This window comes from Triticum aestivum, chromosome 3D, assembly GCF_018294505.1.
Source record: "Triticum aestivum cultivar Chinese Spring chromosome 3D, IWGSC CS RefSeq v2.1, whole genome shotgun sequence".
Classification (NCBI taxonomy): domain Eukaryota; kingdom Viridiplantae; phylum Streptophyta; class Magnoliopsida; order Poales; family Poaceae; genus Triticum; species Triticum aestivum.
The window spans coordinates 483551637-483623725 of NC_057802.1; the positions used below are offsets into that span (position 1 = coordinate 483551637).

The 72089-nt window shown below is 45.1% G+C and overlaps 1 long non-coding RNA gene across 3 annotated transcripts; it reads right to left on the reverse strand.

The window, feature by feature from the left end:
* Positions 1–17152: 17152 nt before the first annotated feature.
* Positions 17153–44011, reverse strand: LOC123079867 (uncharacterized). 3 transcript variants are annotated; one of them, XR_006438131.1, is made up of 6 exons: positions 43474–44011; positions 41944–42136; positions 41620–41836; positions 19825–19891; positions 17986–18391; positions 17177–17880 (listed from the first exon to the last, which is right to left on the reverse strand). It is a non-coding gene; the product is annotated as an uncharacterized lncRNA (long non-coding RNA). The 3 variants fall into 3 exon arrangements; XR_006438130.1 differs by having other exon boundaries at positions 17153–17880; positions 17986–19891; XR_006438132.1 differs by lacking the exon at positions 19825–19891 and having other exon boundaries at positions 17178–17880.
* Positions 44012–72089: the final 28078 nt, after the last annotated feature.

Below are 72089 nucleotides of genomic sequence, written 5' to 3' on the forward strand. Positions count from 1 at the left end.
CGATTCACCCCCGCCGTTGTTCACGGCGCCGGAGCGGCTCCAACTTCGGATCCGTCCAGAGTCCCGGCGCTGCTTCCCCGTAGCCGTCGACCGTCGCGACATCACTGTTTCCCTGCCGCCGGTGGCCACCGCAACCGCGCCGGCCTCACCGACTCGGCAGCTGGACCTGCCTACTTCACCATGCCGCCAGATAGGTCGCACCCTCATCTCAAATCACTTTATTTAGGCGTCAGTTGTCTGAATTTTATTCTGGGCCAATCGATTCCCAATGGGAAGCAGCACCCCTCGAGGCGGCGGAGCTCCTAGGCTGCCGGTTGGCTGGTGTATAACGTAAGGGTGCGGGGCCACAAGTTTGCCGTGGAAGCAGCACTTAGATGGCTATCTTAGAGTTGCGTGGGTTGAAGGTACTGCCGCCGCCGGATCTGGATGACGGGGAGTCTTTGTGGATTGGCCCGGGGCGGCGCAACCACGGCAGTGCGGTGGGGCGGGGAGCGGGGTTTTGGCCGGGGCCACGGACGGCGGAGGCAGGCTGCTCTGCCGTTGGTCGCTGGCTCTTCGGGGAAGATTCCTAACAGTGTCAGCCGGAGGCACAAGACGGCCATCAAGCCATCCGGCGTAGATCGGACAGTACCAAAATAAAATAAAATCGTGTGACCCCAATTTAGTCTTCAGTCAACAGACGTGTGACCACTCTCGTACCTTGCTGTTGATCTCTTAGTGTATTTCTTCAGATCAAAGAGATGTGTCGTTCTTAACATTATGCGTTATCTGCATCTTCAGCCACACCGTCTTCCGACTCACCGCAGCTGCTCCAACAAGGGAAGCATACACCAGAAGGGAGCTATAGTCCCCACTCAACAGTTCCCTGCATCGAATGCGCGTGCCCGACATGGACAGCCACAACAACTGCAGGGCCATCGACAAGTCAGCACATGATGCTCACTCCTATGGATGGCGGCCAGATAGGTTGTACCCTCATCTTACTTGTGTGCAACATTTATGGCTTTGTTATTCATCTAAGCATGGAAAATAGATTATCACATTTCACTGTATATTCATGCTGATCTCTTACGGGTCTTGTTCAGGAGTTAACGTTGTTCCATAGTTCAGCTAAGATACTTGTTCTTTAGGTAACATTGTTCCATAGTTATCATCCATCAGCCAATGCTATTCCACAGGCTGGTGATTATAGTATTATACCACTTCTAGTATTACCTATGTTGTTCTTTAATACTTTTGTGTGCCATCTAGTTAATCTCGAGTACAAACGATACATATTCTGTAGCTTTCATCTGTGTTCTCCCTTTAGTTTTTGAGACCTGTTGCTGCTAGTTCACCCCAGTCCTACTATTTATGTCGTCTCCTACAGGCACTCATTACATAAATCTAACTACTAGTTGTCTTCCATGCATGTCAGATATAATTGCACACACTGATATATCCACAAGAACCTCACGGAGCAATGTAAAGGCCAATAAACTTGATGTCAATGATACCCAATATGATGGAACATGTAAAGGCAGTTCTTCAGAAGACTTGCAGAAAGATGTTGAATCCTCTTCACCCCACAAGGTCCTTGCTCTAACTTGGCCCGTGATATGGGTACAACATGCATATAATGTCCTGGAGTGTATCTACTCTGTTGCAATGCCATGTGCTTAGCATGCTGATCATGCATGTAAATATGTCACGCCTTCCTGTTTTTCAGTACCTATTCCATTCATGATAACATGTTTTCAAATTCAAGTACTGTCATTCTACTCTATCGCAATGCCATCTGCTTAATTTGGACATCATGCTTCTGAATATCTTATGCATTGTTATTCATCAGTATGTACTTCATCTGTCTACCATACCATGTTTTTTTACATTGAAGTGTTGTTCTAGTGCTCTGTTGCAATGCCATCTTAGTTTCCCAATCATACACGTGTATGTTGCCTTAGTTTTTTCTGTATGTATTCCGCTAGCATACAGTTTTACATTCAACTAGTGTTACTGTGTTGTCCTGTCGTATCCCTAGCTCTTACACCATACTCCCTCCGTCCGGATTACATGTTGCCGAAATGGATAAAAAGGATGTATCTAGAACTGAAATACGCCTAGACCCATCCATTTTTTTCCGGATGGAGGGAATACATGTCAATATGTCATGCCTTTCTATTCTTCAGTACCTATTCCATCTGTCTGTTGTAGCATGTTTTATAATTGAAGCACGATTCTTCTATACAAGGCATGCAAGGGGAAGACGACTATGTTAGAATCTGAAGGGTTACAAACCAGGTCTTTGCAAAAGATCCAAATACCAGGAGATAATAAACCAACTCCAGTTTTTATAGATACTGCTCCAGCACAGAGAAACCCAACTCCTACTGATAATAAGCAGATTCCAGTGGCCAAAGAACTAGTCCACTCCAGTCCAGCAAAAATATGTCAACTCCATTCTAAGAAGCGTGTGCGTATCCTTGCATCATGACATTTTATAGCATGCTGATCATATTTTCTACATGTTTCTTACCCATCTCTCTTTTAGAAAATAAGGTTAAATGATAGAAGACTTCCTTCATTGGGATTGTATTCGAGGAAAATATCTTGCGGGAATTCTCTGTGCTCCAATGTTGATGTAAGTACCTGTTGTATATCACTATATTTTTACATCAACATGTATTTTGTTAATCGGCGTGAATCCAACCTTTATCTGATCTAAAATTAGTTGTAGCAAAATGTTAAAGGCGCCAATGTTGATTTTTGTAAAGAAAACTGCCTGGTAGTTTTGCATACTGAGCTGCATGAGTGTACTATCTCATATCATGCACGTTACTGAATTGTAGTGCTGCTCTGGTTGCCGATTCATTCATTGTGTCAATGTTGCTTTCGTATTACCTTACCTGGCTGATGTTAGTTGTGCCATATTGTGTTAATTTGGTGTTGGCTAGTTGACCAAACGTTCGTTGTGCCAATGTTGCTTTCCTATTATCTGACTTGGCCAATGATAGCAATGCTAGTGTGTTAATTTGGTGCAGGCTGTTGAAGATAAGAAGACAAACTCTGAAAACCGCAAGGCAACCCCATTGTTTATCTCCAATAAATCTAGGCTAGGTAATATGGCAATAACTCATGATTAATCTGTTTGGTTCCCCTCCTAATTTATGTTATGATGCAGTGGTCGAGACACTCTCCACTATCAATAATACAAGCCTGTCAAAATCACCATCTGAATCTGTTCAGTATCCTCTGTCTTGAATGCAACGGAAAAAATGTATGTTTGTGAACCAATTAATGGTTGAAGCAATGATGGAAATGGTGGAGGAATCAGAGGTGCAGAGTCGTGCGACACAACAACTGATCAATGTTTTCAGAGACAGTGTAGCAAAGCAGCAAGAACTTGCCCACATGCTTATGGGCGTCATCCGTGCTGAGGTTGCAGATTGTGACGTTGTAGATCGTTAGGTTATGTTCATTTATTTGCACTGGCATCAATCTTTGATTGCCCAGTGGATGTAATTTCATGTAATATATGCTGGATGTGCAACGTTTTTCCCTGTATGCCGTACCTTTGCTTGATCGGTTTTGGTCCTGTGCATAGTTGCTCGTCGTAATGGGCTCAAATTATCTAATTTGGCCTAAAGACATGTACAAACTTTAGTGGGCCCATTAAGTTAAGGGATAATTAGATTTATGCCCCTAGTTGTGTCCCACTCGTCTGTTTTGCCCCTAATTCCCAAAAGTCACCGATTCTGTCCAAGTCACTTTGCTCCTCTTATGCTTTTGCCCTTTGACCGTTTGACCGTCAGTTTGAAAACTTCATAACTAATTCATACTAAATCATAAAAATGCAAATAAGATACCAAAATGTTCGGAAAAACATCACCTATATGTGAGTGTCATTTGCATTCATGAAAAAGTGTTGGAAAGTGCCCATCCGAGTTTTAGCTCTTATGCTGCCACCATGAATTGTAAAATCTAAAAAAGTTCAAAAAATTCAAAAAAAATTGGTGGCAAAGAATGACAAGTGTTTTAAGTGCCTGCCAAGTTTCATCACGGAATAACATTTGTGGGTGCCACGGCAAAAAAATCAGCACTCCAAAATATTTATTTTTTTGCCACGACTTCCACAAATGTCGTTCCCTAATGAAACTTGGCAAGCACTTAGAACATTTGTCGTTCTTTGCCACCATTTTTTTTTGAATTTTTTAGATTTTACTATTCATGGTGGTATTAAAAGAGCTAAAACTCAGATGTGCACTTTCCAACACTTTTTCATGAATGCAAATGACACTGACATATAGGTGATGTTTTTCTGAACATTTTGGTATCTTATTTGCATTTTTCTGATTTAGTATGAATTAGTTATGAAGTTTTCAAACTGACGGTCAAACGGTCAAAGGGCAAAAGCATAAGAGGAGCAAAGTGACTTGGACAGAACCGGTGACTTTTGGGAATTAGGGGTAAAACAGACGAGTGGGACATAACTAGGGGCATAAATCTAATTATCCCTTAAGTTAATGGGCTGTTACCAGGCTGAAAGTTAATGGTCGGCCCTCTTAACTCCCGGGTCGTTAACAGGCCGACATCGAAGCGGGTAACAGGTGGGCCAATTGATTTCACGAACCGTTAACAGGTCGTTACTAAGTTCGGGCTACATATGGCCCAACTATACTGTGGGCCTTTAGCAGGCCGAAAGAGACAGCGGGCTTGTACTGGACCATGAAGAGCATGGGCCGCTAAGAGGTCGAAAGTCAGGTCATATTGTAAATGGCCCAACTGTGTTGTGGGCCTTTAGCAGGCCGAAAGAGAAACCGGGCTGGTATTGGACCATGAAGGACATGGGCCGTTAAAAGGCCAAAACTCAGGTCCGACTACAAATGGCCCAACTCATTTATGGTCCGTTAACAGGCTGAAAGGCACACAGGGCCGGGTATTGGCCCAACACTTAAATGGGTCGCTAAAAGGCCAAAACTCAGATCCGACTACAAATGGCCCAATTGATATATGGGCCGACAACAGGCTGAAAGACACACCGGGCCAGAAATTGGTCCAACACTTAAATGGGTCGCTAAAAGGCCGAAACTCAGGTCCGACTACAAATGGGCCAACCGATTTACGGGACGTCAACAGGCTGAAAGACACACCGGGCTGGAAATTAGCCCAACATTTAAATGGGTTGCTAAAAGGCCGAAAGATGTACATCGTGAAAATTGGCCCATCCATTGAATGGGCCGTTAACAGGCCGAAATCACATCGGGCCGATATGAGGCCAAATATATAGTGGGCTGTTAATGGGCTTGAACTGACGATGGGCTGCAATGGTGTCAAATCTTTAACGGGTCGTTGACGGGCCGAATTGGCACATCTTGTATGGGCCGTGGGCTTAAATGGACCTGACACAAGTAGGCCTTATATGGGCCGACCTGCTAATTTTTACTGGGCCGACCTTTTTCACTGGAATGGGCCACTGTTGGGCCGTGCCAAGTGTCGACCTATCATAGGCGCCTCCTGTCCAATGAGTGGATGACATATGTCCCAACGGTGAGGCAACACGTGTTTCCTCCGGCCAATGATGATTTTACACGTGGAAAATCCCCATTGGTCCGGGCTGTTAACGGGTTATCGGATCCAAAACCGGACCCGATAGCTTAACGGCGTTTCGTTACGGTGGATGCCACGTGTCGGTCACCCTTGACGAAAGCACTTCTGTGACGCGCGATTTATCGTCATGGAAGTGGACACTTCCGTGATGATACTTTTGGTAATGTCATGGAACACTTCTACGACAGCACAGGTATGACTATCTTTATTCTGTCATAAAATCGTCATGGATGTACATGCATGACAAAAAATGCGACCTACTGTGACAAACACGTATCATCATGGAAGTGTATTTTTTTTGTAGTGTCTTCACTCAGAATGTTTTTGTAACTTAGGCGAAACAGGTTCGCAGCTAAGCCCCCGAGTGAGAGGGTTGCTCTTCACTCAGAGTGTTTTTTGAAACTTAGGTGAATCAGGTTCGCAGCTAAGCCACCCACTGGGGGGATTTGAACACACGTTTATGTGATAACAATCATTTAGGAGACTACGGAAATCATGTCTTTGATAAACAATCTGAAACTATTCTTATTACATCTCGAAGATCCAAGTGTTTAGGTGTAAAACCGGCGCAGCAGATCCGTGTTCCAGGAGCGCGGCCCGTCTTTCTTCTTGGCCATGTTGTAAAGGTGGTATGCCCTATTGTGGAGCACCTTGGTGACGATGAAGGGACCTTCCCAGGCAGGGGCGAGCTTATGAGGCCGTTGCTGATCCACTCGGAGCACAAGGTCTCCTTCTTGAAATGCTCGACCTCTGATGTTTCGGGCGTGGAATCGACGAAGGTCTTGCTGGTAGATGGTCGGGCGGATCAAGGCCATCTCTCTCTTCCTCCAGAAGATCAACATCGTCTTGACATGCTTGCTCTGCTTTGGTTTCTGAGAAGAGTGCTACTCGGGGCGCATTGTGGAGCAAGTCACTCGGAAGCACAGCTTCAGCCCCATATACCATGAAGAAAGGAGTTCGACCAGTCGACCGGTTGGGAATTGTCCTCAATCCCCACAGAACGGACGGCAACTCAGTCACCCAAGCACGTGCTGCATGCTTGAGGTCGCGCATCAATCGGGCTTTCAGCCCTTGGAGGATCAAACCATTTGCTCTTTCAGCTTGCCCATTCGGCTGTGGGTGCGCAACGGATGTGTAGTCGACCTGAGTGCCTTGGGAAGCGCAGAAAGCTCTGAACTCATCGGAATCAAAGTTTGAGCCATTGTCCGTGATGATGCTATGCGGAACTCCATATCTGAATATTAACTCTCTGATGAAACTGATGGTTGTGCTTGAGTCGAGGTTCTTGATGGGTTTGGCTTCAATCCACTTAGTGAACTTGTCGACTACCACGAGCAGATGGGTGAAGCCACTTCTGCCGGTCCTCAAGGGCCCAACCATGTCCAGTTCCCAAACAGCAAATGGCCAGACAAGTGGAATAGTCTTCAAGGCCGATGCGGGATTGTGGGACATGTTCGAGTAAAACTGGCAACCTTCGCACTTCTCGACTATCTCCTTAGCCATTTCATTTGCTCGTGGCCAGTAGAATCCCGCTCGGTATGGTTTGGCCACGATGGTCCGAGAGGACACGTGGTGACCACAGGTCCCTGAGTAGATCTCATTTAAGATCAGTCGACCTTCTTCTAGAGAGATACATCACTGAGCTACTCCTGTAACACTCTCTCTGAAAAGCTATCCACTTATTACCGTGAAGGCTTTGGATCTGCGGACAATCTGACGGGCCTCATCCTCATCCTCCAGGAGCTACTGCCTGAGCAGATATGCAATATATGGCACTGTCCAGTCGGGGTGATTACTAGAACCTCCATGATTAAGTCAACTACTGTTGGTACTTCGACCTCAGTCGGATTGGTATCACTTATTGGTTGCGGGGGCTCCTCTATAAAAGGATCTTCTTGCACTGACGGGGTGTGGAGATGTTCCAAGAACACATTACTGGGAATAGGCTTCCAAGTGGAACCTATTTTTGCCAGATCATCAGCTGCTTGATTCTTGAGTCGAGGAACGTGGTGGAGCTCCAACCCTTCAAATTTCTTCTCCAACTTCCTTACTGCATTGCAGTATCCAGTCATGGCAGGACTCCGGACATCCCATTCTTTCAGCACTTGATTGACCACCAAATCTGAGTTGCTGTATACCATCAGATGGCGGACGCCGAGTGAAATGGCCATGCGCAACCCGTAGAGAAGTGCTTCGTACTCAGCTTCATTGTTGGAGGAATCGAAGTGAATCTAGAGAACATAACTGAGCTTGTCACCTCTTTGGGATACTAGAACTACTCCAGCACCAGAACCGTTTAACATCTTGGATCCATCAAAGAACATGGTCCAATGTTCCGAGTGAACTTGAGTCGGCTGCTGTTGCTCAATCCACTCGGCCAGGAAATCTGCGATTGCTTGAGATTTGATTGCCTTTTTTGCTTTGAACTTGATATCCAGAGGGAGAATTTCAATTGCCCACTTAGCCACTCGACCGGTTGCATCTCGATTGTTCAAAATCTCTGACAATGGAGCGTCGCTGACGACTGAAACCGAGTGGTCTGCGAAGTAATGTGCAACTTTCTTCGTGGTAAGATAAATTCCGTAGACCAGCTTCTGGTAATGCGGATACCTTTGCTAGGACGGAGTCAAGACTTCAAAAATGTAATACACTGGGCATTGAACTTTGTAGGCTTTGCCTTCTTCCTCCTGCTCGACTGTGAGCACTATGCTAACAACCTGTCCAGTGGCTGCAATATACAACAATAGAGGCTCTTTGCTGACTGGGGCAACAAGCACCGGCTGGGTGGAAAGCAGGGCTTTGAGCTCTACAAACGATGTTTCAGCTTCAGGAGTCCACTTGAATGTATCAGATTTTTTCATCAGTCGGTAAAGAGGCAATGCCTTTTCACTGAGATGGGAAATGAATCGACCCAATGCAGCCAAACAACCAGTAAGCTTCTTCACATCACGAACACGCACAGGGCGTTTCATTCAGAGAATTGCTCCAATCTTTTCTGGGTTTGCGTCGATCCCTCGTTCGGAAACGAGAAAACCGAGTAACTTTCCTCCTGGGACTCCAAATGTGCATTTCGACAGATTGAGCTTGATATCATATCTTCTTAGGTTGGCAAAGGTTTCAGCTAGGTCAGTCAGCAGGTCGAAACTCTTGCGCAACTTGACCACGATATCATCCATGTATGCTTCCATGTTTCGACTGATTTGAGTGAGCAAGCACTTCTGAATCATGCGCATGAATGTGGCACCAGCATTCTTGAGACCAAAAGGCATGGTAACATAGCAAAAACACCCGAATGGGGTGATGAAGGCCGTTTTTATTCATCGGGCCCATATAGTCGGATCTGATGGTACCCGGAATATGCATCCAAAAAGGACAAACGCTCACACCCCGCAGTCGAGTCGACAATCTGATCTATGCGGGGGAGGGGAAGTGATCTTTCGGGCAGGCCCGATTGATATGCTTGAAGTCAATACACATATGAAGTGAGTCATCTTTCTTGGGGACCATGACAACGTTGGCGAGCCACTCGGAGTGGTATATCTCGCGGATGAACTCAGCTGACAGGAGCCGAGCCCCTTCCTCGCCAATCGCCTTCCTCTTTTCCACGGCGGACCGACGGAGATGCTCTTTGACGGGTTTTGCTTTTGGGTCGACACATAAATGGTGATCAGCCAGTCCCCTGGGTACACCTGGCATGTCTCATGGTTTCCATGCAAAGATGTCCCAGTTCTCACGAAGGAACTGGATGAGCGCTTCTTCCTATTTGTTGTCGAGTGTTGTTGAAATGTGGGTCGGAGCAGCATTGGGGTCTTCTGGGTGAATATGGACATGCTTTTCCTCACCGGCTAACTGAAATGCGGACTCTGAGGCAGGCTTCTTAGCTCGCAACAAATCACTCGGATCTACATTTTTCTTATATTCCTCCATTTCTACCGCTGCCATCTGCTCATCAACAATTTTTTAGCCTTTTTGAAGGCACTCTTCTGCTCTCTGTCTATTTCCCGTGACTGTGATCACACCCCTGGGTCCGGGCATCTTCAACTTGAGATATACGTAACACGGTCGATCCATGAAACGAGCATATGCAGGCCTGCCCAGAATAGCATGATAGGCACTGTGGAAATCCACCACTTCAAACTTCAACTTCTCCTTGCGGTAATTCTTTGAATCACCGAAAACCACATCAAGAGCAATCTGTCCGAGTGACTTTGCCTTTTTTCCGGGGATGACACCGCGGAACTGCATGTTGCTCTCACTGAATTTGGACATCGGAATGCCCATCCCTTGGAGGGTCTCAGCATACAGAATGTTCAAACCACTGCCACCATCCATAAGGACTTTAGTCGGTTCGGTGCCCCCAATGACTAGGTCGACCACCAATGCTTGCCGCCCAGGGGTGGCGACATGCACTAGGTGATCGGACTGGTCGAATGTAATGGGAGTTTGCGACCGCTTCAAGTACGTCGTAGTTGCCGGAGCAACCATGTTCACTTCTCTATTTATGACTTTCAGTCGACTTTTGCTCTCGACATCAGCAAAAATCACCAAGGTAGCATTGACCTTAGGATAACCATCTCTTCTTATTTCTCTTCATCCTTATCAGAGTCCTTCTCACTGGGTTGATCCTCTCGGAACTGCTGAATCAGGAGTCGACACTGTCGAGTGGTATGCCTGGGCAAAATCAAGTTACCCTCTTCATCCTTTTCGTGTGGATGTGACAGGGCAAATCCAGGCCATCCTGGCCTGACTGATCTTTCACCTTTTTGGGCACCCACGGCCCTTTAGGTTTTCCTTTGAACTTTCCTTGATTCAGAACTGCGGCCTCAGCGGGGCCTGCAGCTTCGGCTTTACGTTTTTTGTTTTCGACTGGTGTTTCCACCTCTGGTGTCCTGGTCGACTGGTTTCCCTTTACCATTACAAAGTCGGTCTTCCTCTTCACTGTTTGCATACCGAGTGGCTATCTCCATCATTCGGCTCCGAGACATGTCTCCGGATCGATCAAACTTCAGGATGAGCTCTCTGTACCGAACGCCCTCTTTGAAGGCGCAAACTGCCTGGTGCTCTGACACATTTTCCACCACATGGTGAAGGGTAGTCCATCTCTGGATGAAGTCTCTCAAAATTTCATTCGGCTTTTGAACACAATGTTGCAATTCAGTCAACCCAGCAGGTCATTTGCAGGTGCCCTCGAATGTCTTGATGAACACTCGGGCCAAATCCTCCCAACAGAGATTGCTCCCAGGAGCCAACTGATTCAACCAAGCTCTGGCCGAACCTTCAAGCATCAAGGGGAGGTGCTTCATTGCCACATCATCATCGCCTCCGCCAATCTGTACTGCCACTCGGTAATCTTCCAGCCAAGTGTCTGGCTTCCATTCGCTGGTGAACTTGCTCACATCAGCGGCCAATCTGAAGTTGGGAGGGATCTCAGCGGCTCGGATGGCTTCGCCGAAACACTCAGGACCAGAAATGAACGCCTTGCGTCCAATCGGACGATCTTTGTCTTGGCCCTCTCTGTTTGCTCTGCCTTTGTCGACCAATCCTTGCACGAGGAGTGATCTCGCATCGAACCCGGGCTTTCTTGGGTCGACTGGGGCTCTCCCTCGTCACCATACAGGCGCCCGTCGTCATACCACCGGGGCGCGTACGACCCGCCTCTCGGAGGAGGCGTAGGCACTCGACGGCGGTCATCACGAGGATCAAACTGCCCGTGGCCCCGACCAAGGTACTGATCTTGATGGTAACCACAATCTTCACGCCGCGGAGGCGATCTTGGGCTATGCACCGACTGAACTGTGTCTACAACCACAGATCTGGTATGAATTCTATTGCGCGACTAAGAAACAGCCGAGTTCTGTTCCCCTGCTGCCCGGAGCAGCGCTCGGATCTGTAGTAAACCTCTACCAGCTTCTGAACGAGACGGCTGAATTGACTCTGCTATGCGTGCTGCTGCTACGATATTTTGAATCGGAGTACGGTATACCTGAGGTTCGGGCGGAAACAGTTATCGTGGCCGTCGACTGGATCCGGGGATCTGCTGACGGGCGCGTTCGTCGAGTGACTGTTGAAGATTCTCCAGACGCGTACGCTCAGCCAAGGTGGTTAGGCGTGCAACCTCCAAGGCCGAAGCCTCGGAGGTCTCCCCAATGATGGGGGTCTGGAGCGCCTGGACGTTGCGACGATGCAGCTCCTCTCTCTACTCCGCAGTTAGGGCTTTGGGAATGTACTCGTCGTGATCACGCAACGGGCCGCCGCCATTGCAACGGAATCCGGGCGGACTGCGACGGGAGTCGACCATGAGGACCTCCGCCGCGGGGTCGTTGCTTTCTCACTCGGAAAGCGTATCCGAATGCCCAGTCGGCAGATCGAACAACCCTTGTCGGGCTCGATTGCCACGACTTGGGGGTGGCCGACTGACGAGCCACCACGTGCTTTACCCACCACTAGAGCCGCGAACGACCGGATCGCTTGCGACGGTGGATGGCGGGGAGCGAAGACGCTACGGGAGCCGACCAATACTGAGTCGACGGTTGCCGCAGAAGGACGCCGCAGGCACTCGCACGAAAGTGCGCCGCCCCGCGATGGGGGGGCTTCTTGAAGCCAGGCGGAGTGTCGGTGATGAAGACGAGCGCACCGAGACGGATCTCGCGGCCCAAAGCCAAACCACCACCGGAAACCATGTTGATGGAGAATGAAATCTGCAACCTCACCGGAAGTCGCTCAGACGCCTGCCCCACGGTGGGTGACAACTGTCGTGGGAATGAATCTGACAGTAAGAGTATACGGTATGTAGGAGGAGACAAGGTCCTAGCTACGGCGAGGTCGTACGCACAAGTTTACGAGTTCAGGCCCCTCTCAGAGGAGGTAACAGCCCTACGTCTCGGTGCCTCGGAGCCTTGTCGACTGGATATGTGTTGAAGTTACAGGGGGTGCGAACCCTTGTGCCAGAGGAGGGGGTGGCTTATGTAGAGTGCGCCAGGTTCCTCCAACCCTCAGTTACACAAGGTTCGATGTGAGTTAAGACAGGGGCATTACTGGTAACGCTTGCTATTAATGATCTTAATGACTACGGAGTGAACGTCTGACCGTTGCCATCCTGGGGTGATTGTAGGCCTTCTGTGCTCTGATTGATTCTTTGTATGGCCGAGTGTAATTATCAGGTCAAGTGGAATTGGGATATCCGAGTGGAATCTTTCATCGAGTGGATTGCACTTCAGGGTGATTTCAGTCGGTATCATTTGTAGAACTTCGTATGTCTTTGACTCTAGGGCAGTGTCCTTGGGTAGGATGTCTAGGTCAGGCCTATGAACCTACCCTAGGTACATGTCATCGTCAGATGGAGGCGACCCGAGCGGGTGCTGGAGAGTGTGAGTCCACCTCGAGAGCTGACGTGGTCTTTCAAGCCCTCTGCTTCCCACAGTGGGCATGGCTTGCCATATTTGCGTCCTACGTGTTGCGTGTGTTCACCTCCACCTCGGTGCGGCAATGAAGGGGTTGCGCCTCTTCCACGATGTTCGAACACTAGACGGACCGCACCGCCTCCGACGAGGCAGTGGCAACGCAAATCGCGTTGGATCCAAGCACCATTTGGGCGGACGTTATGGATTCCCGACCGATTGAGTCTGACCACTGTCGGACGCTCACCTTGCGGGTGTGCGGAGTGCAATGCGGACTACCATCTCCTCCTTATGCCCACATGAGATGAGCTCCCAGTCCACAGATCGGGTGACGGAGGACTCGGATCCATGGGACGCCATGACGTAGAAGGTCGGAGTTCACCAGAGGGGAGCTTGGAGACTGAGCGAAGAGAAGGGGACTGGAGTGGCTAGGGTTTGGTCTGGAGAGCGAATGGGGATGAATATATAATGGGTCGGTGGTACTTAAAAAAATATTGGGTCGATGTGGTGATCATGTGTCACCCGTAAAATAAGCCACCCCCGATAATTGGTGTGGTGATCGTATTAGGAAAAATGATAATTGTCAATGAGGCTTGTTCAATTCTCTGAATCGTCATTGTGCTTAGGCCAGCTCCAACGCATGACCTCAAACGGACGTCCGTTTTGTTCGGATTTTGTCCGTTTGGGTAGGGCAATGGGGCGGCGTCCGACCGTTTTTGTGTGCACATCTGGTCCACCACGGCCAACCGGTGCCCCTGTGTGCACATTTTGACCACTGACAACACATTGATTTCATTTCATGAACAACATTTTGATACATTGTGCACACAATTCACCAATTCTTCGCTAGAATAGTAAGACCAAAGATAACAAGAACCACAATTAGACATTTTAAAAGATATTCAACTTCCGCAACTGCTTCCACTGGTTGGATTAATATCTTCTCTATGTCTTAATTGTTGATCCGCGGCTTCTCGAGCTTGCACACTTCTTTTTTCTTTGGTTCTAAAGAAGCAGATGTTGTTTCACATCTAATCTCATATGTAGTCTCTATTCTAGTAAGGAGTGCTCGAGCATCTATCAAATTTCGTTCTATCAATAGATTGATATATTCTCTTTCCCAATAGCAAAACTTGCATCAATCCTATACACAAATTTGACAAACAATAAGCTACAAAAATTGCGCTCAATCCGGTGAACATCCGAATCAAAAGAAGCATACCCCATTATTTTTGCACTTGAAAAACACTCATCCGGGATGTTCCGACGTGGTAGGAACGCGGCGCATGATGTTTCGCGGGCAGTCATCGCACTTATGACCAGTCGTAGTGAGCCGGTGAGCCGCTTGGCTAGCACCGAGCTCGGGGCGACGATCGGGCTCGTCTTTGCCGGTGAACCGCCGACGAGATAGATCTGATAGTCTAGAGGCGGAGTCAGTGCCAGCATGCGCCGCGGAGGCGTTGCCTTGGTTGTGCCCTGCGGTACCCGGCCAATCCATGCCAATTGCCAAGTCGCGGTCGTCGGCGACCCGGATGCAGCAAATTCGGCGGCCGGACACGCCAAATCCCGCCGCCGAAGATTTAGCCGGTGCCCGCCTATGGCCGAGCGAGAGAGGCACAAATCTGATGGTCGTGCTTGGGGGGCGGGCGGGCTGGATAGGGGGCACGCTAGGAAAATGGGCGGTGGCGTCTATGGCAGGGTGGGGGTAGTGGGGGCGGCGGGAGGGGGGAGATAAACAAGAGGCGTATGCGTCACCGATGTGTTGTCCAGGGAAGGACAAGGGCATGCGTCCTGCCCGTCCGCATGTGTCTGTTTTGATGCAAACGCGGCCCAAATTTGGGTCAGGTATGAGTCAAAAGCGGAAGAAAAACAAATGTTTGTCCGTTTGCTCTCGCGTGTTGGAATGTGCTTTGTGTCCGTTTATCCCTAAACGAATGCAGCCAGACTATTTGGGGTCGTGCGTTGGAGTTGGCCTTAATCAATCGTGTTTCCTATTTATTTCCTGATGGAAACAACTTTTTTTTAGACAAACATGATGGAAATAACTGGTCTTGCGCGGAGGTCACCTTCTATGTGCTGGGCAAGAAAGAAAAAGGTTTTTTTGAGTTTTGAAACGGCTCATGATGGAGGTCTGTCCCTGTGCAGTCGGTACAGGATGTGGGCTGACAGTTTCCACTTTCCACCGTTCTATCCAAACGGCACCATGTGCGCTATGGGCCAACACGCTTTTTTATTCAGGCCCACTACTGTACGCGTCGGGCACCTCACTTAGGCCGCGTTCGGCTCCGGGAGCTCCAGTCAGCGCCGAAGGCGCTAACTAGGAGTTCCGGCGCCCACGCTGCCGCACTTAGGCCTTGTATAATGGAAGATGCTTAGGGAGGTGCTTAAAAAAATAAACCGAATGGAAGATGCTTAGGAAGGTGCTTAGAAAAATAAACCGAATTTTTCTGAAGCACCGGTGCCTATTTCAGGAGAGACGTGGTTTATTTCTCTAAGCACCTTGCATTGTACAAGGCCTTATGGGCCGGCCCAAAACAAAGGCGCAACCAAAAGGAAACAAATTAGAAAATGGCACGCGGGACAAGGATCGAACCAACGACTTGGCCACTTAGGCACATATGATAGCTTACATCGTTTCCCTCCTTTCTTGTTTCCTTTTTCCATTTTTTGTTTTTCTTTTTCCTTTTTCTCTTCCTTATATGGTGAATTCTTTTAAATACGTGAACTCTTATCAAACCGATGGATTTTCTTTCATTTTTTGATGAACTTTTATCAAATTCGATAAAATTTGAAAAAGTTCATAAATCTGAAAAAGAAGTTCATTGGATTTGAAAAAAGTTCACAAATTTGAGAAAAAGTTAGACGGACTTGAAAAAAGTTTATTGGATTAAAAAAAATTCATCACATTTGAAAAAGTTCATCATATTTGAAAAAAGTTCATCGATTTTGAAAAAGGTTAATCAAACTTGAAAAAAGTTCATCAAATTTGAAAAATAGTTCCTCAAATTTGTAAAAGAGTTCATTGAAATAAAAATAGTTCTTGAATTTTTTTTAAAAAGTTCATCAATTTAGAAAAAAAATTCCTCAATTTTAAAAAAAGTTCATAAATTTTAAAAAAATACATCGATTATTTAAAAAATGCAAAATGAAAAATCTTCAATTTGGAAAAAACGAATTTAAAAAAACACGTATTTAAAAAAGAAAAAGAAAAGAAAGACCAAATAAAAACCGACCCAGAAATGACAATGAATCAGGAAAAAAACCCGGTTTGGAAAGCTTCCCAAAACCAGAGGATTCCCGCGACCGTAGAGAACAGTAAATCAGCTGTTCCTCTATGGCATAGTGGTTCTGTCGTTCGAGATTCAGGAAGAGATTGTGAGTTCGACTCCCGGTTGCGCCACAGCTCGCCAGCGGGAGGGATGCGCTTCAGGCGCCCGTTTGCAAACGATGCGCCAAATAGGAAATGCCTTAGGCTTCTCTCCGCTCCCTCGGCTGCGCTCCTGAAGCGGACCAGTCTGGAGCTTATTTTCAGGGAGCGGCTAAAACCGTGCTCCACGGAGTCAGCAATATTGAAGCGGAGTGGAGGGAATCCAAATAGGGCCTTAGTACAGCCGGGTGCTCCGATCCCGATACGAACGAGCGCGTGGAGATAACGTGAGCATGCGAGGACGGGCGCTCCTATGGATTTTAATGCCCCAGTAAATATTCTCTGTATGTTCCCTCATTTTAGCAAGCTTGCGACCAATAAATAGTTTTCTGACACCTGGTGCGCTAGATAAAGCATACTTCACAACTGTCAGATAGTCCAATCCCGGCTTGCCTTCTAGATCAGGAAATTGACCTGCTTTCACATAAGTAGAATCATCATCTAAGGGCATTTCGGTTTGGACACTTGAGAGCCCATGGCCTCTCCACGTACTTGATGATTCCAGCCACAAAGACAAATATGGCTGGGATCAGAAACTGGCTGTGCGCTGATGACATCCAAAACACGTACAAGGCCAAGCCAACTTGGGCCAGTAGATTGAGCATGTGCCTCAGCCATAACTCATTGTCCTCAATGGAGAAAGGCGTCCAGAAAGGCGAGAGCCGGTGCATCTCTCCAGCTCCAAGCACATCACTTTTATGCAGTGAAAGCTGGCCAAGAGCATAGACTGCGAACATGTCAGATAGCAAGTAAGCGTAGACTGCGAACATCTCTCCAGCCTCAGTCTTGAGTTGGTGCTGCACCGCCGGAGGCCACCAGAAAAGAAGATGAAAATCTGTAGCGTGAAGCCTAGGAGCACCAGTAGCTGTAGTTCCCAATCATTCCATAGTTGCATCAGCGTCGGTATCTTTAGAATTAACAGTGTGCTTCCCTCAATCATGTATATATATGCATGTCAGTATGTATGTGAGCTTAACTGAACAATGTCAGATCAGTGTGGTTTATGTTACAGCACCATGGACATTGTTTATATTCTTATTAATCTCTCCTATGATCATAATATGGAACCAGATAGTGTTAACATTATGCTCGACTCTGCAACGGAGCATCATACGACAAAACATTTAAGTAAAGCTAATTTGTTTTGCTAGTTTACAAGTACAAGAAGGGTCACAAGTACAAATCTCTATCAAATGCCCAAAGAGTACCCAAGATTTCTGTGTATACCAGATGACATAGCGCACCAATATCGCATTAAAGATCAAACAAGAAATTCAGAATGGACATACGAGATTTACATATGCACTTCTATAACAAATTAGCTCACTACGAAAAATTGAGGCACACCTGCCTTAGAAGAATTGTGTTGCACCCTAGCAGATCATTTTGTTAAGAACTTAAGATCAGTGCTCCTCTCCTTTGAGCAACAAACTTTGCAAACTTCATTTCAAAGCATTCCTTTGAGGTCACCTGTATACATATGTATAAAGTACAGATGAAATATATAAATGCAAACAAGCATAATGCGAAGAGATGCTTAATTTCCAAGGATCAAATCCATGATGGGGAACTTACTTCCAAGCATACTCCTGATTCCTTGTACTTCTAAACAAATGGCATATGTTCCTCTGTGCAGCAAAACTTAGAAAACTCCGTCCCAAATATTCCTTCAAGGTCATGTGTGTGTGTGTGTGCGTGTGCGTGTGCGTGTGCGTGTGTGTGTGAAGTACAGAGGAAAGATGTTAATGCAAACAAGTATATATAAAGGCGAAGAGATGCTTAATTTCCAAGGATCATGTGACCAGGGGTAATCATATCATGTTCATGGTTGGCCTGTTATGGATGCGGGAGAGGCGATCGCCATGATGACAAGCTCCAATCTTGAAGTAAAAAATGGACAGTTGACACTGCCTTTCTCTGTACCAAATATCGAAGCCAAGCATTCCGCCATTGTTTGAAACTAGTCAAGCTGACCACAAGCCTGCAAAGTCAAATGTTTAGTGATGAACATCATCAAAATACATGTTAGCAGTGCTCCAGTATGCATACAGCTCCCAGTCTTTAAAAGAGTAGCGCCTTGCGTAATCAGCCTTTAAATTAATGTCTAAGTGTTTCATAGATTCCTGACTTAAAACTAATTGAACCATGATTTTTTTCAGAACTTAAAAGGAGTAAAAGTAGACGTGAAACAGTGATCAAAATGTGTGGTGTTGCAAGAGCTGCTAGTTGATAGAAGGGCAAACTGTATGTGCCAGATTCTAACCCATGTAATCTCACCGAAGTAAAATGCCTTGCGCACAACTAGCCTTAAACAGGTGCTATACTATTTGACAGACTCTGTGTTTCAGATGTCTTTCCAAGTGGATGAAGCTCTAATAGCACGCCCAACTTTTATTTATTATCTTTAACATTACAGATGGCAACCAGTAACTTTAAGGACTTCAATTGAGCATTAAGGTTATTTTCCAAGGAGCAGCAACTAGGGCCTGCAGTACAAAGCATAACAATTTCACATTCTTCCAAGATAACACTAATGCATACTGCGTCTTATGAACTAATCTGCACCGACTCAAAACTGTTAATATTAGAACATGCAGGATATAAAATAGATCATATACAGGGTTACAATGTTTTTCCAATGAAGCCATTATCTATATCATACGGGTGATATTTGACCTAAAATCTGCACTGCGTTCAGATAGTTATCCTGCAACTGCACAAACAAGATACATTTTTAGACTAAGATGCTTAGTGCCTCTGTCCCTGCAACTGCAAAAGAGCCCACAAAACCAAAAGGCACAAACAAAGCAGCTTTTTCTGTCGCACATGAATACTTCCTTCTCAGGTAGGCCATGCTATATCCATCCAAAAAGAATTCCATTTCGTCCATTTAAAAACCTAATATGCACACCATTTTAGATCATTATAAATCGGGGAAAAAGGTCCCGGAAATATACTACCATCCAGAATACTATGCATGTGGAGCACTTGATATGCATAATTACAGCGAAGCGTTGTTACGGGAGCAGAATTAGTAGGAGACGAGTTACCGTTGCTCTACAGAATCCAAGTATATATTGGAGTTAGGACTGTACAGGTTAATAACAGTTAGGACTACGTGTAGAAATGCACTAGCTGCGTGCATATATGGTCCAAGGCTAAGCCTACACTATATCCTATTCCTGATTCAAATTCATTTCAACTCCAATCAGCCTTATTGATTCAAAGTTCACGTGCTGAATAAGCTCATCGCATGTGCTGCTGCAGCCAACAGCAAGCCAAAAAACAAGGCTTATTACCCATTGACCATATTTGCTGTTGAGCTTCTCTGTATCAGGATATCAGCACCATGAATCCATGATCAAGGAAGTAACATGCCAAATTTCGGGAGGGGAGTCGAGAGACAGGACTTACATTCTGAGATTGTGCAGTTTCCATCGTTGTTACTGTCGTGGTCAGACCTCCGCCGGTTGCCGCCGACCTGCCGCCGGAGTCGGAAGAGGCGGGGCGGCACGGGCGTGGCAGCAATGGCGTACGTTCAGTAGTTTGTACTAGCGGCAAAATGTTACGAAATGAACGAACTGAATTATCTGAATCAAGAAAAGAAATGTGGAACCAGTAGTTTCTACTAGCTTCAGAGTTCAGACCATCTTTTACCAGGTGTACACTACAGACTGATAAATCCAGATGACAATGACACCTACTACTGTTCCCATTCAACACTTTTTACTTTTGTATTTACAGGACTACAACAGTTTCAGACAAGCCCCAGGCTAACAAAACCTATCATGATATCCCCTTTCCAAGCATGATCAGATTAGCACTCCACTAAAGTAAGACTCCAAATATCATGTTCATGTAGTAAGCACTATGGACACCAACATCTGTGCATTGTGCAAAACAGATTAAAGACCACCAGTACATTTCGAGACAAAGAGAGGCAGATCAACAATCTAAATCTCAGACTTTTCCAACATAAAAATAACAAGACCAATAATACAAGTCATGTAGAAAACCTGAAAACAATACAGCTCACATGTAGAAACTAGATTAATTTAAAATTGTAGGAACCTGAATTTTGTTCACAGGCTAAACCAAACAGAAATCACAATTTTCTCAGGTAAGGTTTGAAAGAGATTTATCAACTGATTCGTATATTTAAGTTCCATAGTTTTAACTAGCTTTGAACACACACCGCTTAAAGTCTAAGCGGGCGCTTCAGACGCTCTAATGTCTAAGGCGGACGCCTTAGACACCTGCCTAAGGCGAGTTGGACGCCTTAAGCCTGGAGGCTCTGACGCTTAAGCGCTTTAGGGACGCTTTACAAACAGAGAACTGAATTATCTAAACCAAATAGGACAGTAGTATGAAACTAACACTTCTCATATCAAGGTTGAGTGAAAAATGTTACTCCTTACTTGTGAAATTTGTTCACCCAATAACCAACTGGTCCACACCAAAACCAAACCAAAAAAGATGATGGCCATGCAGCAAATAATATAATCCCAATTTCTGGAGAACCACCAACAATCCAAGTAAGAATAATCATGGACTAAATTGTACTCCCTCTGTAAACAATATAAGAGCATTTAGATCACTACTTCAGTATTCTAACGCTCTTATATTAGTTTACAGAGGGAGTACTGTGCAAATGAAGAAGCTGAATCGAGAAGGGATTATATCATCCAAACAATCACGAAGTTCTAGGTTGATGAGTAGTTCAACACCACATTCGAGAAGATCTGACCAAATGAAAATAACAGTTGACCGTAACGAATCAAATCAGCCATGAACAGAAACCAAACCTCTCCAGCCTTTGATTCATCTCTGAGAACTACTACCCTCCTGCTTCTACTGCAACTAAAGGAGAACATACACACATACCAAAAGCAAGATCAACTGCTACAATAAGAATCAATCAGGACACTGAATCCACCTCCTATCAAATGATGAATGATGGAACTCATGAACTCAAATCAGACCTTCCTCAAACCCCCTTCGACATGATCTCCACATACCAGATTCAGTCCTGTAACCAACGCACTGAGGCCAACACAAATGAATCGAACAAACCACCGAAAAGGCACTGACCTGACTCAGTTAAAGAGCAAAGGTTTGCCCACGAGACCAAACCTCCTAAATATATCGTGAAACCGACAGGCGCAGAAGACCAACACGGGGATCAAGGGTACATATAGTGGACCGAACCTAGAGAGAGATATCGCAAACCAATCGATTTAAACAGATTCCAACTCACTACCAGAGTACCAGTGATGGTGCAGAAAACCGTCAGTGACCCAGTTAGGGTACAGACCGTAGTCGGAAGTAAAGGGAGTTCGTACGGGGCTTTTACCCAGGTTCGGGGCCTCATGATCGAGGTAATACCCTACTCCTGCTTTGTTTTGGATTGATGTGGGAGCACCTCGTGAGAGGGGGTTACAAGTGGCGGATGATGAATGCTACCAAGGTCTGAGCAATGGAACAGATGCCTCAAACTACCCCTAGCCTCGCCTTATAAAGGGGACGAGAGCTAGGGTTGATAGGGATCCTAACTAACCTCACTGTGAGAGCTTCTTGGCTTGCACGCCAAGGATAAATTTTATCTCCAAGCCTAGACAGACTGATCGCTGGGTAAGGATGTCGCTAGGCCTCTTCGGCCCTGAAGCCAGCAAGTCTCGAGCTTCCCGGCGGACGGGCCACCCTCGGTATATTGTACCGTCAGTAGCGGCCGAGCTTGTCTGGAGTTGTGGAGTCTTGCTGCCTTGAGAACGTAATCCAGGCAGGCTCTTTTTCAGTGATGGAGACAGTCTAGCTCTCGGTAGCCCGGCCTCGAAATCTATGTACTTGGCTATCGCGCGGCCCCCAGCAACGCATCTATGTGGCTTCGTAGCTCCTGATTTTGTGGTGCCGCGATCTAGCGGCTTTGCATCTTTCACCTTCACGGCTTCGCGGCCTGCGTCTTTGCAATTTTGCGGCTTCACGGCCGCATGGCCTCCGGCGTCGCGTCTTCGCAGCTTCATGGCTGCACGGCCTCCAGTGGCAAGTCTTCTTCAAATTACTGCCACTCGCTTTGTCACATCCCGTCATCACTGTCAAAGATAGGGAGATGGCCAGTCGGTTCCGCTTTGACCGCTGCATCATGATGATAATGCCTGGATCTCCACGCCCACATCCTGCGTAGTGGGAAACCGCGAAGGAAATGGGGCACATGTCGACCTACCGAAGCCGTTGCTTGGGTTTCCCGGTGGGATATAAAGAGGGGGGAGAGAGACATTTCCCCACTTCCTCTGTTCCTCTTGCAAATCCCGCTACTGCTTCTCCCTCCCCTGTCGGAACAGCCATTGTCGCAAGCTCTTGCTCCTCGAGCCCTCCCTTTCTTTCCTTCTCCACCCAAGCGAGCCGCTAATGGTGCGAGGCGAGGGAGACCGCGGTCGAGGTCGTGGCCGGATCGTTCCCAGGGCCACCACCGCTGACGAGCAGAAGGACAACGCTTCCGCCAACAAGGAGGCGGGCGAGACCACAGGCAAGTGGTTCTCCACTGCGTTAGTTCAAGACGACTTTCTGCTGCCTTGGGAGGTACTTCAATGGAGGACGGCGGGGGCCGTGGCCATCCTGGCACCAGCTGGCACAAGCGAGCAGTTCTTTTGTCGAGGTTTGGCTTTCCCGCTAGACAGCTTTGTGTGCGGGCTTTTGTTCTCCTACGGGTGTCAGTTGCATCATTTGACACCCAACGCCATTCTCCACATCGCCAACTTCATCACCCTTTGCGAATGCTTCCTTGGGACGAACCCGAACTTCGAGTTGTTTTGATACTACTTCCTGGTGAAGGTCCAGAAGAATGGCGATGATATCCGCGACCTTGAAGGTGCCAACCTCCAGCTCCGGCTTGAATCGGACTACTTCAAGATTGCTTTGGCGAAGTCAGTCTGCAACTGGCATAAGGGTTGGTTCTATGCTTCGAGGATCACGGGAGATCTGCCGCCCTTCATCAATGAGCCACCCAAGCGGCTGAGAGATCTTGGAAGCCGATGAAGAAGACATCCAGCAATGCCCGGGGGCTGATCGACGCGGTGGAGAGCCTGATCGACCACGGGCTGACCGGGGAGCAAGTCTTCAAGACGTGACTCGAGCGGCGACTCAAGCCACTCGGGCTCACCCCATGTATCTTTACATGGGGCCTTACTCAAGCAACGACGCGAGAGCTCAGCAACGACGAGCTGCGAGCCCACATAAACACCCTAAGAGACCTAGGGTCAAACAAAATTCCGCTCACAATAGAAATATTTTTTGGAATGGTTTTTTCTCAAAGGCAAACAAGAACGTGAAGCGAAGCAAAGATAAAATATTTTCAAAGTTTCAACAAATAGGCAATGAAATAAACTTCCAAAGAAAAAGCAAAACGAACGACGAAATATTTTTGTTGTTTTCTCAAAGAACTTCAAAAGAACAAAAGGATAAAGAAATATTTTAGGGTTTATTTGAAAAGCAAACAACAAATAAAAGAAAAATAGGAAGAAAAATAAACCAAAAAGAACACTTCAAACAATTGACACTCAATAAGACGCAAACGAGAAATCTTTTGGAGTTTTTGGGTTTTGCAACTTAAACACAGAGACGAAATAAACGACAAAAAGAAAACAGCAAAGAAAAGCCAAAAAGAACAACCAAAAGAAAACAAAAGAACACCGAAAGAGAAATATTTTTTGGAATTTTGGAAACATAAAAGGCCAAAAATAACTTAAAGAAACACAACAGAAATATTTTGGAACTTTTGTTTTCTCAAAGAATGTAAACAAGAGCGTAAAGAGAAGCAAAGATAAAATATTTTCAAAGTTTCAACAAAGAGGCAATCAAATAAACTTTCAAAGAAAAAGCAAAACGAACGAGAAAATATATTTTTTGTTTTCTCAAAGAACTTCGAAAGAACAAAAGGACAAAGAAATCTTTTGGGGTTACTATTAAAAGCAAACAACAAACATCCAAAAGAAAAATAGAAAAAAAACAAAAGAACACCTCAAATAGTTAACACTCAATAAGAGCAAAAGAGAAATCTTTTTGGAATTTTTGGGTTTTGCAACTTAAACACAAAAAGCAAACAACAAACATCCAAAAGAAAAATAGAAAAAAAACAAAAGAACACCTCAAATAGTTAACACTCAATAAGAGCAAAAGAGAAATCTTTTTGGAATTTTTGGGTTTTGCAACTTAAACACAAAGAGAAAAGAAACGATGAAAAGAAAACAGCAAAGAAAAGACAAAAAGAACAACCAAAAGAAAACAAGGAAAATAAACGAACAACGAAAGAGAAATGTTTTTGGATTTTCGAAAAGATAAAAGGCAAAGAACTTAAAGAAACACAACAATAATATTTTTGGATTTTTTTTCTCGAAGAAGGCAAACAAGAATGTAAAGACAAGCAAAGATAAAATATTTTCAAAGTTTAAACAAAGAGGCAATAAAATACACTTCCAAAGAAAAAGCAAAACGAACGAGGAAATATCTTTGTTGTTTTCTCAAAGAACATCAAAAGAACAAAAGCACAATGAAATCTTTTGGGGTTTCTAGAAAACAACAAAAAAACATACAAAAGAAAAAATAGGAAGAAATAGAACAAAAAGAACACTTTGAACACTCGAGACTCAATAAGATGCAAACAAGAAATCTTTTTGGAATTTTTGGGTTTTGCAACTTAAGCACAAAGACGAAAGGAACAACAAAAAGAAACAGCGAGAAAAGCCAATAAGAACAATCAAAAGCAAACGAAGGAAAACAAAAGAAAAGTGAAAGAGAAATATTTTTGGATTTTTTGAAAATATAAAAGGCAAAGAACTGAGAGAAACACCACCGAAGTATTTTTGGATTTTTTGGTTTTCTCGAAGGCAAACAATAACGCAAAGATACAAGATTTCCAAAGTTTCAACAAAGAGGCAATCAGATAAACTTTCAAAGAAAAAGCAAAAAGAACGAAGAAATATTTGTGTTGTTTTCTCAAAGAACTTCAAAAGAAAAAAGGGAGAAAGAAATGTTTTGTGGTTTCTTGTAAAAGCAAGCAAATAAACAAAAGAAACAATAAGAAGGAAAAGAATCATAAAGAACACAAAAGAAAGAGATCAAAAACCAAATGAAGCCAAGCAAGAAGAACGAGAAATACATTTGGGTTTTCGATCTTTAACAAAACACCTACTTCCTACTTCTAGTTTCATTGCCCGGTACTTCTATGTCAACCTCTTCAGTTGAGACCCTGACTACACCGAAGGTTAGGCGACTTTACTATCTAGTAGCGGCTTCTTTTGGTTCAACATCAACAGGTTTTGCTACTAATTTTTCTTGTACCGAGCGACCACTTTTTACACAACCAGGTACATCTCCATGTATTTTCATATAACTTACGATTCTTTCAATTTGTCAGCCATTCGACCTCCAGATTCTCATGTTCATGTTCTGATTAGAATCCTCACACGGATTCTCTACTTGGTGTTGGCCCTCGACGTTGTAATTCCCAGGTCCTCTGGGTGCTTATCTAGCTTAACCTTCCCTTTGCTGCCACCGCCGCCAGTCTCTCTGCCTCGGTTACTTTGTTTACCGGTTCTTTTGGAATCACCGTCTTGGTCACTTGTGTGACTCTAGTCTCTCATCCTTAGTTCGACGTGGTCTTCTCGGATCTATCTCTGGCGGTGTGTCTTTAGGCTGTCAGTTTGTCGGCTTAGCAAACAAGTTAAGTTACAATATCCTCATAGCGAGATTGTGTCTCATCGTCCTTTTGATCTTGTTCACTTCAATGTTTGGGGTCCAGGTCCCTTTGCCTCAAAAGGAGGACATCGCTGCTATATTATCTTTATAGATAATTCTCTCGACACAAATGGATATATTTTATGCTTTTCTTCTAGTGAGGTCTTATCTACCAGTAAGAAGTTTGCCGCCATGCTTCGTACCCAATTTTCCATTCCTATATGCGTCTTCCATGCAGATTTTGCTTGCGAGTTTATCAATCATTTATTGCGCGGATTCCTTGCTGAGTAGGGCGCACTTTTTGAAGGCTCATCTTAGTGAATAGATTTAATGTCTGATCTTGGTCCCTTTCACTACTTCGAACTAAAGTTTCTTCTACCTCTGATGGCTTCTTTATTTCCCAAGAGAAGTACATTTAGGATCTTCTTGCTCGTGCTGCTCTTAGTAATAAGGTCACTGCTGAATCTTGGTCCTCTTCGCTACTTCCTTGAGATTGTTCCTTATTTCCTAAGAGAAGTATATCCAAAATCTTCTTGCTCGTGCTGCTCACTGATGAGCGCACTGTTGAGACTCCGAGTCAACGTCCACCTTTGTGCCCACCTTTGCTCCCTGCCAGTCTGGATGGGCATTCTTTGCCTTGCTGCAGGCTGCTATGAGTACTGTCTCAATCCCACATCCCGTGTTCCCTTTATGTGCGACACCATAACCGCACGCTCGTGCACCACCAATGGTGAGCAGGAGCTCGGACAGTCGACGCATACCTGGTTTATGCACGGGACGAGCCGAGGACAGGCGCTACCTAAAGTCGAGGCCAAGGGCGCAGTAGGAGAACCTGGGGTGCTTAATCAAGTGCGTGACCCACAACCCGCAAATAGGAAAAGAATGCCAAGCCGATCGGTGGGGTACGAAGAGTGCATAGGCACGTGAGATGCTGGATCAAGTCCCTCTGTTGCCACCATCACCAGTCTCTGCCTCTGTTGCCTTGTCTACCAGTTATTTTCAGGATTGGCATCATCCCCTTGGATCACTTGTTATCTCTCATCCTTAGTTCGACGTGGTCTTCTTCAATCCCTCTCAGATGATGTCTCTAATCCACGGTCCAATTACCTCATACTCATAGCGAGACAGTGTCTCGTCGTCCTTCCGACCTTGTTCAATATGATCTCGTCCTTCCGACCTTGTTCAATATGATCTCAGGGGTCCATCTCCCTTTGCCTCCGGTAGTAACTTCTCTCTACACACATGGATATAATTTATTTCTTCTTGTAGTGAGGTCTTATAAGCCTTTTGCTGCCATGGTTCACATTCAGTTCTCTACACCTATTTGCGTGTTCTATGATGACTCTGGTTCATCCCCTAAGGCTTCCCAGGTGATTCATCCTCATCCTCTTCTTTACTAAACTAGTCGTCCACATCTTGTGAATCCTTCTGATGCGTCATCTTTCGATGAGCTATCTCCCTCGACTACTATGTCTCCTTCTATTGACAACGCACCTCCTCCAGCTCAACCTACTTATGGCTTCTACACTCGCCCGCTTCCGCTTATTGATTGCTATGGGTATTCTAGCGTTGCTCTTCTCAATACGACTTACCGTGACGCCATGTTCATCCCGAACATCGACATGTGATGGCAAAGGAGATTGCTGCTATTGAACTATTGAACGCACCGACACGTGGGATCTCATTTTCCTTCCTCCCATGCTCATCCCATCACTTGTATATTGTAAGTAGATCTACAAGATTTAGACTCTAATGGTTCTCTTGCGTTAGAAAGCTCGTCTTGTGACCCGTGGCTTTCAACATGAAGATGGCTATGACTACGATGAGACATTTGCTCATATGGCTCACATGACCACTCTTCGCGCACTTCTCCTGTGATATTTGTTCGCCACTAGTCTGTCTCTCAGCTTGATGTCAAGAATGTCTTTCTTAATGGTGAGTTGCATGAGAAGGTATACATGTAGCCACCACCTAGATATTTTTTCCTGATGGCACGATCTGCCGTCTTTGTCGCTCTCTCTATGCCTTTAGCCTCCCGTGTCCGGTTTGAGTGTTTGTCTCAACGATGACTGCAACTAGTTTTTGCCAAATGCTTATGATCTGCACTTTATAGCATCTTTCAGCTCAGGGTCAAACTTAGCTTCTATATGTTGATGACATGATCATCACTGCCAACAACTCTGAGTGCATTGCCTTTTTTGAAGGTTCGTCTTAGTGAATAGTTTTTATGTCTAATATTGGTCCTCGTTGTTACTTCCTTCGAAATGAGGTTTATTCTACCTCTGCTGGCTTCTTTATTTCCTAAGAGAATTCATTCAGTATCTTCTTGCTCGTGCTGCTCTTAGTGGTAGCCACTATTGACACTGCCATGGAGCTCAACGTCCATCTTTGTGCTTCTGACAATGAGCCTTTGTTTGATCTGACGCAATACCGTCATCTTGTTGGGAGTCTTGTATTTAGATGTCACTCGTCCAGACATTTCATATCACATTCTCATTCTAAGTCAGTTTGCCTCTGCTCCCACTTTAATCCACTTTGAGTCACACCCCCCCCTCCCCGCGGTTCTACAATATCTTTGTAGAACTACCTCTCACCGTCTCTCTCTTATTCCTATGCACAAGTTCGCTCGTCCCTTTGTACTTACTATGTTTCCTTGATGGTTTTCTCATTGCCCAAAAGACAAAGAAACAGACTGCGCTTTTCAATTTGAGTGCAAAGGCTGAGTTGCAAGTTATACCTCTGTTAACAACAGAGGTGACTTGGTTACGATGGTTGCTTAAGGATTTTGATGTTTTTGTCACTAGACCTACTCCTCCCTTGTCAGACAGTACAAATGCTATCAATATTGCGGCACGACCTTGAAAAGCATGAACTCACCAACCATAATGGTGTTGATGCGTCCTATCGCTCACTTATTGCCCTCTTCCATTCCAATGTGTCTTCTTGTACTACTGTCATAGACCCCACGTCATCGTCACCTGTGGCTTCCCCACCTCGTTCATTCCCTAAGACTTCCCCGATGATTCCCCCCAATCCTCTTCTTTACTGCACTAGTCGTCCGCATCTTGCAGATTCTTCTAATGTGTCATCTTTCGATGAGCCATCTCCCTCGACTATTATATCTCCTTCTGTTGGCAATGGACCGCCTCTAGCTCAACCTACTTATGGCTTCTGCGCTCGCCCGCTTTCGCATATTGATCGCTATGGGTATTCTAGTGTTGCTCTTCTCAATACGACATACCGTGACACCATGCTCATCCCGAACGGCGACATGCGATGGCAGAGGAGATTGTTGCTCTTGAACGCACCGGCACGTGGGATCTCATTTCCCTTCCTCCCTATGCTCATCCCGTCACTTGTATCTTGTAAGTGGGTCTACAAGATTTAGACTCTGATGATTCTCTTGCGTAAGAAAGCTCGTCTTGTGACCCGTGGCTTTCAACAGGATCCTGGCTATGACTAAGATGAAACATTTGCTCATATGGCCCACATGACCACTCTTCCCACACTTCTCGCTGTGATATTTGTTCGCCACTGATGTGTCTCTCAGCTTGATGTCAAGAATGTCTTTCTTAATCATGAGTTGCATGAGAAGGTCTACATGTAGCCACCACCTAGATATCTTTTTCCTGATGGCACGATCTGGCGTCTTCGTCGTTATCTCTATGCCTTTAGCCCGTATCGTCCGATTTGAGTGTTCTGTTTCAGCAATGAATGCGACTAATTTTTGCCAAATGCTCATGTACACTGTATATCCATCTTTCAGCCCAAGGTCGAACATTGCTTCTATATGTAGATGACATGACCATCACTGCCAACAACTCTAAGTGCATTTGCCTTTTTGAAGGCTTGTCTTAGTGAATAGTTTTTATGTTTGATATTGGTCCTCTTCGCTACTTCCTTGGAATTGAGGTTTCTTCTGCCTCTAATGGCTTCTTTATTTCCCAAAGAGAAGTACATTTAGTATCTTCTTACTTGTGATGCTCTTAGTGATAAGGTCACTATTGACACTCCCATGTGAGTGATTTTACTACCCTTCCAAACTTAGCAGGTAATGAAGCTGTTGACGAGGGAGGAAATGTCCATTGAAAATAAAGCGAACCAGTGGGGCTTAAAAGTCACTCTTTGAATAGTTTTTCAGACCGTTAAGTTGTCAGTCTTTCCAATGATGAGGCTCCGTCTTTCCTCAATAGAGGAGTTTGACCCTTCCACTTCTGCCTTTGCCCTTTGTACTTCTTCCCGCAATTGAGATCCCTGTTAAGGAAGAATATCTCGCTCGTGCTTATTTTTGCTAGGAAATCGCTCTACTTTTTCCAGCAATGAGTGATTGAGTATGGTCTAATTCAATCTGTGTTATGACCTACCTTTTTTGATTGAAATAAACGAGCGCTTTACTTCTTCTTTTCAAACCCTAAGGTTTGAGCTCGTCCTCGGGTCGGATTCGGATCCTTTTCTCTCTTTTGAACAATATGTGCCTTTTGATTTACACTTGGTCCGTTTCTTCATGAAGGCTTAACCGGAGCACAACACAGACTCTCCAAACCCACCCACACGGCCCAATAGTTGTGACACCTCACTCAACAAGCATGTCATGTCATCCTGAGTAGTAGATCCACGTGCAGACACCGGATCTGCCCACAACCGCCCGCTGTCGCGGCTAACGCACAAGCGTAGGGTGGATGATGCCTTTCTCCTCTCGGTGCCCTCTTCCGGCCTTCCTCACTTCCCCTATCCGCTCAACTCCAGGTCCAAAAGCTAAATGGCGGCGGCGGTCCGCTCCCGACGGCTTTTTCACCCCTCCACCACACCCCTCGTGCACGCTCCGCTCCCTGTTAGTCCGGTTGAGCATCCTTTGTCTGGCTACAGGTTGCTTTGTCGCTGTCTCAATCCCACAACCCGTGTTCCCCTGGTGGGCGCCATAGCCGAATGCTCAAGCACCACCTATCGGCGAAGCAAGAGCAGGGGCAGTCGGCACCGCAATGTCTAACCAATTGTTCAAGAATTCACCTGATTAATCAGTTAATTGGCCAGTAAATCGCTACTCATCGGGTGGCCGACTCGAATAACACATATTCATCGCGTTAACTTGCCAGGCTGATTAAATGGTCGATTAGACCGACTAATCTGTTGTCAAGCTGATTAATCGCTGCTGGCCTGTTGACTTGTGAGCAAACAAATCCTAATTATTTGGCCCATAAACCCTCCCGCTCCTAAATAGCTAGGGTTTAGAACCCCTCCTGCTCCTCTCATCCCCTCCCGACCTAGATGGCGACTGACCAGATCCTCGTCGGCGTGCTGCCACTCCCCCTCCTCCCCTGTGTGTCGCCGCTTCCTCTTCTCCCTCTACACGCCGCTACTTCCCCTCCTTCATGACCTACCACCTCCGGCAACCGACCCGTTCAGATGCCCAGCGCGGAGGCCGTCACCTTCCCTCTATCTGTCGTCATCGTGTGGCCACCATCTCTCAGAGTTGCAACACAGGCAGAAATTAGCAAAAAATGTTGTTGTATACATGTTTGTTGATGACTTTTGATGCCCACATGGATGATTGTTGTTGTATACATGTTTGTGATCTATTGAGAAAAGAAATTGTGCCATTTGCCTCCTATTTGCAATGTAGATTTTCCCTCCATACAAAATAAATTTGCTTCTGTTGAGTTGAAAATTCCACCAATTAGTGGTTGACCGATTAATCCAGTTAATAAACCAATTCAACGATTAATCACTACTCCCAAGTTGAGAGAACAGTTACCAGTTAACGATTTCCTCAACATTAACCCACAGGATATGTGCACAACGCTACCTGCCACCGGGGCCAAGGGTCACCAAAAGGAACATGGGATGCAACATCAAGTCCGTGGCACAAAACCTGCAACCAAGGGAAGGACGCCAAACCGGATCGAGGAGGAACAGAGATTACACGACTTCGACACCTACTTCTTTTAGTTTTTATTCATAGCCTTGTGCTTCTTCGTCAACCTCTTCAGTTGAGCCCCTCACTACACTCGAGATTACGCAACTTCCGTATCTGCTAGCTGCTTCTTTTGGTTCTCCATCGATAGGATTTGCAGGTTTTACTACTGGACAATTTGTACAAAAGAGAAGACAAGGGAAATATTTTTGGTCTTTTCATTAGTTCAACAATAAAGCACATAAGAGCCAATCAGAAATTCATTCAGTTCAACACTTAAGACGAGAAATCTTTTTGGAATTTTTTAACTTTTGCAACTTAAATAAATGCAAAGACGAAAGAAACGGCAAAAAGAAAACAACAGAAAAAGCCAAAACAACAAAGGAAAACAAAAGAACAACGAAAGAGAAATATTTTTGAATTTTCGGAAACATAAAAGGCAAAGAACTCAGAGAAACACAGCAGAAATAATTTTGGAATTTTTGTTTTTTCTCAAATAAGGAAAACAAGAATGCAAAGACAAGCAAAGATAAAAGGTTTCCAAAGTTTCAACAAAGAGGAAATCAAATAAACATCCAAAGAAAAAGTAAAAAGAACAAAGAAATATATTATTATTTTCTCAAAGAACTTCAAAAGAACAAAACTACAAAAGGACAAAGAAATCTTTTTGGGTTTCTTTTAAAAGCAAAGAACAAAAACAAAAGAAACAATAGGAAGCAAAAAAAACACTACAAACACAAGACTCAAACGAGAAATCTTTGTGGAATTTTTGGGTTTTGTAAGTTTTTTTGAACGTCGGCAACTTAAACACAAAGACGAATTCAACAGCAAAAAGAAAACACCAAAAAAATGCCAAGAAGAACAATCAAAAGAAAACAAAGAAAAAACAAAAGATAAACGAAAGAGAAATATTTTTGGATTTTCTAAAAAATAGAAGGCAAAGAAGAACTAGGAGAAACACACAGAAATGATTTGGAATTTTTGTTTTTTCTCAAAGAAGGCAAAGAGAAGTAGAGATAAAAGATTTTCAAAGTTTCAACAAAGAGGCAATCAAATAAACATCCAAAGAAAAAGCAAAAACGAGAAAATATTATGTGATTTCCTCAAATAACATCAAAAGAATAATAAGATAAAGATATCATTTTGGGTTTCTTTTAAAAGCAAACAACAAACAAACAAAAGAAAAAATAGGAAGCAAAAAAAACATTTCAAACAATTAAGAATCAATAAGACTCAAACAAGAACCTTTCTAGAATGTTTGGGTTTTACAACTTAAACACATAGACGAAAGAAATGAAAAAAAGAAAACAACAAAGAAAAGCCACAAAGAATAACCAAAGGAAAACAATTAAGACTCAATAAGACGCAAACGAGAAATCTTTTTGGAATGTTTGGGTTTTGCAACTTAAACACAAAGACAAAAGAAACGACAAAAAGAAAACGGCATAGAAAAGCCAAAAAGAACAACCAAAAGAAAACAATGGAAAACAGAAGAACAACAAAAGAGAAATCTTTGTGGATTTTCTGAAACATAAAAGGCAAAAAAGAACTCAAAGAAACACTTCAGAAATATTTTTGGATTTTTTTTCTTTTCTCAAAGAAGGCAAACAAGAACGCAAAAAGAAGCACAGATGAAAGATTTCTGAAGTTTCAGCAAAGACGAAATCAAATAAACTTCCAAAGAAAAAGCAAAAAAAAGGAAGAAATATCTTGTTGTTTTCTCAAAGTACTTCAAAAGAACGAAAGGATAAAAGAAATGTTTTTGGGTTTCTTTCAAAAGCAAACAACACACAAACAAAAGAAACAATAGGAAGTAAAAAGAACACTACAAACACTTGGGACTCAATAAGATGCAAACGAAAAATCTTTTTGGAAAGTTTGGGTTTTGCAATTTAAACACAAAGACGAAAGAAACAACAAAAAGAAAACAACAAAGAAAAGACAAAAAGAACAACCAAAAGAAAACAAAAGAACAACAGAAGTGAAATATTTTTGAATTTTCTAAAACATAAAATGCAAAGAACTCAGAGAAACACAACAGAAATAATTTAGAATATTTGGTTTTCCTCAAAGGCAAAAAAGAACGCAAAGATAAAAGATTTCCAAAGTTTTAACGAAGAGGCAATCAAATAAACTTCCAAAGAAAAAGCAAAGAGAACGAAGAAATATTTATGTTGTTTTCTGAAAGAACTTCAAAACACCAAAAGAACGAAAGGAGGGTTTCTTTTAAAAGCAAACAACAAACAAACAATAGGAAGCAAAAAAAAGGAACACAAAAGAAAGCAATCAAAAACCAAATTAAACTAAACAAAAAAGAACGAGAAATACTTTTGGGTGTTTGATCTTTAACAAAGCACCTACTTGCTACTTCTAGTTTCATCGCACAATACTTCTTCAGCAACCTCTTCAGTTGAGACATTGACTACACTGGAGATTAGGCGACTTCCATGTCTACTAGTTAGGTTTTGCTACTGATTTTTCTAGTACCGAGTGACCACTTTTACAGAACCAAGTACACCTCTATGAATCCTTGGTACTGGATGTATTTTCAAATAGTTTATGATTCTTCGAGTTTGTCAGCTATTCGACCTTCAGATTCTAATGTTCATGTTCTTACCGCTGATGGAACTTCCATCCAAGTCGACAGTCAAGGCACTCTTACTACTTCGTCTTTTCATATTATTCTTTTGCTCATATTCCTTGGCCCATGCAGCTCATTTTAGGTGGTCAGATTGTCAACTTTGGTTGTACAGTCATTCTTTAGTTTAACTCTTGTTCTTATTAGGATCCTCGGATGGATGCTTTACTTAGTGTTGGCCATCGTCGTTGTAACTCCCAGGTCCTCTAGGAGCTTGACTGGTTTAACCTTCCCTTTGCTGCCACCGTCGCCAGTCTCTCCGCCTCGGTTACTTCGTTTACTGTCCCTTTGTGGCATCATCGTCTTTGTCACGTGTGTGTTTCTTGTTTCTCATCCTTAGTTCGAAGTGGTCTTCTTGGATCTGTCTCTAGCGATGTGTCTTTAGACTGTCAGGTTTGTCGGCTTGGCAAACAGGTTTAATTACTTTATCTTCATAGCGAGATTGTGTCTCGTCCTTTCTATCTTGTTCATTTTGATGTTTGTGGTCGAGCTCCCTTTGCCTCAAAAGGAGGCCATCGCCACTATATTATCTTTATAGATGTTTTCTCTCGACACACATGGATATATTGTATGCTTTTCTTGTAGTAAGGTCTTATCTATCAGTAAGAAGTTTGCCCCCATGCTTCATGCCGGGTTTTCCGCTCCTAATTGTGTCTTCCATGAAGATTTTGCTTGCGAGTTCATCTATCATTTGTTGTGCGGATTCCTTGCTGAGCAGGGCACACTTTCTCGGTTCTCATGTCATGGTCCAAATGCTCAGAATGGTTTGTTGATCATAAGCATCGTCAACTTCTTGAGGCGGCTTGTGCACTGGAGATCAACACCTCTCTTTCACCTCACTTTTGGGTTGAGGTTGTTTCTACTTCCACCTACCTCGTCAACAGTCGGCCTTCCTTGCTTTCCAAGGTGACATTCCTCTCGAGTGTCTGTTTGGTCGTTCTCATGGCTACTGAGCGCTTCATGTGTTGGGATCCTATCGATCGGCGAATGCCCATTCCTCAAGGTGTGACTTTTGACGAGTCTCGTCCTTTCTATCCACGTCCATCCTCTCCTTCGGCCTCTCCCATTGAGGATATTTCTTTCCTAACATTTTCCGATACACCTATCACTCATGTTTTGCCCTCCTACATCCATTCCAATGTGTCTCCCTGCACTACTATTGTAGACCCCACGTCATCATCACTTGCGGCTTCCCCACCTCATTCGTCCCCTAAGACTTCCCCAGTGATTCTCCTGCATCCTCTTCTTTACTACACTAGTCGTCCACATCAAGTGGATTCTTCTGATGCGTTATCTTTCGATGAGCCATCTCCCTCCACTATGTCTCCTTCTGTTGGAAACGCACTACCTCCAGCTCAACCTAGCTTCTGCGCTTGCCCGCTTCCACCTATTGATCACTATGGGTGTTCTGGCGCTGCTCTTCTCAATACAACTTACTGTGATACCATGTTCACCCAAACGGTGTGAGATGCGATGGCAGAGGAGATTGCTGCTCTTGAACGCACCGACACGTGGGATCTTGTTTCCCTTCCTCCTCATGCTCAACCCGTCACTTGTATGCTGTAAGTGGGTCTACAAGATCTAGACTCTGATGGTTCCCTTGCCTTACAAAGCCCGTCTTGTGACTTGTGGCTTTCAATAGGAACATGGCTATGACTACGACAAGACATTTTCTCATATGGCCCACGTGACCACTCTTCGCACACTTTTCGTTGTGATATTTGCTCGCCACTAGTCTGTCTCTTAGCTTGATGTCAAGAATGTCTTTCTTAATGGTGAGTTGCATGAGAAGGTCTACATGTAGCCACCACATAGATATTTTCCCCTGATGGCGTGATCTGTCGTATTTGTCACTCTCTCTATGCCTTTAGCCCTCGTGCACGGTTTGAGGTTTTCTGTCTCGGCGATGACTGCAAATAGTTTTTGCCAAATGCTCATCATCCTGCACTTTATATCCATCTTTAAGCTTGTGGTCGAGCTTTGCTCCTATATGTCGATGACATGATCATCACTACCAACAACTTTGAGTGCACTGCCTTTTTGAAGGCTCGTCTTAGTGAATAGATTTAATGTCTGATCTTGGTCCCTTTCACTGCTTGGAACTAAGGTTTCTTCTACCTCTGATGGCTTCTTTATTTCCCAAGAGAGGTACATTTAGGATCTTCTTGCTCGTGCTGCTCTTAGTGATAAGGTCACTGCTGAATCTTGGTCCTCTTTCTACTTCCTTGAGATTGTTCCTTATTTCCTAAGAGAAGTATATCCAAAATCTTCTTGCTCGTGCTGCTCTTACTAATGAGCGCACTGTTGAGGTTCCGAGCCAACGTCCACCTCTGTGCCCACCTTTGCTCCCTGCCAGTCTAGATGGGCATTCTTTGCCTTGCTGCGGGCTGCTATGAGTACTGTCTCAATCCCACATCCCGTGTTCCCTTTATGTGCAACACCATAACCGCACGCTCGAGCACCACCAATGGTGAGCAGGAGCTCGGACAGTCGACGCGTACCTGGTTTATGCACGGGACGAGCCGAGGACAGGCGCTACCTAAAGTCAAGGCCAAGGGCGCAGTAGGAGAACCTAGGGTGCTTAATCAAGTGCGTGACCCACAACCCGCAAACAGGAAAAGAACGCCAAGCCGGATCGGTGGGGTACGAAGAGTGCATAGGCACGTGGGATGCTGGATCAAGTCCCTCTGTTGCCACCATCGCTAGTCTCTGCCTCTGTTGCCTTGTCTACCAGCTAATTTCAGGATTGGCATCATCCCCTTGGATCACTTGTTATCTCTCATCCTTAGTTCGACGTGGTCTTCTTCAATCCGTCTCCGATGATGTCTCTAATCCACGGTCCAACTACCTTATACTCATAGCGAGACAGTGTCTCGTCGTCTTTCCGACCTTGTTCAATATGATCTCAGGGGTCCATCTCCCTTTGCCTCCGGTAGTAACTTCTCTCGACACACCTGGATATACTTTATTTCTTCTTGTAGTGAGGTCTTATAAGCCTTTTGCTGCCATGGTTCACACTCAGTTCTCTACACCTATTCGTGTGTTCTATGATGACTCTGGTGGAATCCTTTTTGAGCAGACTTTGGCTCTCTTATCCTGGTGCTCATGCTCAAAATGGCGTGGCTGAGCGCAAGCATCATCACCTTCTTGAGACGACTCGTTCGTTATTGTCACCGCATCTCTTCCGTCGCACTTTTGGGTCGAGTTTGTCTCCACTTCCATCTATCCCATCAACCTTTAGCAATCCACTGCTCTGTAGAGTGACGCTCCTTTCGAGCGTCTATTTGATCGTTTATTCGGCGCTTCAATTATTTGGTTGTGTTTGCTATGTCCTTCTTGCCCCTCATGAACGCACCAAACTGACTTGTCAGTCTGTTGAGTGTGTCTTCTTAAGATACAACGATGAGCATAAGGGATATCATTGTTGGGATCATGTTGGTCGTCGGATGCCTATTTCTCGGGATATGACTTTTGTTGAGTCCATCTTCTTCGGCCTTTTAAGTGGAGTATATCTCTTTCCACAATTTTCCCGACACTCCTACCACTCCTATTGAGCCCTTATCAAGTCCTCGTACGGCTCCTGCTTCTCTGATTATTCATTATTGTAGAACCAATGCCATCATCTCCTATAATTTCCTCACCTCACTTATCACATGATTCTACACCTTCATCACCGGTGGTTCCTTGTCTCCATCACCTGAGTTTATCCCGATGATTCCAACTCGTATTCTTCCATCTTTTCCTAATTTCTATACATGACGTCTACGTGTTGTGGATGCGTCTACCGATGTGCCATCTTCCCCGTCTCAGCCTACTTATGGCTTGTGTCCTCGTCTGCTTTGGCATGGCGATGTTGTTCTTGAGCCAACTTCTTATTGTGGTGTTGTTCATACCAAATGGCACTTTCTGATGGCAGAGACTGTTGCTCTTGAGTGCATCGGCACGTGGGATATTGTATGTGTTCCTCCTCGTGTTCGTCCCATCACTTGGTGGGTCTACAAGGTTAGGACTCACTCTGATGGTTCTCTTGGGCATTACAAAGCTCGTGTTGTGGGTAATGGCTTTCAGCAGGAGCATGGTCCTGATTATGATGAGACTTGCTCACCTGTTTGCACACTTCTTATTGTGGCCTCTGTTCGCCACTGATCTGTGTCTAGGCTTGATGTTAAGAATGCATTTCTTAATGGTGAGCTGCTCCTTACGACATGCTTTCTCGTCTTCATCACTCTCACTATGGCTCTAAGCAAGCCCCTCACACCTGGTTTGAGCGTTTTGCCTCTATGGTGGCTACTGCTGGTTTTCACCGAGTGCTCATGATCCGACATTGTTTGTCCTCCTTTCTGTTCTTGGTAGGACTCTTCTTCTATATGTTGATGACATGATCATCACTGACGCAGACCGTGAGTATATTGCCTTTGTTAAGGCATGACTTAGTATGCAGTTTCTTATGTTTTATCTTAGCCCTCTCTGCTACTTTCTTGGGATTGAGGCCCCTTCAGGCTGAAAAATAATAATTTAGGATCTTCTTACTCGCGCTGCTCTTACTGATGAGCGCATGTTGAGACTCCCATGGAGCTCAATGTTCACCTCCCTACTAATGATGTTGACCTACTATCTGATCTGGCGCTTTATCGACATTTTGTTGTGAGTCTATCTGTCTGGCGCTCGCCCGAAAGAAGAAACAGACTGCAATGCAGTGCCCCCCGTTCGAGTGCACCTCCTCCTGCAGCGTCGTCACTCCACTTTCCTACTCTACCCTCCACTATATGCTCTGCGGCATTGTCGTCCTGGCTAGGATGGTGGCAAACTCGCTAGCACCGATGCCTCTCGCACGATGTTGCTAGAGCCTTCATCCTCTCAAGTGGCATGACACTCCCATGGAGCTCAACATCCACCTTTGTTTGATTTGACACGCTATCATCAAATTGTTGGGAGTCTTGTCTATTTAGATGTCACTCGTCCAGACAGTTCATATCACGTTCTCATTCTAAGTCACTTTGTCTCTGCTCTCACTTTTATCCACTTGAGTCACCCCCCCCCTGTTCTACGATATCTTTTATCAACTTGAGCACCCCCCCCCCCCCCCGTTCTACGATATCTTCGTGGAAATATCTCTCACCGTCTCTCTTCTTCCTATGCTCAAGTTCGCACGTCCCTTTCTACGTACTGTGTTTTCTTGATGGTTTTCTCATGGCCTAGAAGACAAAGAAACCGATTGCGCTTTTCCCTTCTAGTGCAAAGGCTGAGTTGCAAACTATGGCTCTTTTGACAACAAAGGCATATGATGGTAGCTTAAGGATTTGTTTTTTCTATCACTACACCTACTCCTCTGTTGTAGAGTACAGGTGTTGTCACTCACCTACTCCTCTGTTGTCAGAGAGCACAGGTGCTATCTTGTGCACCACCCTGTGCAACATAGCTCACCATGCATATTGGTGTCGATGCTTCCTTCGTATGCTCCAGTGTGCAGGATCAAATAATTCCTCTATCTCTTCAGACTCAATGTTGTTGATCCACCATTAGCTAGGGAAGGATGTGTGCAGGATCAAATAATTCCTCTATCTCTTCAGACTCAGTGTTGTTGATCCACCATTAGCTAGGGAAGGATTTTATTCTCTAGTACTCCCTCCATTAACGATTATAAGATGTTCTAACTTTTTTCTAAATCAGGTGTACATAGACACGTTTTAGTATGTTTTGTTCACTCATTTTTGTACGTAGTTCATATTAAAATATCCAAAACATCTCATAATAGTGAACAAAGGGAGTATACTTTTATACTTAAAAGAAGGAATTCTCCCTCGCCCTTTATGGTCATCCAGCCGGGCATAGCTCCCCCCTGTGGCCTCCGCCCCGAACATACCACCCCCTAAACATGCTCGAGTGCACTCTTGCTCCTTTTCTAGACCACACCATACTCTAGATTCTCTCGACCGAGATCCTTATTTAGTAGGAGTACGGGACTAAAACATTGCACATTATTTTTGCTTCCCTGGGTCAAACCTCCTTCCGCAATGCCGTCACCCACCATCCCGTTCTACCCTCCGTTGTGGCATTGTCGTCGCGACAAGGATGGTGGCAACCTCGCTTGCGCCGATGTCTCTAGCGTGACGTCACCAGATCCTCCATCCTCTCAAGTGGCATGAATGGCCGAAGGGGACACTGCCGCCATGGCTGCTGGCATTCCCTTCCTTGGATCGTGAAGTGATTGGGAGTGAGACTAAGGGAAATATGGGAAATGAGACGATTACTAGCGTATTAGGGCAATGAGGCCCAAACAAAACCGCTGAGATGAGTTAGGCCCACTACCAAAATGGTAGGTGTATTCTTCAACAAAGTGGGGACACACTTTTGATGGAAACAAGACCAAGTGGGATATAGTCGTACTCTATCAATCTCAAATAATAATCTGCTTTTTTCTTGGCAAACTTTAACCCCTACTTTCAAATAATAATTTGACCCAAACACTAAACTAGCGTTGACCATAAACTTTTATACATCACACCATATGTTTAGAATCTACTAAGGCGTATGAAAAAAAGGATAAATCTACACACGTAATTTACATGTAACCGTTATAATTATATCGTTTTAGAAATGCTATAGGTAGGTTTGGCTAGACGTCTAGCCCATGTCTACACTCTATTACATCGTATGTTTGTAAAAGAAACATTACAAAATATGCAAGTCTATATAGCAGCTAGTCTCCTACAAAGAAACATGCTTTTCTCTTTTGGAATAAAAGACCATAACCTTTTTTTTTTGCGGGGGAAATAACCGTAAACTTAACAGTCAACTGAACAGCAACACAACTAAGGAAATGAAAATATAATCACAATATACATAGAATAAGAATGTGTGAAATAGAAAACCATGTCATAAACATCAGTTGTGGACAAATTTAGGGTGGTTGATAAAACAGAATCATTACCTTTGAAGCAGAATTGAGATTTGGTCATTCCAGAGTTCCAATAATTCTGTAGAATGAATCAAAACTGTCACATAACTGAGTGTAACTGGTTGGGTGGTGAGCTGATCTAGAGGTGGGGTTGCGACTGCATCCGCTGGAGCCTCGGACTGTCGATTTGGACAAACCAATTTAAATGCAACAGCAGCAGCTCCCACAACGCTAGAGAAATTTTCACTATCTGCAATATCATTAGAAGCATTAATGCTTAGGAATGAGAAGCAGGTTGCACTGAACAAACCTCATCCAAATTTGTGCTTTGTACTGGAAGCAAGTTGTTGAGCTTACATAGTGCTTAAGTTTCACCTCCTAACATACGGCGATGGACTGTTCGCACCTTACTTTGCAACCAGCAATACAAGTGGAGCGACAACGTGCAAACTGATGCCGCCATGGTGCCGAAGGCCCAAGCCATCACTTTTATGTGCAAAATAGATCCTTCTGGAATATGCTAACGGAAAGGATAGCTCCATTTTGTTGCCTGCCGCAATAGCAAGAAAATTTCTGTTGTCACTTTCTAACAGCGCTTGCCAATTACATAAAGAAATACTCCCTCTGTTCACAAATATAAGATGTTTTGGATATTTCAATATGGACAGTATACGGACTGAAATGAGTGAACAAACACACTAAAATGCATCTATATACATCTGAATCAGAGAAAAAGGTAGAACATCTTATATATGTGAACTGAGGGAGTAACATTCTACTAGCACATGCCAATTACATACAGAAATAACATTCACCAAATTCAACTAGTTGCAAGATCACAAAAGAGTGGATAGCTAGTAGTTAATAAATCAAGCTATTCCGATTATTCAGAGCCAGAATTTTAGGTACTAATTAGCTAGCTGTGTTTTTTTTTACCCATGATAGAATACACTATCATTTTCCAATCGAGTCGAGGACCTATGGCGTAACAGAAGAAACCTCCAAAGATTAGTCAGACCAAGAAGAGCTGATCAGCTTCTCAGGAGGGCAACATTCATCATAAGTGCTGGATCAACTGATGTGTTTTCCCACTATCTTGCCACAAACCGTTCAGGAACAGATAGCTGGCCACCGTATGAGAACCTACTGATAACACATGTCACTAACTATACCCAGGTAGACACCGTATGAGAATCTACTTGAAAACCTAACAATTTACCTTCTTCTGACATCACCACCTAAATAGACGAATCAAGTAACATGGTGCAAGCTGAGCCTGTCCATAATGACCTTCAGCCATTCTTTGAACTTCACATTCTACATAATCTAAAGAAATAATCCATTTCTGGCATTCATCTAACGAGAAGTAGAACTCTTGCTGATTTGCTTTTTCCATTGGCTAGCAACTATAGAAAATTTCTACCTCGTCATTAGCAAATGCTTGATGGTGGTAATCTGTCATCATCATCTTTAAACCAGCACTACAGCAAATTAGCAGCAGCAGATTGTATCTTGAATCTCCTCAATGAACCCGCACCGAAAAATGTAGGAAACTTTGTCATGATTTATGTAGATTGATAGTCCTTTCAAATCACAATTTCTATATGTTTCCCTAAAGAAAAAGAGTGTGTGCTGTGTGAACTGAGTGCACATTATGATCCTTTGCCTGATGCTAGAAAAAAATTCTATGTTTTGTAACAGGACATCTGACCAAATATGCTTTAGTCACAAAAATTATATCTTGTGAGTTCTAGAGGCGCAAATTAGCAGCAGTAGCAAAGTAGTAGCAGCAGCAGCAGAGCATCACGCGGCAAACCGTGGGAAGCAGGAGCATCACGCGGCAAACAGCTGGGAAGCAACAACATCACGTTGTAGGAGGGTGTCTACCTTGTCCGTGGTGGCGGGCGAGGCGAGCGTTCAGCGGGAGCGAGAGAGCATCCTCCGCCGCGAGCACATGCTCTGTTCGTTTACCGCGTCGCGACCGGCAGGCGAAACCAGCGGCAGGAGGCGCCATGAGCACCAGCGTGAGGAGATGTGGGCGAAGACGCCCTCGGTAGCACGACGACGGGGAAATCGAGGAGGAGCATGACTGGATCCGCCGCCGCCCACCGCCTCGGGCTCGCCTCCTTGTGCATCGCCGTGGCAGTCGTCCAGCTACCTCAGGCTGTCAGCGTGCTCGCGGCGCAGCAGTCTCCGTCGGCAGCTTGGACCTGAGGTCGGATGCCGAGACCCCAGGCGCCCGCCGCGCCGCCGCCTCCCCCTCATCCCCTCCAACTCCCGAACCCGACGATGCCCAGCCGCCGTCGTGCCTGTACTCGCGAGTCGCCGCCGCCGCCTGACTGCTCTCTCGATCTACATCCCCACGTCTTTAAAGCCGGCGGCGTGCTTGGATCTAAAAGCCGAACCCCTTCGCTGTTCCGAGTTGCAGACGAATCCCTTGCTCTGCTAGAGCGGCAAATAGGGTTTACCTCCTAGACGAACCGGACGAGCGAGGCCCATTGCATTGCAGCGAGCAAACCGCATATGGGCCAGCCCAAGTGGCTAGGAAACGTTTTTTTCTTCACGGTTCTTTCTGGGTTTTTTTTCCTTTTTTTGTTAATCCTCCTTGACTGGTTTTCCTTTCCGTTTCCTTTTTTTATTTTACTTTCATTTGTTTTACAAAAATGGAATTCTTTTCTCTATTTCTTATTTTCATTTTGTGTTCCTATTTTCAAAGTTTAAAAAATGATCAGAATTTGGAAAAGTGTTTGCTATTCCAAAAAACTCGTGTTTACAAATAATGTTCGAAAATATGAAATTCTGTTCGTGCTTTTAGAAAAATGTCCACTGTTTCAAAAATAATTCGTGTTTCCATATTTTGTTTGAAGTTTCACTCACATTTTTAGAAACAAATCACACGTCCAAAAAAATCACTTTTAGAAAGAAAATGGAGTTTCAAAAAATGCTTGTGTTTCCAAATTTGTCTGAAAGTACCAAAAACATTCTAGTATTTCAAAGATGTTCACAAATTCAAAAAGGATTCAAGATTTCCAAAAAATATTCGCATTTTCCAAAAATGACCGAGTTTTTAAAAATGTTCATGTTTCATAAAACATTTCACTTTTTCCAAAAAAATGCCTTTGAATTTTCAAAAATGTTTAGGTCTATCGCTGCTCATAGTTCTGATGTTTCCGCGCTGCCTATCAGACACTAAAGCTCATCAACTTGAGTGGCTAGTCACTCGAGTTCACCGGCACGAGGTCCTATGTTTGCCCCCTCACATGTGCGTACTTTTTTTTTATCAATTTTCACTTCTTGTAGCATTTGCATATTTTTTTAGCATTTTTCACCCACGTTCCCCGGCGGGATGTCCTATGTCAGATGAGTTATATGATTAGCCAAAAATTATAGATATACAAAGGTGGTATGATAAAAACTTGCATTAACCTATAGATCATTGAGTATGATATGTCTGATTTCTGGCAATATTCTGCGATAATGAGATGATGATATACGAGTGTATTAGTGAATGATTGTGGTTCAATATAAATATCTGTGTTAAGGTTTGTGAGTCTCAATACATGAATGTGTTGGTCTTTGACATAGCGAGGAGGTTTTTTTTAGAAATGGAGGAGGACCCCCGGCCTCTGCATCTGGACGATGCATGCAACCATTTTATTAATTATTCACAGAAAACCTTACAAAGTCATACAACAGTAAGACTGAAGCCACCGTCTAGGCAACAAACTGTCGCTACTCCTATCCAATTGATGAAGGAATGCTGATAGTCTGGACCTAATACCAAACAGACCTCGCAGCCAAACTTAAACATCTAAGACCTGAGGTCCCAACCAGGACGTCTGCCGGGTATGGGCACCCACCAGTCCGGCGTGTTCCTCAAACCAGGACGCCTGCCGGGTATGAGGCCGCCGCAGCCACTTGCCACCAATCTATCTTCAGAGTTGTACTGCTGCATCTACCTTGCCCGGTCTAGCTGCTGCCGACGCCACCACGACTCCAGACAGCGTCGACCTCCTGCACGTGTCCATCGCCACACATCTGACGCCAAGCCTCCGCTGCTCCATGCCGCCAAAAACCTCCGCCATGAATATGTAGAAAGAAACACCGCTCCATCGAAGAAGCCAACCGCTGGTCCCTCGAGCCCGAGTGCATCTCCAAGAATGCCGCCCTCAAGGGGGTAACGACACATGAATATCACCATCATCCGATCAACTGATCTAGGGTTTCCCCTAGAGGTATTAGGTGGGGTTGGGAGTTTCACCTCGATGATGCCTTCATGAAGGAAACGATGATAAGGGCACCGTCATCACCGGCTCCGGCCAACTACCGAAAACCAGGTTTTCACCCGGATCCGTCCCAAGGAATCCACCCGACAACCTGTGCACCGTCTCGACCGCCTTCAAAGCCCCAGATCTAGCCACCTAGATCCGGCGACCAACCGCAACAGTAGTGCCACCGTAGGAGTCCTGGCGCACCGGCCACTGCCAGAGTGTGCCTCCAGTGGAGCCTGGGAGGAGGGCTACCACCCCCACCTCGCCAAACCGCGAGAGCCGCCGAGATGGATCATGCGCGCTCGTCACCGTCTCTGATCCAAACCAATCCATAATTAGATCACCGTCACAGATCCGCCTTGGACAGGGACTACACCACGCCATGCCATCGCGGGAAGCCCGAGCTTCACCCGCCACCACCATCCAGGGCCGCCGCCCCGGGATCTAGACAGAACATCGCCGCTGCCACCGGCCTTGTTCCGCCGCCGACGACCGGCCACTGCGGCCTCCGCCGCCATGCCGCCGATGGATCTGGGCGAGGATATCCATCCTCCCCGAGGGCACACGCCGCAGCCTCTTCTCCGCGTACCTCCGTGTCGCACGGGAATCCACCATGGCCGCGTCTCCACCCCTCGCCGGATGCCGCGCATGTGCCGCCCCGCCGCCGGCGAAGGCCGCCACCACGAGGAGAACCGCACGCAGCCGCCACACAGCTAGACGTTGACCCATCTACAGCCGCGCCATCGGGCCCGCCGCTGTCAAGATCGTCGCCGCCGCGCCGTCAGGATCTGCGCGCCCCGGCGCCTCCGCCCGGCCTGGCCGCCCCCGCAGGCCATGGACGAGAGGAGGGGAGAAGGCCCCCGCCGCCAGCCACCGCGGGGGGCTTTGCCCAGGCGGCTCTGGCCGGCGGCGGTGGGGAAGGGGAGGAGGGGGAGGGCTAGGGGCAGGAGGTGGCGCCGCCGCCCGTGTCGCCCGCGGGAGGGGCGACGTGGGGGCTAGGTCTTCTTTCGTAATAGTGACCCCGCCGATGACAAAAACACGTTTCTACGACATAGCGAGGAAGTGCCTTCTTAACTTGTTTGAACCCCTCAAATAATATTCAGACTATGCTCCGTGAGGTTTCTTGGGATACCTAGCATATTAGAAGGGTGCCCGACAAAGATGTCCCGATTCTCGCGAAGAAAGCCATGCAGTGCTTCATCCAGCGGAGCATCAAGACGAGTTCCAATAGAGATCGTTTTAGACAGATTGTCGGGGTGAACATGAAATTTTTGCAAAGTATCCTCATAGATGAGGTTGAGGTTGTTGCCTCCGTCCATAAGGACCTTGCATAGTCGATATCCGTCAATGATAGGGTCGAGGACGAGAGCCGCAACTCCTCGGCTGTGGACTCCTATCAGTTGGTCTTGGTGACCAAAGGTGATCAAAATGTCAGACCACCTATTTTCTGATGTTGTCGTGCAGTCAATGTGGCAGATCTCTCGAAGTGCTCTTTTTCGATGATTTATTGAGGAGTGGGTCTCGTAGATCATGAGGACGTCCCTGGCTTCATACGGGTGGTGCCCTTGATTATGATTGATTGTTGCACCCTGGTTTGATGAATGCTGAGGTTGTCTAGGAACTTCACTCCTCCTTTTGCTATTTGTCATATGATCCAACAACTCCTGAGCTTGTGGGTGACTTGCTTATTAGGGGAGGTGGGGTGAATCGCGCATGGCTTGTCGAGTATGGTGTCTAGCAGCGATCTGGTTTTGTCATTCTGACTTTTCTTCCATAACAGCTGGTCGTCTTGCTCATTGGTGTTGGCGCCCTTTGATCATCTGTTCCGACATGGGCGCCTGCTTTCTTCCCCTGCTTTGAGTAGCTCCGAACTGGGGCTCTGGTGCCATTGATTGGCTGACCAAGCGTCCTCCGTAGCACAATATTTTGTCACTATGTCAGAGAGTTCAACGAACGTCCTGAGATGTTCTCGTGAAACAACTTTTCCAAGTCCCTTATCGTAGACGTTGTAAAGGAATGACGATATGGCCTCCCGATCTGTGCAATCCGGAATTTTGTTTTTCGTAAACAAAAAATGTGTCCAGAATTGCCGAACCATTTCGTTTGTCTTTGGCATGACGAGGGCTAAATCCCAAATGTCAATCATCCCTGATTGATCGGGCGGTACTCGACGTGGGGGTGGGTTGGAGAGAAAAATGTATTCAGATCTGATATTGGTCTCCCAGATGGATTTTCCCGAGGTCGCTCTGACGTTGGCCCTAGTCCTACTCGCGGGGCCTGACTAGCCTGGCCACCACACCATGTCCTCGGACCCGGGCTCCAAGCCTGGTCCGACACATCGTAGTTTTCCGTCCCAAGCCTGGTATAATGCTTGTGCTTGGGCGAAAGTCGCCTGCTGCTCCTTGATACGTCCATTTTGCATCATGCTTTTATATTGATATTTATTGCATTATGGGTTGTTATTACACATTATGGTACAATACTTATGCATTTTCTCTCTTATTTTACAAGGTTTACACAAAGAGGGAGAATGCCAGCAGCTGGAATTCTGGACCGGAAAGGAGCAAATCTGCGAGACCTATTCTGCACAACTCCAAAAGTCCTGCGGAGAATTATGTTGGAATATATAAGAATTATTAGGCGAAGAAAATACCAGATGGGGCCCACCAGGTGGCCACAAGCCTGGGGGGCGCCCCTAGGGCTTATGGGCCCCTGCTAGGTCTCTGGTGTCCATCTTCCGCTATATGAAGGGTTTTTACCTGAAAAAATTAGAAGGAAGCTTTCGGGATGAAGCGCTGCCGTCTCGAGGCAGAACCTGGGCAGAAGCAACCTAGGGCTCCAGCAGAGCTATTTTGCCGGGGAACTTCCCTTCGGGAGGGGGAAATCGAAGCCATTGTCATCACCAACGATCCTCTCATCGAGAGGGGGTCAATCTCCATCAACATCTTCACCAGCACCATCTCCTCTCAAACCCTAGTTCATCTCTTGTATTCAATCTTTGTCTCAAAACCTCAGATTGGTACCTGTGGGTTGCTGGTACTGTTGATTACTCCTTGTAGTTGATGCTAGCTGGTTTATTTGGTGGAAGATCATATGTTCAGATCCTTCATGATATTCAATACCCCTCTGATCTTGAACGTGAATGTGCTTTGTGAGTAGTTACGTTTGTTACGGAGGACTGAGAGAAGTCTTGTTATAAGTAATCATGTGAATTTGGTATTCGTTTGATATTTTGATGAGATGTATGTTGTCTTTCCTCTAGTGGTGTTATGTGAATGTCGACTACATGACACTTCACCATGATTTGGGCCTAGGGGAAGGCATTGGGAAGTAATAAGTAGATGATGGGTTGCTAGAGTGATAGAAGCTTAAACCCTAGTTTATGATTTGCTTCGTAAGGGGCTGATTTGGATCCACATGTTTCATGCTATGGTTAGATTTATCTTAATTCTTCTTTCGTAGTTGTGGATGTTTGCGAGAGGGGTTAATCATAAGTGGGAGGCTTGTCCAAGTAAGGACAACACCAAAGCACCGGTCCACCCACATATCAAATTATCAAAGTAACGAACGTGAATCATATGAGCATGATGAAAACTAACTTGACAATATTTCCCATGTGTCCTCGGGAGTGCTTTGCTTTATATAAGAGTCCGTCCAGGCTTATCCTTTGCTAAAAAAAGGATTGGGCCACCTTGCTGCACCTTTGTTACACTTGTTACTTGTTAGCTGTTATGAATTATCTTATCACAAAACTATCTGTTACCGATAATTTCATTGCTTGCAGAGAATACCTTGCTGAAAACCGCTTGTCATTTCGTTCTGCTCCTCGTTGGGTTTGACACTCTTACTTATCGAAAGGACTACAATAGATCCCCTGTACTTGTGGGTCATCAAGATTCTTTTCTGGCGCCATTGTCGGGGAGTGAAGCGCCTTTGGTAAGTGGAATTTGGTAAGGAAACATTTATATTACGTGCTGAAATTTACTGCCACTTGTCACTATGGAAAACCATCCTTTGAGGGGTTTGTTCGGGGTATCTTCACCTCGAACAGAAGAACAAAGAGTTGCTCCACAACCTACTGAACCTACTGAAAATATTTATTATGAAATTCCTTCGGGTATGATAGAGAAACTGCTAGCTAGTCCTTATGCAGGAGGTGGATTACTACATCCTGATATGCATCTAATCTATGTGGATGAAGTTTGTGGATTATTTAAGCTTGCAGATTTGCCCGAGGATGACGTCAAGAAGAAGGTCTTCCCTTTAGCTTTGAAGGGAAATGCATTGACATGGTATAGGCTATGCGATGATATTGGTACTTGGAATTACAACCGATTGAAATTGGAATTTCATCAGAAGTTGTATCCTATGCATCTGGTTCATTATGATTGGAATTATATATATATATATATATAAATTTTGGCCTCATGAAGGAGAAAGTATCGCTCAAGCTTGGGGAGCTTAAGTCAATGTTATATTCATGCCCCAATCATGAGCTCTCAAGAGAAATTATTAGTCGGAACTTTTATGCTCGGCTTTCTCGTAATGATCAATCCATGCTCGATAGTTCTTGTACTAGTTCTTTTATGAAGAAAACTATTGAATTCAAATGGGATCTTTTGGAAAGAATTAAATGCAACTCTGAACATTGGGAGCTCAACGAAGGTAAGGAGTCAGGTATAAACCTTAAGTTTGATTGTGTTAAATATTTTATGGATACCGATGCTTTTCGTGAATTTAGCACTAAATATGGACTTGACTCTGAGATAGAGCTTCTTTTTGTGAATCATTTGCTACTCATGTTGATCTCCCTAAGGAGAAGTGGTTTAAATATCATCCTCCCATTGAAGTAAAAATAGTAGAACCTATTAAAGCTGAAGAGGAAACCATTACTTATAATGTTGATCCTGTTATTCCTACTGCTTATATTGAGAAACCACCTTTCCCTGTTAGGATAAAAGAACATGCTAAAGCTTCAATTGTGGTTTGTAAGAATTATAATAGAACACCTACACCCCCTGAACAAATTAAAGTTGAACCTAGTATTGCTATGGTTAAAGATCTCTTGGTCGATAATATTGATGGGCATGTTATTTAGTTCTCTGATGAAGCTGCTAGAATTGATAAACCCGATAATGAAGATAAACATAGACCTATTGTTGGCATGCTTGTTGTTTCTGTTAAGATAGGAGATCACTGTTATCATGGCTTATGTGATTTGGGTGCTAGTGTGAGTGCAATTCCCTTTACTTTATACCAAGAAATTATGAATGATATTGCACCTGCTGAAATTGAAGATATTGATGTTACTATTAAGCTTGCCAATAGAGACACTATCTCACCAATTGGGATAGTTAGAGATGTTGAAGTCTTGTGTGGGAAAATAAAATACCCTACTGATTTTCTAGTTCTTGGTTCCCCACAAGATGATTTTTGTCCCATTATATTTGGTAGGCCTTTCTTGAACACTGTTAATGCTAAAATAGATTGTGAGAAAGAAACTGTTAGAGTCGGTTTTGGGGATGTGTATCATGAGTTTAATTCCTCCAAATTTCGTAGACAACCTCATGATAAAGAATTGCCTAATAGAGATGAAATTAGTGGTCTTCCTTCTATTGTCGTGCCTCCTACTGATCCTTTAGAACAATATTTGCTAGACCATGAAAATGATATGTTCATGAATGAAAGAAAGGAGTTAGACAAGATTTTCTTTAAACAAATGCCTGTTTTGAAACACAATTTGCCTGTTGATACTCTTGGAGATCCTCTACCACCCAAGAGTGATCCTGTGTTCGATCTTAAACAATTACCTGATACTTTGAAATATGCTTACCGTGATGAAAAGAAGATATATCTTGTTACTATTAGTGCTAACCTTTTAGAGCATGAGGAAAAGAAATTATTGAAAACTCTGAAGAAGCACCATGCTGCTATTGGATATACTCTGTATGATCTTAAGGGCATTAGTCCCACTAAGTCAGCACAAAAATTAATATGGAACCTGATGCTAAACCAGTTGTTGATCATCAGCGATGGTTGAATCCTAAGATGAAAGAAGTGGTAAGAAATGAAATATTAAAGCTTCTGGAAGCAGGTATAATCTATCTTATTGTTGAGATGGGTTAGTCCTTTTCATTGTGTCCCTAAGAAGGGAGGTATTACCGTTGTTCCTAATGATAAAAATGAATTGATTCCGCAAAGAATTGTCACAGGTTATACAATGGTAATTGACTTTAGGAAATTGAATAAAGCTACTAGGAAAGATCGTTATCCTCTGCCATTTATTGATCAAATGGTAGAAAGACTATCAAAATATACACATTTCTGCTTTCTAGATGGTTATTCTGTTTTTTCCCAAATACCTGTGTCACAAGAGGATCAAGAAAAAACTACTTTTACTTGCCCTTTCGGTACCTTTACCTTTGCTTATAGACGTATGCCTTTTGGTTTATGCAATGCACCTGCTAATTTTCAAAGATGTATGACTGCTATATTCTCTGTTTTTTGTGAAAAGATTGTTGAGATTTTCATGGATGATTTCTCCGTTTACGGAACTTCTTTTGATGATTGCTTAAGCAACCTTGATCGAGTTTTGCAGAGATGTGAAGAAACTAATCTCGTCTTGAATTGGGGGAAGTGCCACTTTATGGTTAATGAAGGTATTGTCTTGGGGCATAAAGTCTCCAAAAGAAGTAGTGAAGTCAATAAAGCTAAATTTGATGCTACTGAAAAAATGTCGTGTCCTAAAGATATCAAAGGTGTCGTGGAATTGTCACGGCAGATGTCCTAGCAAAAGGACTTAGTCGTGGAGCCATCGCAACTAGGTTAGCTTAAAGGGGTTAAACAGGACAAAGGACACAAGGATTTTATACTAGTTCGGCCCCTTGCGGTGAAGGTAAAGGCCTAATCCAGCTTGAGGTGGTATTTCTTGGGTTTCGATTACTAGGGAGCGAATACGCTTGACCTAGCTTTAGATCTCTTATCTCTTGCCCTAAGCCGCCGCGGGGTCGTCCCTTTATATACACAGGTTGACGCCCTGCGGCTCACGGAGTCCCGGCCGGCTCATACACAACTTGTCTGGCTCGGTCACTAACTATACTTGCCTTACAATACAAGTAACACACATATGGCGGTTTATACCTATGGGCCTTAAGCCGCCTTTGGGCTTTGGGTCCTTAGTAAGCCTGCTTCATGAACCACCATCTTTGACATCTTTACGAGCCTTGTCTTGATGAACCGTCATCGGTATAACCCGGCCCCTCCTGGGCGGGTTATACCCAATAGTCATATCCCCAACATTAGGCCCCAAGTTGATTTGAACTTGTTCATGTCAATCTTCAACACTCAGAAAAAATCCTTTTTCATTTACTCTCGCGAGATCTTGTAACCCGCCATGACGTCATCTCCTGGGATTGTGGTAACCCGGCATGACGTTACATGTCATTAATATTGCACAAGGTCCAAATCTTAATAAATCTTCTCTTTTACTGAACCCCCGAAAATCGAGGCGTTTGCACCATCACATATCCATTTTTTGGTCTCCTCGATTCCCGCGCACGCCAGTTATCCTTCCAGCCTTATAAATAGGACCAGAGGTCCATTTTCACTCTCCCCCCTTTGCCTTCTTGTCTTCAACCTTTCTCTCTCTCACAACGCATCTACGCATCTGAACACCGCCGTCGCCGACCTCGTCGTCTTCCTCGACCCCGGCCGCTGCATCGACCTGAACGAGACCAGAGAAACTGCGGCGCCTCTCCATTGCTCAGTGCATCCATTAAGCACCTCTCCTTTCTCTACTGTAGATCTCCATTAGGGTTTTCTGAAGTTCTTCGGAGTTCGTCGTCGTTCTTCATCATACCTCTGTTTTATCCTTTCTTCAATCCAAAAATAACTTTTGAAATATGCAGAAACTGTTTCTGTACCTTCTCTTAATCACTGAATATGCTTCCTAGATGCAGAAATCTTGCCAATATGCTAGTTCCTCCGCTGCTGCAATATTAGGGTTTGATTTTAATTTCTTTTTTCGCACAGCGTTAGATCCAAATTAACCGCACCAGTCTGTAAAACCTGTCTATCCAACACTTAGTAGAATTCGCTCTTGATAGATCTTAAATACCATTATTGTCATGCCGTCTTACATCACCAGTTATAAGTAGTCATATGTCATTAGGCCCCGTTTAAGCCGCCAATGCGAATATATGCTGCAGCGGTCATCTCCGGCTTAACAAATCAACTTAAACCAGCAAATTTTTCTTTCTTTTAGGCTTCTTCCCCTACGATGCCGAAGACAGTTACCTCATGTAATTGGGTTCCTTCCATTGTCACTGAAAACACGCTCTTGTTCTTTGTCAAAGTCGGCTTTTTACTAGCAAAAAACATCCTGCACTGGCGTGCTCCCACACCAGGTGAAGAAAGACCTCAGCCACAAGATGGTGAGGTCATTTCTTTTACTGCTCACATGAACCAGGGATTCTCACCACCTGGATCTAAATTTTTCCGAGACGTTCTGCACTTCTTTCAGCTTCATCCTCAAGACATCGGACCCAATTCCGTGTCAAACATCTGCAATTTTCAAGTTTTCTGTGAAGTATACCTTCAAGAAGAACCCAGCGTTGAACTCTTCAGGGAAAATTTTTATCTGAACCGGCAGAACGAATTTACCAATGGACCCAGCTTAGAACTTGGCGGAGTCTCAATTCAATGGAGAAGAGATGCTATCTTCCCCTATGCTCGCCTACCGAGTCACCCCAAAGATTGGAATCAAACATGGTTCTATTGTAAAGATACTTCTCCGGCTGATGAGAATCCACTGCCGGGTTATCGTACCGAACGAATCAACCCCAAACATCATCTTCCCGAATGGCTTACCACAGCTGGACGTGCAAAGCTTGCACCTACTATTTCAAAGGTCAAGGCCCTGCTGGGAAATGGGTTAACTGGTATTGACTTGGTTTGGTGCTGGGTTTCTTGGAGAATCATACCCTTGAGCCGCCGTTCCGGCTTAATGTGTACTTATACAGGTGATGCAAAAGACCCACTGCGCTACTGCTCCACGCGTTTAACTGATAACGCAATCAATGAGATGACAAAAACCCCTTCTTAATGAGAGCCAGGAAAGCTGCAGTAAGGTGGGACTGAACCCTTTCTGCACACTGAACCCGCCACCAGCCGTGAGTCTCCAACTTATTTATTTTACCTTATCATTCAAATGTTCTATTAACTCAACCTTAATGACTTTCACAGGCTAACTCCGCTTTTTGGAAGAAGGAGTATGACCATGAAGCTGCCAAGAAAGCCAGGGCCAAAGCAAAAGCCGTCAAGAAAGCCGCCAAGAAAACTAAGAAGAAATTAAATGCTTCTGAGATGTTTGAATTGGACGACAGTTCTGAGTCGGAGATAGCCCTTGACTCCCTTGGCTCCTTTTTCAATTATCTTATTGACACTGATTATCATCAGGATGACACGGGGGCCAGCCAAGCGGTTGAAGAAGAGGTAACTATTATTTCCTTCGACTCAGTGATACGTCTCCAACGTATCTACTTTTCCAAACACTTTTGCCCTTGTTTTGGACTCTAACTTGCATTATTTGAATGGAACTAACCCGGACAGACGCCGTTTTCAGCAGAACTGCCATGGTGTTATTTTTGTGCAGAAATAAAAGTTCTCGGAATGACCTGAAAATCCACGGAGACACGTTTTGGAATCAATGAAAAATATTGGCGAAAGATCCAGCATCAGGGGGCCCACACCTTGTCCACAAGGGTGCAGGGCGCGCCCCCCTGGCTCGTGGGCCTCCTGGGACTCCACCGACCTCAACCCCAACTCCATATATTCACGTTCGGGGAGAAAAAAAATCAGGGAGAAGTATTCATCGCGTTTTACGATACGGAGCCGCCGCCAAGCTCTAATCTTCCTCAGGAGATCTGGAGTACGTTCGGGGCTCCGGAGAGGGGAATCCGTCGCCATCGTCATCATCAACCATCCTCCATCACCAATTTCATGATGCTCATCGCCGTGCATGAGTAATCCCATCGCAGGCTTGCTGGACGGTGATGGGTTGGATGAGAGTACCATGTAATCGAGTTAGTTTTGTTAGGGTTTGATCCCTAGTATCCATTATGTTCTAAGATTGATGTTGCTATGACTTTGCTATGCTTAATGCTTGTCACTAGGGCCCGAGTGCCATGATTTCAGATCTGAACCTATTATGTTTTCATGAATATATGTGTGTTCTTGATCCTATCTTGCAAGTCAATAGTCACCTACTATGTGTTATGATCCGGCAACCCTGAAGTGACAATAATTGGGACCACTCCCGCTGATGATCGTAGTTTGAGGAGTTCATGTATTCACTAAGTGTTAATGCTTTGCTTCGGTACTCTATTAAAAGGAGGCCTTAATATCCCTTAGTTTCCAATAGGACCCCACTGCCCCGGCGCCTCCACCCGGCCTGGCCGCCCCCGCAGGCCATGGACGAGAGGAGGGGAGAAGGCCCCCGCCGCCAGCCACTGCGGGGGGCTTTGCCCAGGCAGCTCTGGCTGGTGGCGGCGGGGAAGGGGAGGAGGGGGAGGGCTAGCGGCAGGAGGTGGCGCCGCCGCCCGTGTCACCCGCGGGAGGGGCGACACGGGGGCTAGGTCTTCTTTTGTAATAGTGACCCCGCCGATGACAAAAACACGTTCTACGACATAGCGAGGAAGTGCCTTCTTAACTTGTTTGAACCCCTCAAATAATATTCAGACTATGCTCCATGAGGTTTCTTGGGATACCTAGCATATTAGAAGGGTGCCCGACAAAGATGTCCCAATTCTCGCGCAGAAAGCCATGTAGTGCTTCATCCAGCGGAGCATCAAGACGAGTTCCAATAGAGATCGTTTTAGATAGATTGTCGGGGTGAACATGAAATTTTTGCAAAGTATCTTCATAGATGAGGTTGAGGTTGTTGCCTCCTTCCATAAGGACCTTGCATAGTCGATATCCGTCAATGATAGGGTCGAGGACGAGAGCCGCAACTCCTCGGCCGTGGACTCCTATCGGTTGGTCTTGGTGACCAAAGGTGATCAAAATGTCAGACCACCTATTTTCTGATGTTGTCGTGCAGTCAATGTGGCAGATCTCTCGAAGTGCTCTTTTTCGATGATTTATTGAGGAGTGGGTCTCGTAGATCATGAGGACGTCCCTGGCTTCATACGGGTGGTGCCCTTGATTATGATTGACTGTTGCACCCTGGTTTGATGAATGCTGAGGTTGTCTAGGAACTTCACTCCCCCATTTGCTATTTGTCATATGATCCAACAACTCCTGAGATTGTGGGTGACTTGCTTATTAGGGGAGGTGGGGTCAATCGCGCATGGCTTGTCGAGTATGGTGTCTAGCAGCGATTTGGTTTTGTCATTCTGACTTTTCTTCCATGACAGCTAGTCGTCTTGCTCATTGGTGTTGGCGCACTTTAATCATCTGTTCCAACATGGGCGCCTGCTTTCTTCCCCTACTTTGAGTAGCTCCGAACTGGGGCTCTGGTGCCATTGATTGGCTGACCAAGCGTCCTCCATAGCACAATATTTTGTCACTATGTCGGAGAGTTCAACGAACGTCCTGAGATGTTCTCGTGAAACAACTTTTCCAAGTCCCTTATTGTAGACGTTGTAAAGGAATGCCGATATGGCCTCCCGATCTGTGCAATCCGGAATTTTGTTTTTCGTAAACAAAAAATGTGTCCAGAATTGCCGAACCATTTCGTTTGTCTTTTGCACGACGAGGGCTAAATCCCAAATGTCAATCGTCCCTGATTGATCGGGCGGTACTCGACGTGGGGGTGGGTTGGAGAGAAAAATGTATTCAGATCTGATATCGGTCTCCTAGATGGATTTTCCCGAGGTCGCTCTGACGTCGGCCCTAGTCCTACTCGCGGGGCCTGACTAGCCTGGCCACCACACCATGTCCTCGGACCCGGGTTCCAAGCCTGGTCCGACACATCGTAGTTTTCCGTCCCAAGCCTGGTATAATGCTTGTGCTTGGGCGAAAGTCGCCTGCTGCTCCTTGATACGTCCATTTTGCATCATGCTTTTATATTGATATTTATTGCATTATGGGTTGTTATTACACATTATGGTACAATACTTATGCATTTTCTCTCTTATTTTACAAGGTTTACACAAAGAGGGAGAATGCCAGCAGCTGGAATTCTGGACCAGAAAGGAGCAAATCTGCGAGACCTATTCTGCACAACTCCAAAAGTCCTGCGGAGAATTATTTTGGAATATATAAGAATTATTAGGCGAAGAAAATACCAGATGGGGCCCACCAGGTGGCCACAAGCCTGGGGCGCCCCTAGGGCTTATGGGCCCCTGCTAGGTCTCTGGTGTCCATCTTCCGCTATATGAAGGGTTTTTACCTGAAAAAAAATCAGAAGGAAGCTTTCGGGACGAAGCGCTGCCGTCTCGAGGCGGAACCTGGGCAGAAGCAACCTAGGGCTCCAGCAGAGCTATTCTGCCGGGGAAACTTCCCTTCGGGAGGGGGAAATCAAAGCCATTGTCATCACCAACGATCCTCTCATCGAGAGGGGGTCAATCTCCATCAACATCTTCAACAGCACCATCTCCTGTCAAACCCTAGTTCATCTCTTGTATTCAATCTTTGTCTCAAAACCTCATATTGGTACCTGTGGGTTGCTGGTACTGTTGATTACTCCTTCTAGTTGATGCTAGTTGGTTTATTTCGTGGAAGATCATATGTTCAGATCCTTAATGATATTCAATAGCCCTCTGATCTTGAACATGAACGTGCTTTGTGAGTAGTTACGGAGGACTGGGAGAAGTCTTGTTATAAATAATCATGTGAATTTGGTATTCGTTTGATATTTTGATGAGATGTATGTTGTCTTTCCTCTAGTGGTGTTATGTGAGTGTCGACTACATGACACTTCACCATGATTAGGGCCTAGGGGAAGGCATTGGGAAGTAATAAGTAGATGATGGGTTGCCAGAGTGATAGAAGCTTAAACCCTAGTTTATGATTTGCTTCGTAAGGGGCTGATTTGGATCCACATGTTTCATGCTATGGTTAGATTTATCTTAATTCTTCTTTCGTAGTTGTGGATGTTTGCGAGAGGGGTTAATCATAAGTGGGAGGCTTGTCCAAGTAAGGACAACACCAAAGCACCGGTCCACCCACATATCAAATTATCAAAGTAACGAACGTGAATCATATGAGCATGATGAAAACTAACTTGACAATATTTCCCATGTGTCCTCGGGAGCGCTTTGCTTTATATAAGAGTCCATCCAGGCTTATCCTTTGCTAAAAAAGGATTGGGCCACCTTGCTGCACCTTTGTTACACTTGTTACTTGTTACCTGTTATGAATTATCTTATCACAAAACTATCTGTTACCGATAATTTCATTGCTTGCAGAGAATACCTTGCTGAAAACCGCTTGTCATTTCCTTCTGCTCCTCGTTGGGTTTGACACTCTTACTTATCGAAAGGACTACAATAGATCCCCTATACTTGTGGGTCATCAAGATTCTTTTCTGGCGCCATTGCCGGGGAATGAAGCGCCTTTGGTAAGTGGAATTTGGTAAGGAAACATTTATATTACGTGCTGAAATTTACTGCCACTTGTCACTATGGAAAACCATCCTTTGAGGGGTTTGTTCGGGGTATCTTCACCTCGAACAGAAGAACAAAGAGTTGCTCCACAACCTACTGAACCTACTGAAAATATTTATTATGAAATTCCTTCGGGTATGATAGAGAAACTGCTAGCTAGTCCTTATGCAGGAGGTGGATTACTACATCCTGATATGCATCTAATCTATGTGGATGAAGTTTGTGGATTATTTAAGCTTGCAGATTTGCCCGAGGATGACGTCAAGAAGAAGGTCTTCCCTTTAGCTTTGAAGGGAAATGCATTGACATGGTATAGGCTATGCGATGATATTGGTACTTGGAATTACAACCGATTGAAATTGGAATTTCATCAGAAGTTGTATCCTATGCATCTGGTTCATCATGAATGGAATTATATATATATATATATATATATAATTTTTGGCCTCATGAAGGAGAAAGTATCGCTCAAGCTTGGGGAGGCTTAAGTCAATGTTATATTCATGCCCCAATCATGAGCTCTCAAGAGAAATTATTATTCGGAACTTTTATGCTCGGCTTTGTCGTAATGATCAATCCATGCTCGATAGTTCTTGTACTAGTTCTTTTATGAAGAAAACTATTGAATTCAAATGGGATCTTTTGGAAAGAATTAAATGCAACTCTAAACATTGGGAGCTCAGCGAAGGTAAGGAGTCAGGTATAAACCTTAAGTTTGATTGTGTTAAATCTTTTATGGATACCGATGCTTTTCGTGAATTTAGCACTAAATATGGACTTGACTCTGAGATAGTAGCTTCTTTTTGTGAATCATTTGCTACTCATGTTGATCTCCCTAAGGAGAAGTGGTTTAAATATCATCCTCCCATTGAAGTAAAAATAGTAGAACCTATTAAAGCTGAAGAGGAAACCATTACTTATAATGTTGGTCCTGTTATTCCTACTGCTTATATTGAGAAACCACCTTTCCCTGTTAGGATAAAAGAACATGCTAAAGCTTCAACTGTGGTTCATAAGAATTATAATAGAACACCTACACCCCCTGAACAAATTAAAGTTGAACCTAGTATTGCTATGGTTAAAGATCTCTTAGTCGATAATATTGATGGGCATGTTATTTAGTTCTCCGATGAAGCTGCTAGAATTGCTAAACCCGATAATGAAGATAAACATAGACCTATTGTTGGCATGCTTGTTGTTTCTATTAAGATAGGAGATCACTGTTATCATGGCTTATGTGATTTGGGTGCTAGTGTGAGTGCAATTCCCTTTACTTTATACCAAGAAATTATGAATGATATTGCACCTGCTGAAATTGAAGATATTGATGTTACTATTAAGCTTGCCAATAGAGACACTATCTCACCAATTGGGATAGTTAGAGATGTTGAAGTCTTGTGTGGGAAAATAAAATACCCTACTGATTTTCTAGTTCTTGGTTCCCCACAAGATGATTTTTGTCCCATTATATTTGGTAGACCTTTCTTGAACACTGTTAATGCTAAAATAGCTTGTGAGAAAGAAACTGTTAGAGTCAGTTTTGGGGATGTGTATCGTGAGTTTAATTTCTCCAAATTTCGTAGACAACCTCATGATAAAGAATTGCCTAATAGAGATGAAATTAGTGGTCTTCCTTCTATTGTCGTGCCTCCTACTGATTCTTTAGAACAATATTTTCTAGACCATGAAAATGATATGTTCATGAATGAAAGAAAGGAGTTAGACAAGATTTTCTTTAAACAAATGCCTGTTTTGAAACACAATTTGCCTGTTGATACTCTTGGAGATCCTCTACCACCCAAGAGTGATCCTGTGTTCGATCTTAAACAATTACCTGATACTTTGAAATATGCTTACCTTGATGAAAAGAAGATATATCTTGTTATTATTAGTGCTAACCTTTCAGAGCATGAGGAAAAGAAATTATTGAAAACTCTGGAGAAGCACCATGCTGCTATTGGATATACTCTGTATGATCTTAAGGGCATTAGTCCCACTAAGTCAGCACAAAATTAATATGGAACCTGATGCTAAACCAGTTGTTGATCATCAGCGACGGTTGAATCCTAAGATGAAAGTAGTGGTAAGAAATGAAATATTAAAGCTTCTGGAAGCAGGTATAATCTATCCTATTGTTGAGATGGGTTAGTCCTTTTCATTGTGTCCCTAAGAAGGGAGGTATTACCATCGTTCCTAATGATAAAAATAAATTGATTCCCCAAAGAATTGTCACAGGTTATAGAATGGTAATTGATTTTAGGAAATTGAATAAAGCTACTAGGAAAGATCGTTACCCTCTGCCATTTATTGATCAAATGGTAGAAAGACTATCAAAACATACACATTTCTGCTTTCTAGATGGTTATTCTGTTTTTTCCAATGTTGGGGATATCGCTTATCGGTAACTTATCAGTCGACCCATGATAAGGGGTAAATCGGCCAGTTTATCGGCATATCGACCAATTTATCGCCATATCGGCTGATTTATCGGTCGATTTATCTTATCCTTCACACAACGGTTAGCGATAAATCGGCCGATTTATCGAAATATCGGGAGATATCTTGAACAGTGGTTTTTCCCAAATACCTGTGTCACAAGAGGATAAAGAAAAAACTACTTTTACTTGCCCTTTCGGTACCTTTGCTTATAGACGTATGCCTTTTGGTTTATGCAATGCACCTGCTAATTTTCAAAGATGTATGACTGCTATATTCTCTGTTTTTTGTGAAAAGATTGTTGAGATTTTCATGGATGATTTCTCCGTTTACGGAACTTCTTTTGATGATTGCTTAAGCAACCTTGATCGAGTTTTGCAGAGATGTGAAGAAACTAATCTCGTCTTGAATTGGGGGAAGTGCCACTTTATGGTTAATGAAGGTATTGTCTTGGGGCATAAAGTCTCCGAAAGAAGTATTGAAGTCGATAAAGCTAAATTTGATGCTATTGAAAAAATGTCGTGTCCTAAAGATATAAAAGGTGTCGTGGAATTGTCACGGCAGATGTCCTAGCAAAAGGACTTAGTCGTGGAGCCATCACAACTAGGTTAGCTTAAAGGGGTTAAACAGGACAAAGGACACAAGGATTTTATACTAGTTCGGCCCCTTGCGGTGAAGGTAAAGGCCTAATCCAGCTTGAGGTGGTATTTCTTGGGTTTCCATTACTAGGGAGCGAATACGCTTGACCTAGCTTTCGATCTCTTATCTCTTGTCCTAAGCCGCCGTCGGGTCGTCCCTTTATATACACAGGTTGACGCCCTGCGGCTCACGGAGTCCCGGCCGGCTCATACACAACTTGTCCGGCTCGGTCACTAACTATACTTGCCTTACAATACAAGTAACACACATATGGCGGTTTATACCTATGGGCCTTAAGCCGCCTTTGGGCTTTGGGTCCTTAGTAATGCTGCTTCATGAACCGCCATCTTCGACATCTTTACGGGCCTTTCGTTGATGAACCGTCATCGGTATAACCCGGCCCCTCCTGGGCGGGTTATACCCTTTAGTCATATCCCCAACATTAGGCCCCAGGTTGATTTGAACTTGTTCATGTCAATCTTCAACACTCAGAAAAAATCCTTTTTCATTTACTCTCGCGAGATCTTGTAACCCGCCATGACGTCATCTCCTGGGATTGTGGTAACCCGCCATGACGTCACCTGTCATTAATATTGCACAAGGTCCAAATCTTAATAAATCTTCTCTTTTACTGAACCCCCGAAAATCAAGGCGTTTGCACCATCACATATCCATTTTTTGGTCTCCTCGATTCCCGCGCACGCCACTTATCCTTCCAGCCTTATAAATAGGACCAGAGGTCCATTTTCACTCTCCCCCCTTTGCCTTCTCGTCTTCAACCTTTCTCTCTCTCACAACGCATCTGCGCATCTGAACACCGCCGTCGCCGACCTCGTCGTCTTCCTCGACCCCGGCCGCTGCATCGACCTGAATGAGACCAGAGAAACTGCGGCGCCTCTCCATTGCTCAGTGCATCCATTAAGCACCTCTCCTTTCTCTACTGTAGATCTCCATTAGGGTTTTCTGAAGTTCTTCGGAGTTCATCGTCGTTCTTCATCATACCTCTGTTTTATCCTTTCTTCAATCCAAAAATAACTTTTGAAATATGCAGAAACTGTTTCTGTACCTTCTCTTAATCACTGAATATGCTTCCTAGATGCAGAAATCTTGCCAATATGCTAGTTCCTCCGCTGCTGCGATATTAGGCTTTGATTTTAATTTCTTTTTTCGCACAGCGTTAGATCCAAATTAACCGCACCAGTCTGTAAAACCTGTCTATCCAACACTTAGCAGAATTCGCTCTTGATAGATCTTAAATACCATTATTGTCATGCCGTCTTACATCACCAGTTATAAGTAGTCATATGTCATTAGGCCCCGTTTAAGCCGCCAATGCGAATATATGCTGCAGCGTTCATCTCCGGCTTAACAAATCAACTTAAACCGGCAAATTTTTCTTTCTTTTAGGCTTCTTCCCCTACGATGCCGAAGACAGTTACCTCATGTAATTGGGTTCCTTCCATTGTCACTGAAAACACGCTCTTGTTCTTTGTCAAAGTCGGCTTTTTACCAGCAAAAAACATCCTGCACTGGCGTGCTCCCACACCAGGTGAAGAAAGACCTCAGCCACAAGATGGTGAGGTCATTTCTTTTACTGATCACATGAACCGGGGCTTCTCACCACCTGGATCTAAATTTTTCCGAGAGGTTCTGCACTTCTTTCAGCTTCATCCTCAAGACATCAGACCCAATTCCGTGTCAAACATCTGCAATTTTCAAGTTTTCTGTGAAGTATACCTTCAAGAAGAACCCAGCGTTGAACTCTTCAGGGAAAATTTTTATCTGAACCGGCAGAACGAATTTACCAATGGACCCAGCTTAGAACTTGGCGGAGTCTCAATTCAATGGAGAAGAGATGCTATCTTCCCCTATGCTCGCCTACCGAGTCACCCCAAAGATTGGAATCAAACATGGTTCTATTGTAAAGATACTTCTCCGGCTGATGAGAATCCACTGCCGGGTTATCGTACCGAACGAATCAACCCCAAACATCATCTTCCCGAATGGCTTACCACAGCTGGACGTGCAAAGCTTGCACCTACTATTTCAAAGGTCAAGGCCCTGCTGGGAAATGGGTTAACTGGTATTGACTTGGTTCGGTGCTGGGTTTCTTGGAGAATCATACCCTTGAGCCGCCGTTCCGGCTTAATGTGTACTTATACAGGTGATGCAAAAGACCCACTGCGCTACTGCTCCACGCGTTTAACTGATAACGCAATCAATGAGATGACAAAAACCCCTTCTTAATGAGAGCCAGGAAAGCTGCAGTAAGGTGGGACTGAACCCTTTCTGCACACTGAACCCGCCACCAGCCGTGAGTCTCCAACTTATTTATTTTACCTTATCATTCAAATGTTCTATTAACTCAACCTTAATGACTTTCACAGGCTAACTCCGCTTTTTGGAAGAAGGAGTATGACCATGAAGCTGCCAAGAAAGCCAGGGCCAAAGCAAAAGCCGTCAAGAAAGCCGCCAAGAAAACTAAGAAGAAATTAAATGCTTCTGAGATGTTTGAATTGGACGACAGTTCTGAGTCGGAGATAGCCCTTGACTCCCTGGGCTCCTTTTTCAATTATCTTATTGACACTGATTATCATCAGGATGACACGGGGGCCAGCCAACCAGTTGAAGAAGAGGTAACTATTATTTCCTCTGACTCAGTGATACGTCTCCAACGTATCTACTTTTCCAAACACTTTTGCTCTTGTTTTGGACTCTAACTTGCATTATTTGAATGGAACTAACCCGGACAGACGCCGTTTTCAGCAGAACTGCCATGGTGTTATTTTTGTGCACAAATAAAAGTTCTTAGAATGACCTGAAAATCCACGGAGACACGTTTTGGAATTAATGAAAAATATTGGCGAAAGATTCAGCATCAGGGGGCCCACACCTTGTCCACAAGGGTGCAGGGCGCCCCCCCTGGGGCGCGCCCCTGCCTCGTGGGCCTCCTGGGACACCACCGACCTCAACCCCAACTCCATATATTCATGTTCGGGGAGAAAAAATCAGGGAGAAGGATTCATCGCGTTTTACGATAAGGAGCCGCCGCCAAGCCCTAATCTTCCTCAGGAGGGCTGATCTGGAGTCCATTCGGGGCTCCGGAGAGGGGAATCCGTCGCCATCGTCATCATCAACCATCCTCCATCACCAATTTCATGATGCTCATCGCCGTGCGTGAGTAATTCCATCGCAGGCTTGCTGGACGGTGATGGGTTGGATGAGATTTACCATGTAATTGACTTAGTTTTGTTAGGGTTTGATCCCTAGTATCCATTATGTTCTAAGATTGATGTTGCTATGACTTTGCTATGCTTAATGCTTGTCACTAGGGCCTGAGTGCCATGATTTCAGATCTGAACCTATTATGTTTTCATGAATATATGTGCGTTCTTGATCCTATCTTGCAAGTCAATAGTCACCTACTATGTGTTATGATCCGGCAACCCCGAAGTGACAATAATCGGGACCACTCCCGGTGATGACCGTAGTTTCAGGAGTTCATGTATTCACTAAGTGTTAATGCTTTGGTTCGGTACTCTATTAAAAGGAGGCCTTAATATCCCTTAGTTTCCAATAGGACCCCCCTGCCACGGGAGGGTAGGACAAAAGATGTCATGCAAGTTCTTTTCCATAAGCACGTATGACTATATTCGGAATACATGCCTACATTACATTGATGAACTGGAGCTAGTTCTGTGTCACCCTATGTTATAACTATTGCATGAGGAATCGCATCCGACATAATTATCCATCATTGATCCATTGCCTACGAGCTTTTCACATATTGATCTTTGCTTAGTTACTTTTCCGTTGCCACTATTATGATTGCTACAAAAACTATTACTGTTACCTTTGCCACTATTACCGTTACTTCCATACTACTTTGCTACTAAATACTTTGCTGCAGATATTAAGTCTTTCAGGTGTGGTTGAATTGACAACTCAACTGCTAATACTTGAGAACATTCTTTAGCTCCCCTTGTGTTGAATCAATAAATTTGGGTTGAATACTCTACCCTCGAAAACTGTTGCGATCCCCTATACTTGTGGGTTATCAAGACTATTTTCTGGCGCTGTTGCCGGGAGCATAGCTCTATTCTTTGAGTCACTTGGGATTTATATCTGTTGATCACTATGAGGAACTTGAAAGATGAAAGAACCAAGTTTTTTCCCTCAACTACGAGGGGAGGTAACGAACTGCCATCTAGGTCTGCACTTGATTCACCTTCTGTTATGAGTAAATTTGCGACACCTACACCTGTTATTGATTCTAATATGTCGCATGTTATTGATGATGCCACTTCTGCTATGCATGATGCTTATGATGAAACTACTTCTATGCTTGATAGTACTGTGCCATTAGGTGAATTTCTTGATGAACAACTTGCTAGGGTTAGAGAGAATGAAATTATTGAAACAGATAATATTGATGAAAGTGATGATGAAGATTCTCCCCCTAGATATGAATTGCCTGATGTGCCTGAGGGTTATGTTATGGATGAAGAAACTGCTAGAGACCTTTTTGCTTGCAAAGATAGATATGATCTTAAGAAACTGTTAGCTAAGCTGAAAGAGAAGTCTTTGAATGCTAGAATGAAATATGACCCTTGTCGTGGAATTGTCACGGCAGTTGTCCTCGAGCTAGGACTTAGTCGTGGAGCCATCGCAGCTAGGAAGCTTGGAGGGGTTAATGCGGGACAAGGAACACGAGGGTTTATACTGGTTCGGCCCCTTACGGTGAAGGTAAAAGCCTACGTCCAGTTTGAGGTGGTATTGATTAAGGTTACGATCACCTGGGAGCTAAACTGCTATGCCCGGCTCTCGATCAGATTGTTGTCCCTAAACTGCTGCCGAGTCGTCCCTTTATATAGGGAGGCTGACGCCCAGCAGCCCTTAGAGTCCCGGCTGGCTTATAAGAGTATCCGGCTCGGACTCTAAACTATACTTGCCTTACGCTACAAGTTCTACTATAATAATGATTATAACTACGGGCCTTAAGCCATATCCGGGTCTCAGCCCATCTCTGGCCCATCGTCTTGAAACTTGGCTCCGGGCTTCTGGCAACAACCGTACGAGTAACCCGGCCCCTCCTGGCGGGTGACTCTAAGGTCTATATCCTCAACATTAGGCCCCAGATTGATTTGAGCCTGCTCATGTCAATCTTCAACTCTTCTGACAGAAAAAATCTCCGGCTTATCATTCATGTGAAGGCCATAACCCGGAGTGACGTCATCCTCTGGACTCCGGATAATCCGCCGTGACGTCATTCTCCATTAAGTCCGTTTTTTACTCCGCCAGATCCGCAACGGATCTTTGCTTTTACTGCCATTCCGAAAATCGAGGCGTCGTGGGGGGAGATAACCACGCCGTGGTCTCCTTGAATCTCGCGCCCACTTATGACCTCGCCTTATAAATAGGCCGGCCCAACAGGTTCTTCTCACGCTCTCTTCTTCCTCCTCGCGCCGTCGCTCCTCTGCCCGAGCTCCGCCACTGCCGCCGCCGTCGCGCCCCTGGTCTTCATCAACCCGGCCGCTGCATCACCCTGATCCGGACCAGATACACGGCGGCGACCTCCGCTCTTCTCCAGCTCCGGTGAGTCTCCTTTGCCCTGTCAGATAAATCTGCTGTAGGGTTCGTCTGTGTTCTTCGCGTTCATCGCCATTGCCACAAACCTCGGTAGTTTTTGTAGCCACTGTACTTGGTTGATCTTTAACCTTGCATAGAACTAGTGCGGTAGCTGTTTAAGCCTCATTTCAAGTTCCAGTAAATCTCCTTCCACTGTTTAAATGCTTCGTTCGAGCTCTAGAATATCCGCTCGTCTGTTTCTAGGTCTAGAAAGTTTTCATTTCACCTGACCATTTTGATCCAACAAAGTTACTGCTATATGTGAAACCTGTTTTACCACACTTAGTAAAAACTGCAACCATTGAATCTTGGCGGCTTATATCTCCGGTTTAAAGAAAACATGCGCCATAGAACTTTCCGGTTTAAAGAGAACTATGCTCTGTAGAATCCTCCGGCTTAACTAACCCACTGTATCTGAGTATATATCATTAGTCCCCTTCATAAGCCGCCATCTTAGTTTGAACAATAGATCTCCGGCTTATAATTAACCCGGACACTTTTCTCTTTATCATAGACCACCAACTTTCACCATGCCTCCCAAGGCTCCCATCACTTGCAACTGGATGAGGTCCAACGTCACCGATGAGACCCTGGCCAATTTCGTTAAGTTCGGATATTTACCTAAGAAGGAAATCATGTCCTACCGTGCCCCTGACCCGTCGTAAGAGAGACCACAGCCAAGGGACGGGGAGGTAGTGATCTTCGCAGACCATATGAGCCGGGGCTTCGCACCGCCCGGCTCAAAGTTTTTCAGGGACGTGCTCAACTTCTTTGACTTACGGCCTCAGGATATAGGACCCAACTCCGTATCCAACATCTGCAACTTCCAAGTCTTTTGCGAAGTGTACCTTGGAGAAGAGCCCAGTTTACTGCTTTTCAGAGAGCTGTTCTACTTAAACCGCCAAAATGAGTGTGCCAACGGGCCAAGTCTAGAGTTAGGCGGCATCTCCATCCAGCGGCGTAGGGACTGTCTGTTCCCTTACGCAGAGCCGCCAAGCCACCCCAAGGACTGGAATATGACTTGGTTCTACTGCCAAGATACGTCCCCGGCTGACGAGAACCCGCTGCCCGGCTTTCGCCCAACCCGTCTAGAACCGACTCATCCACTGTCGGACAAACTGACTGCAGCGGAACGCCAACCTCTGCTTCCAACTATCAATAAGATCAAGGCCCTGCTAGGCAACGGTCTGAACGGAATTGATCTGGTCCGGGTCTGGATCTCATGGCGGGTGATCCCATTGAGCCGCCGCCCCGGCTTAATGTGTGAGTACACCGGGCGAAAGGATGACCCGCAGAGGCACAGTCGCAATGATCTTCCAGAAGACGTTGCAGAGGAAGAGACCAAGGCTCTTCTAAATGAGAGCCTGGCAGACTGCGGAAGAACCGGGCTAGCCCCCTTCTGCAAGACCAATCCAGCCCCAGCGGTAAGCCGCTGACTTTAACTTTTATCTTCGTCTGCATATAACCTTCAATTGAACCGTTTTAAGAATCAATCATTGTACCTTTCAGGCTGACGATAAGTTCTGGCGGGTCAAATATGACCATGAAGCGGCCAAGAAGGCCAGGAAGGCGAAGAAAGCCGCCAAGAAAGCCGCCCCTCGCAAAAAGGGAAGCAGACCCACTGCTTCAGAGCTACTGCAATTAAGTGACAGCTCCGAGTCAGAGGTAATCCTTAAACCTTTAAATTCTTGCCATATTTGTTGTTTGTTGCTGTCCGACTTATCAATATTTGCTCATTGACAGGATGACACCGGCGCCAGTAACCCGGTGGTTGAAGAGGTAATGTCACTTTCCTCCGACTCGGAGCCTTTGCCACAGCTGAAAGTCCGAAGAGTAACCCGGAAAGTAAGCTTTTCCCATCCATTAGCTCATCAAGACCCTCAATTTCTTTTGAAGCAGCAGGTTCACGAAAGCCGGCGTCACACCCAGGCCCGCAAGGACACCGACCTCTCCGCCGGGTTACCCGACGCAACAAGGAAGCGTCGCACTGAGGTTTTTTCTCACCTGTACCCTTTTCATCCGTTGGCGGGCGTTATCCGTCAGCCACTCAACTCTTCTGACTCCAATTATCAGGAAACCTCCCCCTCTTCGGGTGACTCCATGCAGTCAAATCTGCCGGCCTTCAAGACTGCGCCCGGGTAACAACAATCTTCTTACATTATCTTTGTCTGTACTTACTCTTTGTGCGCCTAACACTTCTGTCTTTTCAGTGCCCAGGCAAAGCTCACCAAAAGAGCAAAGAAGACCAGGTCAGCCGGAGTGCCAGACTTGCCTGAACCGGAGGCGACGGCTCAAGAGCCGCCAACTGCCTCTGCCCCCGAAGCCACCACTCCAATGGACACGGCGCCTGAGGCCCCTGCCCCGACTACCAAAACAACGACCGAAGCTTCGGTTAACCCGGAGGCCTCCGGCTCAGCCCCACCAGCAGACGACCCGGACGTGGTAATCACCCGGACGGAATTCATTGAGCCGGGGAGACCGACCGCGTTGGCCAAATGCTCCGCGAAGGGGGAGTTACTGCAGCCCCACCGGGTGAACCTGGACCTCTCCGGCTACACCGACTTGAGCATTGGAGAGCTCGTCTCTGGCTACATCAGCCAAGTACACAAGAGCCGGGACGCCGAGGTTGCCATGGTCAACCAGATCCAACAAAAATCCGAGGTACCCTTCTGCCGTCTTCTTACTTTACTGCATAGTTACCTTTGCCATGCTAGCCCCCAAGTCGATGACTTATACTTGAATATGTTGTAGACTTAGGTTCCGGCTTACTCAACTGAGCCGGCAGTACGTAGATAGAGACGTTCAATATGCATTAGCCCCCAAGTGCCAAGTGCCTTTGCTTGGAAAGCGCTTGGGACTTATATAACAACTGTTAATTAACCCGGAAATACATGCAGGCTGTTGGCAAGAAACTAGAGGCGGACCTTGCGGATCTCAAGAGCCGGCTAAAGATGCAGGAGACGGAGACCCGGAAGGCAAACGCCAAGTTTGTATCCAGCATTGCCACTCAAGAAAAGTTGAAGACCGAGTTTGATGCTGAGAGGAAAGCCTGGGTCGAAGAGAAGGCCGCACTGGTAACCCGGGCAGAACAGGCGGAGAAGGCCCTCACTGAGAAGACCGCTGAGCTCTCCGGCCTAAAGCGCCAGGTGTCCCAAATGGTGGCTGCTATCTTCGGTAAGTCGCCTCACCGGCTTTCATCAAGTCTGTATATGTCATGATTCATCCTTGTCACCGGCTTATCTGATCTTGTGAAACAGGTCCCAGGAGTGCCAACCTCAACCAGAGCGTGGTCACCAAGTTAAAGGCCGTGTATACCCTGGTGGAACAGCTCTACACCGGGTCACAGCGTGCCTTAGCTGTGGTGGCCCTATCCAACGAGGTGCCAACTCATCTGGCCGAAGTCCTGCGCCGGCTCGCTGTTCTGCCGCAGCGGATCCAGGAGCTACGACGGGCCTCCGCGAGAGCCGGAGCAATTGCCGCGCTGAGCCGGGCCAAAGCATTCCTGCCGGAGCTGGACCCGGCCGACATCGCCCTGGGTTACCCAAGCCTGAAGGAAGACGGCTCAGCCTTCGACCAGAAGGACTTCGCGGCATGTGTGAAGGCTGTACGCCCGGTGGCCACCCTCATCGGGAACGACACCGACTTAACCAAGTACCAGCCGGGTTATGATGCGGAGAATCAGAGGATTCCAACCCCTCGCTATGAAGCCCTCAATCTGATCCCTCCGGCTCGTCAGCACACCTTCGCCCCGGAGATTGACCCGGCCGGGTTAATTGACGAAGAAGCCCAGTTCGAAGCTCTCAGCGGCATCAACTGGAAATCATTGACCTTCGAGGTCTTGGGATCAGCCGGAGGAGAAGACAGAAATGAGCCGGGGACTTCAACTCAGCGGGCATCATAAGTTAGCTGGCGGCTTATCAAA